Source organism: Nyctereutes procyonoides, unplaced genomic scaffold (assembly GCF_905146905.1).
Source record: "Nyctereutes procyonoides isolate TBG_1078 unplaced genomic scaffold, NYPRO_anot_genome, whole genome shotgun sequence".
NCBI classification, from domain to species: Eukaryota; Metazoa; Chordata; class Mammalia; order Carnivora; family Canidae; genus Nyctereutes; species Nyctereutes procyonoides.
In genome coordinates, this window is record NW_026575040.1 from 19,610,233 (window position 1) to 19,676,967 (window position 66,735).

Here is a 66,735-nt window from a genome sequence, read left to right on the forward strand (position 1 = left end):
AATTTTTACCTAAAACCTTCTTCCTGTTACCATATTTTCTATATTTATTCTGTTTGCAAATGAAAATTATTACTGATGATTTAGCGACTTGAGCCTGTTAAAAGAATTTGCAGAGCCTGCATACATACACATTGCCTTAGCCTATCAGTAGAATAGAGAACATATATTATGTAAGTTTGTTTGTTGCCATTGTTGGACAAGATTTTATGTCTGTGTATGCACGATTTTTTTCTCTTTTCTTCAAAGATGTGAATTAAATGAAAGTGTGGGAGCCAGCTATATTATATCATAGTATGGGTGTTCTGGATCCTTTCACTCTGTATACCATTTTCTTGTAAGGGCAGCATTTGCAGACTAGCTAATGGACTCTAGAGCTGAGCTATTTTAATTTTATACTTGACTCAGGGGATCAGCTCTGTGAACTCCATTGCATGAAGAAAGCAAATGTTTGCCTTGATTTTGAATGTACCTTTTTAATGTCTTCTTAAAACATTTTGTTTAATAATGTGGGTTTGTTTTCTTTTTCTAGCATCATAGTAAATATTGCCTAGTATTTCCCCCCTCCCCAGGGTAGTTTATATACTATCCAACAGGTCATGCCAAAAATGAGTAAAAGTTTAAATGCCAAAATGTTTATGAAACTGCTGTCTAAATACTGATCGATTGCACAGTTTAAATAAAAGTTTTCCTTAGTTAAAAAAAAAGTTTTCCTTAGTTAAAAAAAATGTGTTTTCTTTTACTCTTGTTTTCTTTCAGGGAATGGAGAATAAAAGCTTTCACTTTATAGAATGATGACTTTCATATCCTGTATGGGATGATTACAGAGTCCACTCCAAGCAACAGGAATAGAGTCTATTTAAGGGATCTAAAAATTGTTTTCATCTGGCATTTACTGCATAGCAGCAAGGAAATAACAATTTCCCCTTTCCAGTAGATGGCTGATCACCTCAGGAACTAAATAGTAGGTAGCCTAAAAGCTAAGAGCTCAACCAGTTAGACAGGGTTCTAATTCAGGTTAAAGTTTTATTTTTTGTATGTAAAATATCCATACAGTAAAAGACACTATAAACAAGAGGCAAGTGAGACACTGGAAGAAAATACCACTAATATAGAAAAAGCCCTTGTAAACAATAAGAAAAAAGACAAAAGAAGAGAAAATTTGGCAGTGGATTAGAAATGCACAGAGAAGGAATTAAATTAACCAATAAATGTATGGGAAAAGATACTCTATCTCACCAGCAATCGGGGAAGTGCAAGTGAAAAATGACACAATACCTAATGTTTGCCCATCAGATTGGGAAAAACTAAAGTGATTGATAACAACCAGTGCTGGCCAGGATGTGGGGAAATGAGCAGTCATCAGAGGCAGGAGGAATTGGCTGAACCTTTGGAAGAGTAGTTTGGCAGTATTAAATAATGCCTTAAATCCACACACCCTACAACCTAGTAATCCCACTTCTAGGAGCTTCTACAGAAATGATAATACAGGTACTCATATAAATATTCAAGGATTCTTATAATAACATTGCTGATAAGAGTAAAAAAGAAAATGGAAGATGTCTTAAATGTTTATCAATAATGGAATGTTCAAATATAGCATATCCATAGTATGAAATACTCTGCAGCCATTTAACAGGAGGCACATCTGTATATAACAAGATAAGAGAGATCAAGGCATACAATGCTATTTCAGAAGAGCCCATTTTTATAGATAACAGTTTGTTGATATATGCCCCCAAAAGCTAGAGGAAAATACTCAGATGTTACAGTGATCACCTACTAGTAGGAACATGAGGGGACTCTCATGATCTCTATTACCCACAAATGTGTTGGATTTTCTTTTGTAACTAGAAAAAAAAGTATTGAAGAGTTAATGTTTTTTTAATTGGTTTTATTTTTTAATATTCTTATTTTAAAAGGTTAAGAAATACTAAAAATGCTCCCACTAGATGGTCTAGAAATAACAGATAAAATAGGGCCTAAATAAGCTCTTGTAAGATGGCTGAATTCTTACTTTTTTAAAAAAATTCCTGATTTGGGAAATGAAAGGGAAACTGAAAAATAGAAGAGTAACTTCTTGAAATGATGTTGTACTGATTGTGGAGAACATAGAGAAGCATAAGAGAATAAGCTATTTTTTAAAAAGTATATTTAAAATGAATAGAATTTCTAGAAATAAAAAGGTACAGTCATTGAATTTTTGAAAATCTGTTAAATATACCAAATACACTGAAAGAATATTCTAAAATTGGAAGATGTAAGGAAATTATCCAGGATGCAACACAAATAGATAAACTGAAAAAATAAAACAGAGGTAAAGAGAAATTTGACATACTTCTGACAGCCACTCTAAAATGAAAGAATGAAGGATAAAACAATATTCAAAGAGAAAATGACTAATTTATGAACTCATCAGATTCAGGAAGTACAAATCTCAATCTAGAAATATAAAAATAAATCCACATCAGATATCTCAATGAAACTGCAGAACATCAAAGAAAAAATGAAGAACTAAAAGGCAGAAAGAGGGAAAAAAGATTATACAGATTGCAGTGGGAGGATTTCTCAGTGATAATAAAAGAAGATGGTAGTATAGTATCTTCAAAACATCACAAAGAAAAATAACTACAATATGGAGCTCTATACCCAAATAAACTATCATATAATAAGTTAAATATGCATAATTCTAGATTAAGATTGAATTTACCACTCTTACACCTTTGCTAAATAAAGGATATACTTCAGAAAGGAAGAAATATAATCCACAAAGAATCTCCCTCTGCCTGTGTCTCTGCCTCTCTCTCTCTGTCTCTCATGAATAAATAAATAAAATCTTTTAAAAAAATCCACAAGGAAGATATGAGAAGCAAGAAGCAATGATGAGCTGGAAATTCAAATAAAAAAGGCAATGAGATATCACCTCATACCCACTAGGATGGCTATAATAAAAAAGATAGGTAATAACAAGTGTTGACAAGGATGTGAAGAAATTAGAATCCTTATGCATTACTCATAGTTATGTAAGGTGATGCAGCCATCATGGAAAATAGTTTAGCAGTTAAACACAAAATTATTATTTGACCCAGCAATCTCACTCCTAGTTATATACCCAAGAGAAATGGAAACATATGTTCACACAAAAGCTTGTACAGATGTGCATGGCAGCATTATTCCTTACACCCAAATGTCTACCAACTGATAAATGGAAAATGGATTGTGGTATATCAATTCAATGGAATGTTGCTCAGCAATAAAAAGAAATGAAGTACTGATATATGGTACAACGAGGATGAACTTTTGAAAACATGATAAGAGAAAGAAGCCAGTCAGAAAACCCCACATATTGTATGATTCCATTTGTATGGAATGTTCAGAATAGGCAAGTCTGTAGAGACAAAAATAGATTAGTGGTTGCAAAAGACCGGCAGGTTTCAGGGAATAGGACATGACTGATGGTGGGTATAGGGTCCTTTGTTGGGGATGACAAAAATGTTCTAAAATTGATTGTGGTGGTGGTTGCCACCACAGATGGTGGTTCACCACTGTGAATAGGCTTACTATACTAAAGACCATTAAATTTTACCCTTTAAGTGGGTATATTATATAGTATATGAATTCTATCTCAATCAAGCTGTTTTTACCAAAAAGCCTGTTGAGCAAAGACATGGAGACATGTGGGTAAATCTAAATCAGAACTGACTATATATGACAAAAATATAAAGATCTTCTAAAATACAAGAAAAAGACTAACAACTCAAACATCAGCAAAGGAGTTGAATTGACATTTCTCCAAAGGAAGATGCAAATGGCCAATGAGCATAAAAAGATGCTCAACATCCTTAGTCACTGGGGAAATGCAAATCAAAACCACAGTGAGAAACCACTTCACACTTACTAGGATGTCTGTAATAAAAATACTGGCAAGGATGTGGAGAAATTGGAAACCGTATACATTGCTAATCAGATAAAATGGTGCGTCCACTTTGGAACACAGTTCAGCTTCCTCAGAAGAGCTAAACATAGATTACCATATGGGCTAACAATTTCACTGCTAGGTATATACCCAAAAGAATGAAAATAGGAACTGAAACAGATATACTCATACACCGATTTTTATTGATAGGATTATTCACAATAACCAAAAGTTGGAAATGACCTGTGTCCATCCACAGATAAATGAATAAACCCAATGTGGTGCATCTATACAGTGAAAAGTTACTCAGCCATAAAAAAGGAATGAAGTTCTGTTATGTGCTACAACATTGACAAACCTTGAGAACATTACCACTCCTCTTCAACAATGTGCTAGAGGAGCTAGACAGCATCACATAGGTAGGTAGGATTGCTAAGGAAGAAAGAAAACTTCATTATGTGCATATAATGTGAGCACCTATGTAGGAATCCAAGAAAAATCTATAATCTATGAGTCTAAACAGAGGGGGCAAGTAAGACTGATGGGTTATGAGATCAAAATACAAAGTGCAATCAAGTTTGTAAATATCAACAAACCCCCAGAACATACAGTTTTAAAGGAAAGTACAATTTGCCATATCAACAAAATTAAGGACTAAGAATAAATCATACCAAATAGGTGTAAAATTATAAAACTATTGAAGGGTATGTTTGAAGACCTATTCATAGAAGAAGGTAGGACATGTTTATGGAAGAAATATTCACTATCTCAAAAATGTCAATACCCCTGATCTCTATGTAAGGCAATTCAAAAGAAAACCCTAATATGGTTTCTCATGGAATTTTCCAAATGAAAAAGAGAATATTAGAAGCTTACCTCATGCCATAAATAAATGAAGAAAACATTCAAGGCTGGACTGTGAAAAATACAGCTAAATTGTTAAACTCTAGAAGAAAATGAATGTTTATGATATCAAGAGGGGCAAAGATAGTTTAAAACATGTAACTAAAAGCAAAAACTACAACTAAAAGATGGACAATTCAACTACATTAAATTTTATAGTCTTTCCATGACTAAAGATAACCTATACGAAATTAAAAGCAAAGCATGTACTAGAAGAAGCTTTGTGCAAATACTAACCTCAAAGGGTTGGTATCCAGACATTATAAAGAATTTCAAAAAAGCAATAAAACTTCAAGCCACACAACAGAAAGATGGAAATAGACATATAAAATAGGCAATCTACAGAATAGGAAATCCAAATGACTTACAAATCATTGGATCTAAAACAAGGAAATAATTCTTCATACTCGTGATGTTGACACACATGAAAAAGCCTGACAATAATAACTATTTGCAAGAATTGAAAGCTCTAAGATCCCTTAACCCTCTTCTAGGAGGGATATAATAAACTAATGCAATTACTTTGAACATCAATCTGGCAACTTCTAGCAATTGCATTTTGAGGTATCTATTCTAGAAAAATACTTTTTCATAGGTGCACAAGGAAATACAAAATTTTCCCTGGCAGAACTATTTATAATGGTAAAAATCTAGAAATAACCTTTCTCTTAGCAGGACAAGTAAAGTACCATTTAGTTAAATTGTGGTGTATTATATAGCAGGTAAAAAACAACTACTTATACCACCATAAACCAAGATTTACTATAAAACCACAATCAAGACAGTATATTTTCCATACCAAGATACACAGGACAAAACAGTACAGAACCAGACTAATATATACCGACACCCAATTTATGCCCAAAGCGCCAAATAAACTCAAAAAAATTTAAAATTTAAGGATATTAAATTTAGTAGCTTCCTTTTTTATTTATTAAAAATTATTGATTGATCCAGGCAAGAATTTATTTAAATATACAATGTTTCAATGTTCCAGTTCACAGGGGCAGGAAACAAATATTAAAAAACAGAATTTTAAAATGTCCAAAAAATATGCAAGCCCTATATTAGTGATTTTTATCTGAAGAGGCTTTTTCAAATTATTCACCACCTTCCCCTCATAACCCTTAACCCCGAGATTCTCATATAAAGCTTTATTAGGGCTCCGTTTCACCAGAAGAAAGAGACAAACTGAAAATAGCAGTGAGTTGAACAAAATAGAAGTTTATGTCTCTTTCTGTAAGAAGACTAGAAGGGTTAAGTACAAGGCAGGTCAGGGACACAACAGTGTCAGCCTTGAAGGCTCTCTTTATCTCTTTACTCCACCTATGCATGGATTCCTTTTTGAGTTCATTTGCAATCATCTATGGCTGCTGGAGCATCATTATTATATTCACATCCTGTTCCAGCTGACATAAAGGAAAGAAGAGAATGGCTCCTACTTTTAAGGACATTTGCATCTCACGGCTCAGAGCGTAGTCTCTTGTTACACGTTTCTGCAAGAAACCCTAGAAAATATAGTCTTCATTCTAGGCATTTTTCCAGCTAAGTATAGAGACAGAGTTCTGTTACTCTGAAAAGGAAGGAAGGAAGGAAGGAAGGAAGGAAGGAAGGAAGGAAGGAAGGAAGGAAGGAAGGAAGGAAGGAAGGAGGAAGGAGGAAGGAAGGGGAAGGAAGGAAGGAAGAAAGAAAGGAAGGAAGGAAGGAAGGAAGGAAGGAAGGAAGGAAGGAAGGAAGGAAGGAAGGAAGGAAGGGGAAGGAAGGAAGGAAGGAAAAGACAGAGGCAGGAAGGCAGTTGAGAGACAACTTGTAGTCTACTGCACCATCGAACCACTACGAATCATTTAGCGCGAGACATTGTTGATGGTAGGACATGCCCTTTGTGGATAGGATGGGATGGAAGCATCATTGATGTTTTCAACATCATTGAAAACCAATGGAGGAATTGGTTTTCCTTCCTCTTGGAGGAAGGAAATTAAAACAAGTTACTGAAGGCTATACAACTTAATTCAACTTTTTACAGGGCAGTTTGGCAAGAATATAAAATTATCAAAGTGCACAAGATTTATGTACAAGAATGTTTAGCACAGTTTATAATAGGAGAAATGGAAACATCCTGTCTCATCAGTAGGGGTTAAAAATTAAGTTAGAGTACACCCATATAAATGACTATTATGATGCCATGAAAGAGAATAAGGCAGGTCTTTACTCATTGGTGGGGAAATAAACATAGGGAATATAATCGAGTTCACGTAACAGGTATATAGTATTTGATTCTATCTTTGTAAGAAAACAGAGACTAAATACAGCAATAATAGCAAGCATTTACAAAGCACTTCCTGTTTTCGGCACTATTCTAAGCACTCTATATACATTAACTCATTTCATCCTCACAGCAACTTTATGAAATACATATTCTTATTGTCCCTATTTTGCAGATGAAGTCAGTGAGGCTCAGAGAGGCCAAGTCCTTACCCAAGATTACACAGCTAATATACATTGAGGCAGGATTTGGAGTCAGGCAGCCTGGATCCAAGAAAATGAGCACTTGACCACTCTACGTACACTGACTCTATATCACTATATGTACTGATGACATATGTTTACACAAATATTCATGCTGAGATCAATACATACATAAAAGAAAATTGATCAGTAGAAAGCTTTAACTTTGTGTATTATCTGACCCTCCCCGACTTCCTTTGATCCTTAATTCTCTCTGTCCCAAACTTCTTCACCTCCAATTCCCTCCAACTCAACCTCGTGAGAGCTATCTACTAATTTCTGTGTAAGGTATTAACTAATTATAAAGCTGTAATTTACATTTTAATAGATAGCTCTTCAAAAGCAAAGCATTTTACAATCCAAAAGAATGAAGACATAATAGTAGAGTGGTAAGTGGTAAGGTTTGCATTTTGGGAAAAGAGGACCTGACTAAAACTCATTAAAATGAATGACCATATACTCTTGAAATATCTGTACACATATACATGAGTGCGTGTGTTTGTAATTTGTGTGTGTTGTTAATACAATTTTGAAATTAGAAATGAAAACTGTGCTTTCACATTTTGCTTATTTAATGACAAAAGCCCTAATAAAAATGGGAGCTCAGGGAACCAGAGTTCTCACCGCAGGGGAAGATACAAAGAGAGAAGGGATAAAGGCAAAGAAGAACCATATGAAATTGGCTCAGAATTAGAGGTATCCACATGTATTGATATGAATTCATGTTTTAATATATGTGGTTGAACTATATGAAATTGCATTCCCTTCTTCTCTCCCCCCAAAAAGCCTGTAAGCAGTGACACTTTAGTGGCAATAGCAAACGAAGCACTCAGAATTTGTTTTCTTTTTTTTAAATTTTTTTTATTATTTATTTATGATCGTCATACAGAGAGAGAGGCAGAGACACAGGCAGAGGGAGAAGTAGGCTCCATGCACCGGGAGCCCGACGTGGGATTTGATCCCGGGTCTCCAGGATCGCGCCCTGGGCCAAAGGCAGGCGCCAAACCGCTGCGCCACCCAGGGATCCCCAGAATTTGTTTTCTAATTATCATTCCCCCCACTGGGGTATCTGGGTGGCTCAGTTGATTAAGTGTCTGTCTTAGCTCAGGTCATGATCCCGGGATCTTGAGATCAAGCCCCATGATGAGCTCCCTGCTTAGTGAGGAGTCTACTTTACCCTCTCCCTCTGACCCTCCCTCCCGCTCTCTCTCTCTCAAATGATTAAATAAAAAATATTTTTAAAAAATATCATTCCCCACTAAAAAGGGACCAACGCTCCTTGGGGGAAACTGCTAATCCCAAGGCTGGTGCAGAGACAGTACTGGATTCCCGAACATCTCATTGAGTCAGAAAGTAAGGAAGTGTTCAAGGAATTATGGGATATGTTCAAAAGATCACAGCAGCCACCTGAGGGGCTCTTCACAGCCAATCTGGGACAAATTGAGTATCAAAAATGAAAAATGAATAATAATATAACCCATTGAATAAAATAAGCTTATTCTGATAGGAAGGAAGGAAAAGGAAAAACAAGTAAGGCAAGATCTTTCTTACAGTAGAATTCCAACTAAGAACCATAGAATGAATGACAGAATTAAAAATTACTGTTTTTGCAACTAGGATAATAATAGCTGATTAGGTTAGGGATCATTAATGGATGTAAAAAGTAGTGAATGAAAGCTTCATGAGGAAAGAAACACAATCTCAAAATATTTTCCCAGAGAGTATTTACTAACTTTACAGCAATGATGAGTTTGTAGTAGAGAAATGTAGTGGACACCATATTAACCAAGTGATCAAAGTTAACACCACCAGTAATAAAACTTTGGTATCATGTGCCTCTATTGCAATGATGCACCGAGGAGGACACAGCCTCACTGATCCATTATTTCTGCCACGAATGCAAAAATCTTAATCAAATCCTAAGAAAACACCACAGAAATCAAAATGGGGCATCATTCTGTAGAACAACATGATTTCAGCATCATGAATGACAAGGGAAGACTGAGGCAGTGTTCCAGATAAAGGAAGACCAAAGGGACATACATAATGGTTAAATGGAATATGGATCTTTGATCACAGAGAAAAGACTTGTATGAAGGACGTTACTGGGAATATTAGTGATGTTTAAATATGGACAGTGTATTAGATACTAGCATTTTACCAGTGTTAAACATTCCTTAATCATTGTTCTGTGATATGTAAGATATATAAGCCATCTCATAATTAGGAAATACACACTGAATGTACTAGGGGTAGAGAGGCGTGATGGTTCAGAAAAATAATAAGAGCAACAAGGATAATAATGTGTGTGTACAGAGGGAAAAGAGCCTGAAGGAAAGGAAATGGGGCTAAATGTTAGCTCGTTTATCTGGGTAAAGGATATATGAGAGCTCTTTTGATTGTTCTTGTACCTCTTCTGTAATTTTGAAAATAATTCAAAATTTTAAAATTTAAAAGGGGAATGTTCTGTACACCCTTACAGTGGCATATTGTTTAGCCAGAAAAAGGAATGAAATACTGATACATAGGATGGAGGAACCTTGAAAACATTATGCAAAGTGGAAGAAGCCAGACACAAGAGGCCATATATTGTATGATTCCAGTTCTAGAAAATGAAATATCCAGAGAGGACAAATCCATAGAGACAGGGAGTAGATTAGCAGTGGCCAAGGCTGGGGGGTTGGGGTGGGGGAGAGAAGGAGAAATTCATGATAGAAGGTGGCTGCTAACCACTACAGGGTTTCTTTTTGAGGTGATAAAAATGTTCTGGATTTAGATATGGTGATGGTTGCACAACTCTGAATATACAAAAATATACTGAAAAGTGAATAAAATACTACACACTGAATTGTACACATGACAACAGTGAATTTTATGATATGTAAATTGTATCTCCACAGAAAATGTGAACTTACAAAGAAATGGGGAGACTTGAAGGTTATTGCACAAAGTTGTTATTTGTTATTACCTTGCCTTCTTTTTCCTGCTCTTCCGTCCAAACACACATACAAACCAAAAAGGCTTAAAATTGCACATTTTCTGTCTTTTCAAAGAGATTTCATAAAATGCCAATTGTTCCATATTTACAGTCTGTTGTTTTAACACCAAGAGTTGTCATGTTTCTTAGGTAGTCCTGCTTTGCTGTGTTTCATTCACGAGTATGCACATTTCTTGCTCATTCCCACATGCTCTTAAAAAATTTCTCAAGCACCCACAGTGTTGCAGTCTGCCTATGTTGGCAGTATTTACATCCTGAAAAAAATCTGCCTCTTTTCCCATTGCTATAAGAAACAGAGCAAAACAAGGCAAAAATCCCACATCACTTTGCCATATTGGTTTCATCAGCTGTCACATAAAAAGCACATGATTCACCATCTTTAAAATCAAAGATCAAAAACAGGTGCCTCACTCGAGTCACCTCTACTTAACTATGAATATTTTTAACCACATTTTCTCAGGAAAGGTACCATGGACTTTCTTATGATGGTTAGGTTAAACTAAAGTCTTTGGGCATTGATTACAAAAGATTTGTCAGGTTCATATGACAATGATCAAACTGGAGAGCTACCCAGTCATTTGTTCCCTTTTTTGACATCTAAGCCTCCTTAATACTTCTAAAGGATTACAAATGCCTTATTAATCCTTTCCTTATTTATTTATTTAAAAATGTATTTATTTATTATTTGAGAGAGAGAGCACAGAGGCAGAGGGAGAAGCACACGCCCTGCCAAGCTGAGAGCCCGACATGGGGCTCAATCCCAGGACTTTGAGATCATGACCTGAGCCAAAGGCAGATGCTGAACTAAGTCACTCAGGTGCCTCTCTTTTTTTTATTTTCCAATAATATTTATCTAATAGAATATTTAAAAATAAATCTTAGCTGAAATAATATATATTTCAGAATGTATTAACATCAACTGTGTATGGATCTGAAATTCAGCTAAAGGAATCTGTTGCTTGGCAGACTACCCTGATCATGAGTAATTAATTATCTTTTTTTCCCACCAGTTTTAGAGTAGTTACTACATCTTAAATAATGGATAAACACACTTACTGAATATTAAGGCTTTGACATTGAATTCTTTGCAAGTACATCATTCATTCATTCAAAAATTAATGTGTTTTTTGTTCTTTTGTTTTTAGATTTATTAATTTATTTTTAGAAAGAGAGAGAGAGTGCCCATACTTGGGGGGTGGGTTGGCAGAGGGAGAGGTAGAGAGAATCTCAAGCACACTCTCCACTGAGCACAAGGCCCAATCTCAGGACCCCAAGATCAGGACCTGAGCCAAAACCAAGAGTCAATGCTTTCCTGACTGTACCACCCAGGCGCCTCACAGAAAAATAATGTTTATTGAGCACCTGATATATGCTAGACAATACTAAGCAAAAATCAACACAACCTTTGCTCTCATGAATTTTAAAGTCTGGCAGTGAAGACAAAATTTGATTAGATATTCACATAAATTAATATGTAATTTCAAACTGAGAGAGGTGATGAAGGAAAGGATAGATGAAAAAACTGAACCTGAGTTAGACTAGAAGGAGGCTTCCCTGAGGATATAAATACTTGGGATAAATACATCAAGAAAAAAAGTCAAGGGACGCCTGGGTGGCTCAGTGGTTGAGCATCTGCCTTTGGCTCAGGTCATGATCCTGGGGTCCTCGGATGGAGTCCTGCATTGGGTTCCCCGCAGGGAGCCTGCCTCTCCCTCTGCCTGTGTCGTTGCCTCTCTCTGTGTGTCTCTCATGAATAAATTTTTTTTAAAAAAGTTGAATTTGACTTAATTAGATGAGAACCTGGGAGAAGAGGACTCCCCAAAGAGGAAACATTTACAAAGCCCTCGTGGCTGGAGAATGTTGGAGGAAATTTTTAAAGGCCCGTAAGCTTCAAGAGCAAGGGGTGTGGCATAGGATGAGGCTGGAGAAATCAGTGGAAATCATATTCTATAAGCTTTATAGTACATCTTAAGAAAAATCTAGTCTTAATTATAATAGCAATGGAAAGCCATTGAGGAGTTTAATGTAAAGTGATGACAGGATGATTTCTGTGTTTTAAAAAGAACACTCCACACTCTGGAAAATAGTTTGGCAGTGACTTTCATACTAAAAATGGGCTTACCATACAACCCAGCAACTGCATTCTTGGGCATTTATCCCAGAAAAACGAAGACTTATTTTCACACAGGAATTTGTACATTAATGTTCATAATGGTTTTATTCATACTAGCCAAAAAGTAGAAACTACCCATGTAGTCTTTTTCAGTGAGCGAATGCTTTATCTGTGGTATATCCACACCGTGGAGTATCACTAAGTAGTTAAAAGGAACAACACACTGACACATACAATGCAAGGAAATTATGATATATGGGGGAGTAATACTCAAAAGGTTACATATTTGATGATTTCATTTGTGTAACCTACATGAAATAACATAATTATGAAAATACAGAATAGATTAGAGGTTGCCCCTGATGGGTTAGGAATGAAGGAGTGGGTGTGGCCATAAAGGATAATAACAAGGGAGTCTTGCTATCAGGGAGTCTTGTGGCATGATATTGTTGAGTATCTTTATTGCAGTGGTGGTCATACATGTGATAAAATAACATAGAGCTCTATATACCACACAAATAAATACACATACAGATGCATACCAGTGCATGCATAACTGGTAAAATATGAGTAAGCTTTATGGATTGTACTAATGTCAGTTTCTGGGTTTTGATACTACACTGTGGTTGTACATGATGTTGACATTGGGGGAGGCCAGAGTAAGAAGGCACAGGCCTTTCCTGTATCTCTTGTGAATCTAAATTTTTTCAAAATAAAAAGGAGCATTCTGGCTACTGAGTGGAAAATGGATTTGAATAGAGATTAAAGTGGATGTGGGGGAAACTACTGTGTGATTAGGGTATTAGTCTAGAAAAGATATAAAGGCAGGAATAGAGAATGAACACATCTGAGAAATGTTTAGGAGGTAAAGTTTATGGAATTTATAAAATTAATGGATGGGATATAGGAGGTTAAAGAGAATGACTTTAAGGGTATTTTGAAGTTAAACTTTGCCTCATATTCCATAGCCTTGAAAACAAATATACATTTAGGACAAGATAGCAAAAATTTGGAAGGCACTATTTTTTGATAGAGCATATTCCAGAACTAGAGGCGCTGTTGATAATGAGGTCACTTAGGGAGGTTTCCTAGGTTAAAGTGCATGCTAGCACTCAACCTCAATTTATCCTTCACTGCCTGCTCTGCAAAAATTAAGATAGACCCCTTTTAAATGTTCTTGCTTTCCAGCTGGGATGATGTTATACTTTGTCAGTAGTGGGTGCAGGAGGAAGGTGCTTGCCTTCCTGTTACGGTTTCTTCTCTTGGTGGGCAGCACCCATGTCTTTTCCAGCCTCCAGCTTCTGTAGTGTTGGCAACTTATCCAGGGCCAGGCTCCATACAGGCAGCATGCAAGAGCCAACAGCTTCCTCTGGCAGTCTCCAATTAGGTCAAAATCTTAGCTTGGAAAGAGAGGACCCTCTTCTTTGGGTACTCTACCTCAGCCTTAAGAGGAGTGGCTTCTCCCCCCTTAAGGGAATGCTTTGCCCACATTCTTTCTTTTTTTTTTTTAAATATGAATTTATTTACGTAATCTCTGCTGCACCCAATGTGAGGCTCAAACTCAGGACCCCAAGATCAAGTAGTCACATGCTCTCCTGACTGAGCTAGCCAGGTGCCCCTGCTTTTTCCATATGCTTTAGCCTTCTTTTGACTTTTTACTATCCAATCCCTCCCTACAGCAATCTCCTACCATAGTTAATAATTCTTTGTATTAAACTTACCCTATTCAGATTACTGTGTGGCTTTTGTGTCCCAATTGAATCCTGACTCAAGCCATCCTCAAAAGTTTGCTGTTGTGATTCTTTCCATTTTGTGCTTTCTTTTTTCTTATACATTTATTTTTAAAGATTCCTTTTTTTTTGAGAGAGAGAGAGAGAATGTAAGCGGGGGAGGCGGAGAGGGAGAGGAGGAACAGACTGCCCATTGCACAGAGCCAGGATTCAGGGCTTGATCCCAAAACCCTAAGATCATGACCTGAGCTGAAGGCAGACGCTTAACTGACTGAGCCACCCCGGTGCCCCCAATTTTGAGCTTTCAATAGCCCATCTATTTTTGTCAACAAAGGGCTCCTGGATGTGGTTGACTAATGTAGACGTTGCTAAACTGAGCACATTTGCAATTATATCAAGAAAGGATTTAAACCAATGTTGTAAATCTCCTGAACACCTAGAATTGGTTTCTTTTTTCTATTCAATTTTTTAAAGGATTTTATTTATTTATTTGACACACACAGAGAGAGAGAGAGAGAGAGGAGAGAGAGAGAGCACAAGCAGGGGGAACAGAAGAGGGAGAAGAAGTAGGCTCCCCGCTGAGCAGGGAGGAATCCCAGGACTCTAGGATCATGACCTGAGCTGAAGGCAGACAACTGAGCCACACAGGTGCCCCTCTTTCTATTCGATTTTAAACACATTTATGATTTTAAATGTTTGAATATAGAACTTACAGGAATATTTTTTCTTGGAAAAAAGTTTACATGTAAATCTAAACCAACTTATATCAGTCTTTATACTTAAACACATCACTATGCTACCTTCCACAATACAGATAAGCAAAATTTGAGATGTTATATATTTAAAGCAAAAACTATAAATTCAATACTTCAAAATATATGAAACAAGGAGTTTAGTAGATTCCAGGCAAAGGATGGCTGCTGACAGAAATGAGTACTTCTTTCTGCAGCATGTGATAATGTTGATCATTTCTCTTTTTTTTTTTTTCAATTGCCCTAACACTCTTGTTTTTTTATTCTTCATTTCTTCTCAATTTCCCTTACAGGTTCCTCTACCTCTACCCATCTTTTAAAATACCAGTGTTAGGGCGCCTGGGTGGCTCAGTCAGTTAAGCATCTCACTTTGGCTCAGGTCATGATTCAGGTTCCTGGGATCAAGCCCCTTGTTGGGCTCAGCAGGAAGTCTGCTTGTCCCTTCCTCCTCTTCTTCTTCTCCCTCTGCCTCTCCTCAACCCCCACTTGAGCTCTCTCTCTCTCTCTCAAATAAATAAATAAAGAGAATAAGATAAAATATCAATATTTCCCTGTATTCCGTCCTTGGATCTCATTTCTCATTGGTCCTGAGTAGTTTATCCATTTTTAGCTAACGCCCCCTTCATTTGTATCTGCAGCAGAGGCCTGTCCCCTATGCTCAAAAGTCCTTTATGTGATCCAACCTCCAGTCTACGAGTCAGCAGATTAGTTTCTGGCTGCCTGTTTTTATAAATAAAGGTTTAATGGAACACAGCCCTATCTACTAGTTTACATATTGCCTATGATTGATCTCCTACTACAATAGCAGAGTTGAGTAGCTGTGACAGAGAACACAAGGCCTGTGAAATCTATAATATTTATTATCTGGCCCTTCACAGAAAAAGTTTGCTGACCCTAAGCTGTGCTTTCTACTGAGTTTAAGGCATAACTGAGCATGTATTTTTAAACAGTGGAGTAAGCCCACCAACAATAGATTTACCTGAATCTCTCTTTATGAAAGAGGGAGTAAAGATGAACTCCAGAATTCATAATCAAGTCTCATGGATAAAACTACAACAGCAAAGTGAAGGGATATTTTCTGTCATACTGGAAGCATAAGGAATATAAAGCACAATTCTCATTGCTGCAGGATCACACAGAGAACATTTAAAGACAGATTTCCAGACCTCATTCTCAACAATCATGACTCAGTAAATCTGGGGAGGGGTTTGGGAATCTGAAATTTTATTTTTTAAAAATATTTTATGTATTTATTTGACAGAGAGAGAGAGAGAGAGACAGAGAGAGAGAAGAGAGAGAGAGAGAGAGAGAGAGAGAGGACTAGCAGGGGAAACAGCAGGCCCAGAGATAGGGAGAACCCCTAGGGAATGTAAAATTTTAGAATGTCCTCCAAGTAATTCTGGTATGTAGCAAGTAAGTAGTCAGAATTTGGAAGTCAAATCAATCTAAAAATCCATCGCTGAGTAAGATGGTCTTTTTATTCTTGATAAATCGTTAGAAACCGGCCAATTCGCTTCTCTTGATTTACATATTATTTCTGAGTGTCTACCTTTAGGGAATTACAATAAAGAATTCAAAATCTCTCAGCAATGATTTTGCTCAACCACTTTCCTCGCACTAAGGTTTATATAAAGAAAACTCTACATTTCCATATTGGCTGATATTTCCAAAGTACATCTCTCAACACCCTGTAAGGTATAGGGTTTTGCTTTATCATAAAATTAGCTTAGGCTTTATCACACTCAACAAAACCGTCAATCCTGTCATCCCAGAGCCATTTCCAGTCTGATAATTCACACGTTCATTCAACAACAACAGAAAATGTTGAACACTTGCCCATCATTGTTAGGGACCAGAGGAGACAGTAGCGAAATTTCAGTGGATGAAATTCCTGCCTGCACGGAGCTTGCATTCTAGCTGCTGAAGGGTGGGGAGGAGGATGGGCTTCCCCTCCTATGTGCCTCCTGTACAAAATTGTCCCCAGTCTCGATCTTCTGAGACATTTCCTCAAAACTTACTAGAGAAAGGGTGAAAATTGTCCCCTGGACATCCATATCCTTTTAAAGCTGATTCTGGGGATCCCTGGGTGGCGCAGCGGTTTGGCGCCTGCCTTTGGCCCAGGGCGCGATCCTGGAGACCCGGGATCGACTCCCACGTCGGGCTCCCGGTGCATGGAGCCTGCTTCTCCCTCTGCCTGTGTCTCTGCCTCTCTCTCTCTCTCTCTCTCTCTGTGACTATCATAAATAAATAAAAATTAAAAAAAAAAAAAGCTGATTCTGAGGTGCTTGCCTGTTACGTAGCTCTTAGGACCATACATTGGCTTCATGTTTATTTTCGTCGTTTTACTGTATGTGCTGTGGAGTGAGTTTCAGGAGTCTTGTCTCCGGAGGGATGAGCCGCCTTTTGTTTGTGGTTAGTCCTCCTACGATTCATGAGTGCTTTTCAGTGATTCTAACACCGCAATAAGCTCAGTCTCACCTGACTGAAGTTCAGAGCCTGCACCTACAGATTCTCTTTAGCAGGATTAAACCTAAGCACAAACAGGGACAAGAGTTTTGTCAACGTACGTCAAAGAATGTCAGGACCAGAAGAGACCAGAAGAGACCTCAGAGATGCAGCCCCGCTGCCTTTTATTAAAGACCGTGCCGTGTGAGACTCAGAGAGGTTACCTAGGTTGCCTCAGGTCACAAAGCCCACCTGAGGGATGGGAATCAGCGACCAAATGCAATGTTCAATCGATCACACTGGGGCTCCTTCTCCGAAAATGTAACGTCTACCTCAGGGCCGGTCTTCTCACCGCCCCACCCACCCTCCCCTCTTGTATTAAATTCCTCATCGCTCGCTCTCTCTCTCTCTCTCTCTCTCTCTCTCTCTCTCTCTCGAAGAGTCAAGTGATCAAAACTTGAAGTTGGGGCATTCCACAAACAGGTGTCCCGACCACGGACACGGAGCCGGCAATGCGGGTCTCCACACGCCGGCCGAGAACTCGCAGGCTCCCGCTTACAAAGTTTTCTCGGGTCCTACGTTCCTCTTTCAGATCCCCGGCCGCGAGGCCAAGATGCCTGCTGTGGCCTCCGACGAAGTTCGGAGACGCCGTTTCCTCGCAGGAGCGCGGCCGGGCCGTGCGGGCCGCAGAGCCGGGCGTCCGCAGGCCTGGCGGGCGGCGGGGGAGGCCGGGCGCGGGGCTGGGCGGGGCGGCCCCTCGGCGCGCGACTGCCCGCCCCGGCCGCGAGGGCCGCGGGCCCGCGAGTCCCGGCGCGGAGCGAGAGGCGCGCGCGGGCCGTGGGGGCTGGGCCGAGGCGGAGCGCGAGACGGCGGCGGCGGCGGCGGCGGCGGCGGCGGCGGCAGGCGCCGCGGGACCAGGCAGCGGCCCCCGCCCCCCGAAGTCCGTCCCCGCGCGGGGCTGGGGAGCTCAGGGCGGGGAAGCCGCGGGGCCGCGCCACGTCCCTCGCCCGCCCCAGAGCGGGGTTTGCAGGCGGCTCCAGGCTGGGGGCTTTTGTGTCTGCGACTCGGGAGCGGCGAGAGCGCAGACCTCCTCCTCAGAGGGCGCTGTGAGTGCGCCGCCAGGGCCCGGCCGCCCGCCCGCCCGCCCGCCCGCCTCCTGCCTCCCCTGTCAGCGGCTCCCGAGGCGGCGGCGGCGAAGAAGAAGGAGTGGGAGGCGGCGGCGGCGGCGGCGCGCGCTAGTCCTCCGCACATGCCGGCCCCGGGCGGGGGGCCGCCCCCAGGCCGCGCTCCCGGCCGCCGCCGCTGAGCCCCGCCGGCCCCCGCACGCCGCCCGGCCGCCCCGAGGCCTCGTCTTCCTCCCAAACTTTGCAAAGTCGGCCGCGTCCCCGCCGCCCTCGGCCGCGCCTCGGCTCGGAGGCTCGCCTCGCAGCTGCAGCGGCCCCGCGAGGAGGAGGAGCCGCCGCCGCAGCATCAAAGAGACCGAATTCCCGCGGCCTGGGGGGGAGTCATGCTTTGCGGTCTGTAATGTCAGCAGAACAGGAGAAGGATCCCATTTCGCTGAAGAGAGTTCGAGGTAACCGGGCAGGGCGCGGGATTGGGGGGTCGGGGCGCGCGGGGCGCGCGGGGGCCGCGTGCCCGGCCGCTGGGAGGCCACGGGGCTCCGTCCGGGCCTAACTCCGCGCAGCCCGCGTCCCGCCTGCGCCCCGGGGCCGAGGCTGCGGTTCGAGGCGCGCGGCCCCGGAGCCCGCTCGCCCCTAGACACCCGCGCGGAGCCCTCGCCTCCTCCACTTTGTGTTAGGCGGCAGTTGAAGCCGCGCTCAGCATCCCTCCGTACCCCGCTCCTCTCCCACCTTGGCTCATTCGCAAGACAGCACAATAGGCACCTCGAAGGGTGAGAAAGGAACACCCCCCGGCAGAGACCACGAACGATGCCCACCCCCCGAAAAGTAAGTTGGACTGCTCAGGAGTTGCCGCTTTTGAGGACGGTGTGCTCCCGGGCCTTCGCGTTTCCCCCAGCCCCCCCTTCCCACCCTCCAAGGCAACAAATCTACAGCTTATTTTCCTTGGGTTTAAGAGGAGACACTGTATAAATTCAAAAGGCGTTTTCTTTATTGGCTTATGGATGAGCATCAAATCACCTAAAAGCAATTTTATACGTGATTGGTTTGCTTCTTCCTTGCACGCTAGTTAGGAAATTTCCTGCTGCCTTACTATCTAAGAAAAATCGGAGGGAACGCTGTACCAGACAAAAGATAATGCATGTAAGTTCACAGACGCCAAATACCGCCTGGAAATTTGGGGGATATCCGCCAGCTTTTATTTTCAGCTCTAAATAGGGTTAAGGCTGAAAGTCCCAAAGTTGAAATGACACTGTTTGTTCATTAAGCAAATATTTAGTGAACATGTACTGTGTGCTATGCACTGTTCTTGGCACGGGGGTACAAAAGCGAACAAAGCAGAAAGAGTCTTCACCCAGCAGGAGTTCACGCTCTAAACAGATAATAAACAAAAGGCATAGAATGTCAAACAGTAACAGCTCTGGAGAAAAAACAAAGCAGGTGAAGTGGTTAGGTGGAGAGGTAGGGATTATAGGTACGAAGACTCATCTGGAAAATGATGTTTCAGGCAGGACCCAAAATAAGTGATAGACCAGAGCCATATGGGTATGTGTGGGAAGAGCAGTCTCAGCAAAAGGAACAGCGAGTGCAAAGGCCCTGGATCTGGAATTTGCCTAGTGTATTCAAGCAACAGAAAAGAAGTTATGGTAACCAGCAGAGACTGAGCAAAGGGAGTGCAGTACGTATGAGCAGCGTAGAAAGATAGGGTGAGAGGAGTTATATAAATATATACATATATATATATTTTTAAAGATTTTATTTATTTGAGAGAGAGCGTGAGCATGAGGGGGGAGGGGCAGAGAGAGAGGGAGAAGCAGAATTCCCCCCGCCCCAACACGGAGCTGGACACTGGGTTCAATCCTAGGACCCCGAGATCATGACCTGAGGCGAAGGCAAACACTTAACCAACTGAGCCACCCAGGCACCCCAAGAGTTCTATTTTTAATAGGATTTCTCTGGCTGTTCTGTGGAGAATAGACCCTAGGGAACAAGGGCTGAAGCAGGGAAGCTTGTTAGGAGGCTATTGCAATAATTCTTTCATCCAAACAGGATAAAGTGCTTTATAAATCAGTAAGTAGTAAGGTAAATTTCCAATTGACTTAAGTGTTATAGAGATCAAGAACCACAGTCATTCATCCATGTTTTTGTTCCACATGACTAGAGATTAAACCTATAGAACTGGATTGTAACACAATGACAATGTGGTATCCACAAAACAGCACTCAAATATTTAGGTGGAGATTGATTTTTCTTAGCCATTTAAGCAAAAACATAATTTAGAGCAGAATATTGTTTTTAAGGCTTAATATCAACACAGTCTTTCACTGAGTAAAGGTTTTCTATTTTAGCTTTCTTTTCTGTCTGTGGTTTTGAGTTGCCAGACCCTTTACGGAATAGACCTTTCTGAGATGCAATTATTCCTCTGATATTTTTGCCATATTATTTTGCCTATTATTATAAATTACTTTGGGGCTGAAGGAAAAGAAACAGAGGTTTCAAGTTTCTACCTTTGAACTCAATTATCAGTCTTAAATGTAGTTTTTAATTTTTTAATTTTTTTTTAAATTTTATTTATTTATTCATAGAGACACAGCTAGAGAGAGAGAGGCAGAGACACAGGCAGAGGGAGAAGCAGGACGTGGGACTCGATCCTGGGTCTCCAGGATCATGCCCTGAGCTGCAGGCGTTGCTAAACCACTACGCTGGGGTCCCTGGGTGGCGCAGCGGTTTGGCGCCTGCCTTTGGCCCAGGGCGCTTTCCCGGAGACCCGGGATCGGGCTCCCAGTGCATGGAGCCTGCTTCTCCCTCTGCCTGTGTCTCTGCGCCTCTCTCTCTCTCTCTCTCTCTCTCTCTCTGTGACTATCATAAATAAATTAAAAAAAAAAAATAAACCGGTGCTGCGCCACCGGGGCTGCCCTTAAATGTAGTTTTTTAAAAAGTGGATGGGTATTTTATTATAGTTCTAGAGCACAGCTTTGTCTTTATTTTGTTTCAGTTACTGCTTTTAAGTTTGGTGCCTTAGCTGTTTGGAGTTGGCTCAGGTGTCATCTTAAGAATATTCTGTGAGTTAAGTAACAGAATAAAAGGCAAAGCACTTTTTAAATTAAGTCAATATGAGGAGGGGTTTTTATAATAAGTCACTTTATAGTGACTTTAATGTTAATTTTTAAGACATTCTGGGTTATTTTATAAAAGGTACCAGAATATCTACAGGAGCTCTTCTGAAGCACAATTCTGCTGAACTGCACTGCTTTGGAACTTTTTGTTGCAATTTATATCCTAAGACTGCATGCAGGATGTGGTCTTTGCAGAATATAAACTGTGAGCAGTGCTTCTTAAACTTTTTCCCATCCACTGATGTATACAGATAGACTTTTAAGTAAGTTATGTCTTTATTTTGTGTGTATTATAAAAAAATATGTTATCAAACCTCTTGTTTAGGATAAGGCTAAGATACACAGTTTCAATTCAATTTAAAGAAATTAGTAAGCAAATAATACTATAGATGGAGCTTAGATATGGCAAAATTATGACAACATGGATGACTAAGGACTTTATAGTAATATGCTCTGTAGACCGGAAGTATCATATGTCGTGGGATATTTGTTAAAAAGAAGGTGTCTGGAACCACAGAATCAGGATTTCTGGGAGATTTCTCTGCATCTTCAACTAGATCCCTTGGTGATCTTTATGCCTACTAGGTTTTGAGAACTGATGATGATAGACCTAAATCAAGAAGGTGAGTGGGCCAGAGGAAGCTGATCTGTAGTCTTCTAAACTTGTCCTGATATTTTAAAATTAGATTCAGAATTTCTATTTAGTGGCAAAGTATCTCTTATTTTTTTTTTACCAGTTCTTACCATCCCCAGACCCTCAGCTCTTGATTATAAGAAATATCCATGAAGATAGGTACAGTATCTTAGTTATCTTTCTATTTCTCCCCTCATTTTTGCCTGTAGTAAATGCCAAATGAATGAATGAGTGAATACATGAAGTAACTCGTTCATATATTTATGCTGCTTTTTGATTGTTCTCTTAGAATGTTACCTTGTCATCCTTATTTTAACCAACATTCCCAGTATTATCCAATATTCTTAGAACTCTTAGGTGTTGATCTGATCACAATATCCATTCATTTATTCAGCAAATATTTATCGAGCAGTCGTGGTGCCAGACAGTGGAAATATTAAGAAGGCATAAGGCTGTCTTCAAGAAATCTTTAGTCTAGCATAGAGACAAATAAGTAATTACAAACAGCATGATAAGTGCTGTGGTCATCTACAGGAAATAATAGGACATATAACCTATCTTTAAGGAAATCAAGGAATGCCTCCTGGAGAAGAGTTCTAAGAAGCAGTGAGTATTCCTTTGTGGGAGTGATGTAGAAAGAACATGAAAAAGACCTGGTAAGTCAGTAGTGGTTTTAAGAAGGCACTTTTGGTGGGCAGCCTGGGTGGCTCAGCGGTTTAGTGCTACCTTCAGCCCAGGGCATGATCCTGGGGTTCTGGGATTGAGTCCCATGTCAGGCTCCCTGCCTGTGTCTCTGCCTCTCTGTGTCTCTCATAAATAAATAAAGTCTTTTTTTTTTTAAAGGCACTTTTGGGAGAAAACCACATTTTAAAGTAGTGAAAATTAAGTGATAAAGATGTGATGTAAAGAAGCTTGGTGGTAGACAGAAAGACATAGCCAGTAGCTTGGAAAGATAAAGTGTCTTTTTATTTCCCTTGAAAAACGATAAACATATTTGTAGACTTACAGAAGAACCTGAGAGGGGTGAAACTGAAAAGCAGCAGAAGAGTGGATAATTCATTAATAAAGCATTCAATACATGTTTTAAAATATGTACCACGTGCTAGGGGCACTCAATGTGGGAAACTAGGGATGAGAGAGACAAGGCTGCTTTCTCAGAAGTCAGATCTCTGCAGGTGAGAGATGGGAATAGCATCAAGGTTTCAGTGAAATGAAGAGGTAGTCTTGGAGGAAGAAAAAAGAGAATGAAGAAAGAGAAATTTAGAGAAGAAGAAGGAAGTTGAGGCATTCATTCCAGGTGGAAAGTTTTTAACCAGAGTTAGCAATTACATTGGAGAGGTTGGGAATGTGTTTTATTTATTTTTTATTTATTTCATATATATATATATTTTAAAGATTTTATTCGGGAGAGATACAGAAACTTAGAGGGAGAAGCAGGCTCCCCACGGGGAGCCTGATGCAGGTCTCTGTCCCAGGACCCCAGGATCATGACCTGAACCAAAGGCAGATGCTCAACCACTGAGCCACCTAGGTGTCCAGGGTTGTGCTTTAGAATGGGAGAATAGCTTAGAGATATCATAAAAGTACTAAAAGTAGACATTGCTAAAAATGTAGGCACATGTCTAATGAGTATATGGAGGATTTGGATGAAGATTGGAGAAACAACATAATTTATGTAGTCATAAAGTAGAGGGGAAGAGCCAATGAAAGGAAAGATTTTAGGGAATTTTGTTATATTTCTTAATTGGTGCATAGGAGGGGTAGGCAGATGATCAGAAAAGTAGTTTGAATTTCAGCACATTAAACAAATATCCCCTTGAGATGCTTCAATGTGCATAATAGATCTACATGGTTTGAAACTGAGGAAAGTGGGCTGAGCCAGAAATAGAGATCTGGAAGTTATCAGTAAACAAGTGAATACTAATTGATGCCTTGGGAGTATATAGCTCACCCAAGACAGTGGAAAGTAAGAAGAGAAAAGCATTGAGAAAAGCAACTTTGGGAACGCCGATATTCAGGAGACAAAAGGGAAAAGAGGATGCTGAAAAGCAGAATATGAAGGAGTAGCCTGAGAGGCAGAAGAAAAAAAACAAAAGAATAGTGTCACAGGAATATTAAAGGAAGAGCGGATTTATGAAGGAAAGATAAATGAATTTTGTTTTTAACATATTGATTGAAAGGTACCCATCTGTGGGTTGTCCAGTATGTTCTTTCTCCCACCCGGTCTTGGTGTATATCATTTATCCAGTGACCCTACCCATTTCCCACTCCCACCCAGCACTGTTCCAAAGTCTTAGAGTATCTGTCTCCTTACTATTTTTTGTACCTACCATCTCCTTGACCTTTCTATAACCACTTCTTGAGTTCAGACTTTATTTCTTTATTATCATGGGCCTCTTGCTGGTTTCCTGGCCTCCTGTTTTATCCCTCTTTATCCATTTTCCATATTACTATTGCTGGTGATAAATAATTACTACCTATTGACCACTTACCAAGCAGTGTGTTAATTGTTCTATTTATTTAAAAAAAATTTTTTTGTTAATTTGTTTAAATGGATGTCTTGTTTAATCCTCTCAGTAACCCTTCTGAGTTAGATGTTGTTATCATTCTAGGTTTACAGTTGACGAACTGATGCTCAGAAAGGTCAAGTACTATGTGGTTAAATAACATTCAGGTTTACTCAGCTAGTGTCAAACCTAGAGCTAAACTCTGGCTGAAAGTCTTAGTTACTATGTTCCATTGCCAATGTGCTCCAAAACACAATTCAGTCATGTTACTCTTTTTTGGTAAACTTCTTCAGTAGTTATCTCTGGATAAAAATCCAACTTTTCTTATATTGGCTCTTTTTTATTTGGTCCAGGCCTACCCCTTAGTTCTTCATTCTTCATACTCCATGAAACACTATGCTCCAAGTGTGCTCCTTTCTAGACGTCGTGGCTTCTCTTGCCTTTAAACCTTTCTTTTCACATTTTGTTCCTTCTGTTAGGCTTGCTCTCTTTTTTCCCCACCTTTAGTAGGTTACTCATCCTCACAGCATCAGCTTTTTGAAACTGTCCAGGATGTCTTTCCTAATATTCCTCCCTCAGTCAAAATTAGATGGGACTTATGGGGATCCCTGGGTGGCTCAGTGGTTTAGCGCCTGCCTTCAGCACGGGGTGTGATCCTGGAGTCCCAGGATCGAGTCCCGCATTGGGCTAACTGTGTGGAGCCTGCTTGAATAAACACATTTATTCCTGTGTTTGTCATGAATAAATAAATAAATAAATAAATAAATAAAATTTTAAAAAATTAGATGGGACTTCCTTTTGTTCCCTCAACATCTTGTGCTCATCTTGATCATAATATTTATCACATTAAATTCAAGAGTTTCAAAAAAAGAAACATTGTTTTCTCTAGATTATAGGAGAGAATTCCTCTTTATAGGGAGAAATTATTATTTATATTTCTATATTTAAATAAGCTCAACAGATGTTTCTGAAATCTAATTTGATGAATGTTGACCAAGAGGTTTCAACAACTTAGGTAATTTAGTCTTCCAAGTTTGCTTTTCCAGAGGTGGAGAGGGGTTACCTCTTAGGAAGATTATACAATTCTCTCTTCTGACCCTCTTATTGCAGGCAATTCAAGGGGTATAAGTCATCTTTGCCTTTAAGACATCCCTGACTTATAGTCAAGAATGATTATAGGTCTCTTCTATTCCCAGTCTCTATAGACATGGTAATAGCAATGCTGAAAAATAATACAGCTTTTGTCTTTGGAGCCCAACTGCTGGGTTCTTTTTTTTTTTTTTTTCAACTGCTGGGTTCTTATCCCATTTCTACTGTTTACTATCTGTGTGGTCCTTGGCAAGTTACTTAACCTCTCTGTGCATCCGTTTTCTCATGCAATATGAAAATAATACTTGTATTTATGTCATAGAGTTGTTTAAAGAATTCATTGTGTTAGTATATGTAAAAGCACTTACAACACTGCCTGGTACATTTAAAGTTACCTGTTTACTTTTAAAACAGAAATAGAATATGTATTCTAAAATACTCATTCTAAAATACAAGTAATGTGATCAACATTGACGTTTAGGTATATTTAATCAATTACTAAGTAAAAGAGCATATTTTTTCTTGTTTTGATTGGGAGTGAATATGAACTGAGCAGAAATGAAGACTCCCTTTATAGAAAAGACAACCAAAAAAATTTATAAAAGCAGAAACCCCTCAGATTTCATAGTTTTGCTAAGCAAATACAAGCTGTTTATTACACGATTTTTATGAATATTTGCAGTTTTGTTCTCCTTTATTTCTGAAATTTTTTGTTTAAAAAATTTGATTGACTTTGTTAATAAAATAAGCTTATTATTAGAGGCATCCTTGTATAGAGTCAGCCTCACACATGAATGCCATCCACCCACCCTCCTTTAATAAGCTTTACATTTGTTCGCAACTTCATTTTTTTAAATTAAAGATTTAATTAATTAATTAATTTGACACAGAGAGCGCACAAGCAGGGAGAGCCACTAAGGGAGGGGGATTAGCAGGTTCCCTGCTGAGCAGGGAGCCAACTCAGGGCTCTGTCCCAGGACCCTGGGATTATGACCTGAGCCAAAAGCAGATGCTCAACTGACTGAGCCACCCAGGAGCCCCTGTTAGCAACTTTAAACCTCAGGCACTTCAGTAATAAAAAGATCATTAGTCTGGGGAGAACAGCTGGTCCAAGCATCACAAATATTTGAAATCTTAAATCACAGATGTTGAGGGTTTTCAGAATTTAATATTTATTATATACCCAGATTGCTCTAGGTTCTGGGCATCACATGGTGGACACTTTCTGTGTTACATTCTTAAAGGGTATGATGGCATTTTCATTTCAATCATATAAGGCCATTTCTTATAATACTATATTCACATACAATTCATAATTTTGCCATTTAAAATGGTAGAGACCAGTATTAGAGAAGTAAATTTCAGATGAAGGCAAAACTGTTAGCTAAGATGTTCACATCCATAGTAAATGATAGAATAAACTGACATTATATCCCAGACTTCTGTGCTACTATAAAATGCCGATATTTGATTGTCGACTGAATGTGTTGACAATGCTTAACATTAGATCTTTTGATAGGGTGTTAAATATTATAGAAACTGAAATGAAGTGGGACACCTGGTTGGCTTAGCAGTTGAGCATCTTGCCTTCAGCTCAGGGCATGATCCTGGGGTCCTGGGGTAGCATCCCACATTGGGCTCCCAGTGGGGAGCCTGCTTCTCCCTCTGCCTATGTCTCTGTGTCTCTCATGAATAAAAAAATCTGAAGAAAGAGAAAGAGAGAAAGAGAAAGAAAGAAAGAGAAAGAAAGAAAGACAGAAAGAAAGAAAGAAAGAAAGAAAAAGAAAAGGAAGAAAAAGAACAAACGAAAATGAAATGAAGTCAGCTTATGGTAGTTTTGTCTAAAGGAAAGCAAAATGAAAACTAGTATTTGAGGGTCCACTTTGTGCCAGGCAGTGTGTTAAGCACTGCCTTAGCTCAGGCTGCTATAACAAAATACCATAGACTGGGTGGTTTATAAACAATAAACAATTTATTTGGCACAATTTTGGAGGCTAGGAAGTCCAAGATCAAGGTGCCAGCAGATTTTGTATCTGGTGAGGGCCTACTTCCTGGGCAGTCTTCTTGTTGTGTTGTAACATGTGAAAGGGCCAGAGGATCTCTCAGAAGTCTGTTTTATAAGGACACTAATTCCATTCATGAGGGCAGGGTCTGATTACCTCCCAAGGCCCCTCCTCCAAGTACTATCAAACTGGGGATTAGGATTTCAACATGTAAATTTTGGGAGGGACACAGACTCAGTTTGTGTCATTTAATCAGCATACTAATTAAAATGTATACTTATTTGAACTACTCTTGAAGCAAAGCTGTTTTTGAAGGAAAAAATAGAAAATACTAAACCTTTTTTTAATTGAAATAAAATTAACACACTGTGTTAACCTTGGTTTCAGGTGTGCAACACAGTAATTTGACAACTATTCTTTATACTATGCTCACCACAAGTAGTTGCACTACCATCTGACAGCATACAATGCTATTATAATATTCTTGACTCTGTTCCCTATGCTGTACCTTTTACCCCCCTGACTTACGCATTCCATAACTGGAAACCTCTATCTCCCACTCTCCTTCACCAGCCCCTCCCCTCTGCCAACCACTAGTTTGTTTTCTGTATTTATGAATCTGTTTCTGCTTTTTAAATTTGTTTTTTTTTTTTTTTTTTAGATTCCACATAAAAGTGAAATCACATGGTATTTGCCTTTTTCTATCTGGCTTATTTCACTTAACTTAATGCCCTCTAAGTCTACACATGCTATCCTAAATGGCAAGATCTCATTCTTTTTTATGGCCGAGTGATAGTTCCAGTGTGTGTGTGTGTGTGTGTGTGTGTGTGTGTGTGTGTGACACACATGGACGCACATGTGTGTCCATCCGTCCGTCCCATCTTGTTTATGCATTCATCCAGCAATGGACACTTAGGTTTCTTCTATATCTTGGTTATTGTAAATAATGCTACAATAAACAGAGTTGCATATGTTTTTTCAAATTAGTGCTTTTGTATTGAGTAAATATCCAGTTAGTGGAATTACTGGATCATATGGTATTTCTATTTTTAAATTTTTAGGAAGCTTCCATAGTGTTTTCCAGATTAGCTGCAACAATTTGCATTACCACCAACAGGGTCCAAGGATTCCTTTTTTCTCCAAATTCTTGCCAACACTTGTTATTTCTTGTCTCTTTGATGCTAACCATTCTGACAGGTGTAAAGTGATATCTCACTGTGGTTTTGATTTGCATTTCCCTGATGATTAGTGATGTAGAGCATCTTTTCATGTGTCTGTTGGCCATCTGTATATCTCTTTTGGAAAAATGTTCATGTCTTCTGCCCATTTTTAAATTAGATTATTTTTTTTTTGGTGTTGAGTTGTAGAAGTTCTTTATGTGATATTAATTCCTCATGAGATATGTCATCTGCAAATATCTTCTCCCATTAAGTATGTTATCTTTTCCTTTTGTTGATGGTTTCCTCTACTGTGTGAGAGCTTTGTTATTTTGGTGTAGTCCCAATAGTTTATTTTTGCTTTTGTTTCCCTTGTCTTAGCAGGCATATTTAGAGAAATGTTGCTAAAGCTGATGTTAGAAAAATTGGTTCCTGTTTTCTTCTAGGAGTTTTTATGGTTTCGGGTCTCATGTTTAGGTCTTTAATCCCTTTTAAGTTTGTTTTGTGTGTGGTGTGAGAAAGTAGTCCTGTTTCATTATTTTTAATGTAGTTGTCCAGTTTTCCCAGCACCATTTATTGAAGAGACGATGTCTTTTAAAGATTTATTTATTTATGTATTTATTTATTTATTTGAGAGAGAGAGAGAGTACTTGTGTGAGCAGTTCGGGAAGGGCAAGGAGAAGGAGATAGAATCTCAAACAAACTTCCCACTGAGCATGGAGCTTGACATGGGGCTTAATCCCATGACCCTGAGATCATGACATGAGCTGAATTCAAGAGGCTGATGCTCAACCAACTAAACCACCCAGGCAGCTCTTGAAGAGACTATTTTTTTCACCATTATGCCTCCTTTGCATAGAGTAATTGACTATATTAACATGGGTTTATTTCTAGGCTCTCTGTTCTGTTCTCTTAATCTATGTTACTGTTTTGGTGCCAGTACTAAGTTGTTTGATAACTGTAACTATTGTAGTATAGCTTGAAATCTGGGATTATGATACCTCCAGCTTTGTTTTTCTTATTTAAGATTGCTTGGACTGTTTGGGCTCTTTGTGATTCCATACAAATTTGGTGATTATTTGCTCTTTTTCTCTGAAATATGCAATTGATTGAGCCACCCAGGCACCCCCATAATTTTCTTACTTTTAATTATATCCTTTTATTTTCCACCTAGAGAAGTTCCTTTAACATTTCTCATAAGGCTAGTTTAGTGATAATGAACTTTTACTTTTGTTTGGGAAACTTTATTTCTCCTTCAATTCTGAATGATAATCTTGCTGCCTAAAGTATTCTTGGTTATAGGTTTTTTTCCTTTCATCACTTTGAATATATCATACCACTCTGTTCTAGCCTGCAAAGTGTCTTTTTTTCTTTTTCTTTTTTTTTAAAAAAAGATTTTATTTATTCATGAGAGATACAGAGAGACATAGGCAGAGGGAGAAAATGGCTGCCTGAGAAGAGCCTGATGTGGGACTAGATCTTAGGACCCTGGGATCATGACCTGAGCCAAAGGCAGATGCTCATGCACTGAGCCACCCGGCGTCCCTCGCCTGCAAAGTTTCTGCTGAAAAATCTGCTGATAGCCTTATGAGATTTCCCCTGTATGTACCTATTTTATTTTCTCTTGATGCTTTAAAATTTTTCTCTTTATCTTTAATCTTCAATATATTTTTAAATGATTTTATTTATTCATTCATGAGGGACACAGAGAGAGAGAGAGGCATAGACACAGGCAGAGAGAGAAGCAGGCTACATGCAGGGAGCCTGACGTGGGACTTGATCCTGGGTCTCCAGGATCATGCCCTGGGCTGAAGGTGGCACCAAACTGCCGAGCCACCAGGGCGGCCCAATCTTCAATATTTTAATAAATATATGTCATTGTGTGGACTTCCTTGGGTTCATCTTGTTTAGGACTCTCTAGGATTACCGAACTTGAATGTCTGTTTCCTTCCCCTGGTTGGGGAAGTTTTCAACTATTATTTCTTCAAATATGTTTTCTGCCCCCTTTTCTCCTACTTTTCCTTTAAGAACCCATATAATGCAAATGTCTGTTTACTTGTTGTCTAAGAAATCCTTTAACCTATCTTCATTTTTTAAAAAAATTCTCTTTTCTTTTTGCTATTTGTCTTGGGTTCTTTCCATGACTCTGTCTTCTAGAATACTGATCCATTCTTTTGCATCCTTTAATCTACCATTGATTCCCTCCAGCTTTTGTAATCTTCAACTCTGATTGGTTCTTTTTTGTATTTTCTATATCTTTGTTCAAGTCCTCACTAAGTTCTTCCCCTCTTTTCTCTGGTCCAGTGAGCATCATTATAACCATTACTTTAAACTCATTATCAGGCATATTGCTTATCTCTAGTTCATTTAGTTCTTTTTCTGAGGCTTTGTCTTATTCTTTCATTTAGACCATATTCCTGTCTCATTTTGGCGGACTTTCTATTTTCTGTGAATTAAGCAGAACAGCCGCTTCTAAACTCGAAGGAATGGTCTGATGTTATGCATGATCATCCTCTGTGTAGACCATGTGTGCCTGGTGACTTTGGCTGCCTGGTTGGAGTATGGCTGGCTGGACTGGTAGTCTTGGGGGAATTCTGTGCTGGGGCTGCTCTGGTGGGATGGTCTGAGCTGAAGTGGGTGTGGGCCAGTGTGGTCCTAGGACTCTCCAGGCACAAAGCACCCTGGCCAGACAGCTGAAGCTGAAGTAGGCGTGAGTTGGAGTCCCAGGGCTCTGTGAGGGTACCCTGACAAAACCACTGAAGGTGAAGTGGATGCACGCCAAAGGGTGAGAGTGGTCCTGAGGCTCAAGGGGCACTGTAGCTGGGTGTATGGAACCAAAGCATACACAGATTATGGGGTCCTGGGATGTTCCACATAGAGGGCATTGGAAGCCAAAGCAGGCACAGGCCAGGAGGTCCTAAGGCACTCTGCACCAGGTGTGCCCTGGCAATTTGTCTAGCGCTAAAGTGGTGTGGGCCTAGAATGTTCTGAGGTGCTTTGCACTTTTGTTACCTTGGCCAGAGGGCTGGAACTGTAGTGATTTCTGAACAGGGGTGTCCCTGTGTGTGCTATACTGGGGCTACCTTGTTGGAACAGCTGGGGCTGGCTAAAAGCCTTAGGCTCACTGAGGTGGTAGGTCAGCCAGGATACCTGGACCCTGCTCCTATCCACTCTATCAAGGTGGAGGGGAAACATAAACCATGGTGCTCACCAGTCCTCCAACCCACAGGGTTGCTCCCCAATCATTTGGCAAGAGTTCTAGGCTGGTTCCTTTTAGTTCCCCTTTTAGTACCTTTTTCTGTGCCTCATAGGTGATGAATGTGCTCATAGTCAGCCTTCAGTGCTATCCCTCCCCACTAAAGTTTGCAGCTATTGAGGGTGAGGATTCCCTTCATTACTGTGTTTCTTGTTGTTCTCTATGTGGTCTCTATATCTTTTGTTGTGCAGAAGCTGTTCAGTTAGCCCTCAATTGTTCTTCAAGAGGAATTGCTTAATAAATAGGTGTAGATTGGTGTGTCCATGTTGGAAGTGAGTTCAAGGTCTTCCTACATCACCATCTTGGATTGGAACCCCATTATAAAATATTAAAAAAAAACAGTCACTATTTATGAGAATAGTCAATATCACAAACGAAACCATTATTGCAAATAAGGTAAAGCTAAAAATGAAAACTTAAATGATGTAAAAGGTATACCACATCTAGTGTACAGGACAATACCCTTACTTCCTTTTTAAGGACTTTAAAGTGAAATAGATTCTTTGGGCAGCCCTGGTGGCTCAGCGGTTTAGCGCCGCCTTCAGTCCAGGGCGTGATCCTGGGGTCCTGGGATTGAGTCCCATGTCGGGCTCCCTGCATGGAGCCTGCTTCTCCCTCTGCCTGTGTCTCTGCCTCTCTCTCTCTCTCTCTCTCTGTCTCAAATAAATAAATAAATAAATAAATAAATAAATAAATAAATAAATAAATAAATAAATAAATAAATAAATAATCTTAAAAAGAAATAGATTCTTTAATAGAAGAAATAAAAAGGTAGAATTTATATAATATATAATTAGGAAAAAAAATACATAAAAGCCCTAGAGCAAATACTCCACAGTTTACAAAAATAAAAAGTACTTAGAAGTAGAAAAAATAATTTTATACTTACAAATAGATTTCAAAAAAGAAAATCTTTAACAATTTGTACATTCTGATATGGCTGAGTGGCTCAGTGGTTAAGTCGGCCTTTGGCTCAGGTCATGATCCTAGGGTCCTGGGATCGAGTCCTGCATAGGGCTCCCCATGGAGAGCCTGCTTCTTTCTCTCCCTATGCCTCTCTCTCTCTTGTGTTTCTCATGAATAAACAAATAAAATCTTTAAAAACATAATTTGTAGATTCTTTAGATAAGAAAAATTGCCAGGGGATCCCTGGGTGGCTCAGCGGTTTGGCGCCTCCCTTTAGCCCAGGGCGCGATCCTGGAGTCCCTGGATCGAGTCCTGCATCGGGCTCCCGGCATGGAGCCTGCTTCTCCCTCCTCCTGTGTCTCTGCCCCCCCCCCTGTCTATCATAACTAAATAAATAAATCTAGAAAAAAAAGAAAAATTGCCTTAATATATTAGACTTTTCTGTAAGACTATGAAGAGACACATGACTTCAACTTTCAGCTTTAGATAAAGGTTAAAGGGTAAAGACGAGATAAGAGATTTATTTTGTTTAATTGAGATTGAGTGGCATAACATAGGGTGATAATATCTAGAGAGATAACATTTCTTTGCTTTCTTAAGATGAAAGAGTCCTCTTGTTCCATTGTCATTACCTTTTCCCACGTCCATTGTCCATTCGGCTTGTACATTCAGAGGTCGCTGGGCAGGTAGGAGTGAAGAGATGAGATAAAGAAGTTCAAGTATTAACTGATTAAAAGGATCACAGTGGCTAGTGTTAACAGTAAGCTTTGACAGTTCCCCTTTTCTTGGTTTTCTGCCCCACAGCTTTCAGCTCCTGACAGTATTCATGATTTACCTTGCACAGTTAACAGCAGCAGCTATATAGAGCAACTACAGAGAAGCTTTGGTACCTAAGCTCTGAGGGTAACCTTAATGACTAGGTATAATCACTACTTTCCCCTTCCCCTGAATCCTGGCCTTTCACTTTATTTTTAAACAGTAAGAATCATGGAAATTGTTGGTAGCTTGTATTCTAATTAGCTTTATCTGATCTAACATAATGATTACCTAATAGTGAAGAACTACCAGTATTACAGGCAGCAGGAAGGACCCAGGTAAGACCAAGAGTCAAAACCACTGAAAATGTTATATATTTAACTCTTTAGACGAATAATAAATGGAGCAAAGACACCAGTGGGAACTTGAAAATTTGCTTTATCGGGGGGAATGTTAGACTCTTAAATAAAAAATTAATACCTTAAAAGTCAGTTTCTAAAAAGGACTTAAGGTGGTTTTATTCAAAGATTACTTGAAAATAATAAAATTTATTTAAATAGTCACAAATGGGGGCAGCCCAGGTGGCTCAGCAGTTTAGTGCCACCTTCAGCCGAAGGCCTGATCCTGGAGACCCGGATTGAGTCCCACGTTGGGTTCCCTGCATGGAGCCTGCTTCTCCCTCTGCCTGTGTCTCTGCCCACCCCCCCCCCGTGTCTCTCATGAATAAATAAACAACATCTTAAAAAAATATATAGTTGCAAATGTCAGAGCCTTGCCTTATAGTGAATACAAACAATTGTTATTCAATTTTTGGAAAGTGAACAGAGATGGTACATAACATTAATTAAGGGTGCTTTTTGTCCATCTTTAAATTACAGCATTTTAATTATAAAATTATAATTTTTAAGTATTCATTTTTTAAAGATTTTATTTATTTATTCATGAGAGACATAGAAGGCAGAGACATGGGCAGAGGGAGAAGCAGGCTCCCTGCAGAGCCCAGTGTGGGACTTGATCCCAGAACTTGAGGATCACGCCTTGAGTGGAAGGTAGATGCTCAACCACTAGGCTACCCAGGCATCCTATTTTTCAGTATTCTTAATGCTATAAGTAGGAATTTATGGGGATCCCTGGGTGGCGCAGCGGTTTGGCGCCTGCCCTTGGCCCAGGGCGCGATCCTGGAGATCGAATCCCACGTCGGGCTTCCGGTGCATGGAGCCTGCTTCTCCCTCTGCCTGTGTCTCTGCCTCTCTCTCTCTCTGTGACTATCATAAATAAATAAAAAATTTTAAAAAAAGGAATTTATATATTCTAGGTTGGAGATTAGTGACTAATTTATTAGTAATTGTTTATATTTTTAGGAATTATGTTTTTCTTTTTATATTTTTGTTATAAAATACCTATGACAGATGTTAGGAATATAGGACTTTGTTGTTTGGTACCTTTGTTTATTTATATAACACTTTATTATTTGACCTCTAAAATCATTGGTAATTCTTTTTTCCTACCACATTCATCAAAATTTCTAGGTATTCATATTTGAGAACAACACATTTCTGTGCTCAGCATATCAGTATATACTGTTAAGGAAAAGTGAATACGATTTGTTAATATGGAATCATCAGTTCATTTTATATGGGCTACTGGACAGTTATAAATTAGTAATAGATTCAATCATTCTTGAACCATCAGAGTTTGGATCAATGACTGAGAGTTGGACTGGATCTCACTATTAGTTCTTTACTACTATCTACTAAAATGGGATTCCTACCACATCAAAGAATTTAAAAATAGGAGCTCCTGTAGTTTGAACCAGAAGTTTTCATTTTTGTCTTTTGTGATAAGATTTTAGGGAGGCAGGTTAGAATATAAATCTAGTTCTATCCAAACAAGCAAAAGAAAAATAGATAAATTGGAGTTCATCAAAATTAAAAATTTTTATGTGTCAGAGGACAGACACTATCAAAGTGAAAAGATATGCCACAGATTGGAAGAAAATATTTGTAAATCTTATAACTGATAACAGTCTAGTATCCAGAATACATAAAGAATTCTTACAACATAACACAAAAAAGATAAACAACTTAACTAAAAAATAGGTAAATGTGACTGGAGTACGCATTTCTTCAAGTAAAAAATACATATGAATGGTTATAAGTATATGAAAAGATATTCAATATCATTAGTAATTTTGAAAATGCAAATGAAAACCACAATGAGATACCAGTTCATACTCTCTAGAATGGCTGTATTTAAAAAACAGAAGAGTCAGTCAGTTGAGCATCTGACTCTTGTTTTCAGCTCAGGTTGTAATTTCAGAGTCATGAAATTCTACCCTGCACTGAGCTCTGCCTTTAGCCAGGAGTCTGCCTTAGATTCTTTCCCTCTCTCTCTGCCTCTACCCCTGTTCTCACTCTTTCTCTCAAATCTTTAAAAAATAAAAAAGAAACAAAAAAGTGTTGGAGAGGAAGTGAAGAAATTGTAACCCTTAGACTTAGCAAGTAGGAGTGGAAAATGGCACAGCCAGTATGGAAAAACAGTTGGGCAATTCCTCAAAATGTTAAACTTAGAGGTACCATATCACCCAATGATTCTATTATTGGGTATATACTAAGAGAATTGAAAACATATGTTTATATAAAAACTTGTACATAAATATTCATAGCAGCATTATTCTTAGTAGCTAAAAAGTAGAAACACCCAAATGTTCACCAACTGATCAATGGATAAATATAATGTGGTATATCCACACAGTCAGCTATAAGAAGGAAATAATACATACCATAACATGGATAAACCTTGAAGATATTACTCTAGTGTAAATGAAAGAAGTTATAAAAAGCCACATATTGTGATTCCATTTATATGACATATCCAGAATAGGTAAATATGTATGAGTAGATTTATGACTGCCAGGGCCTAGGGGACTGGGAAATGACTGCTAATGAGTATATGATGGGGTGATGATAATGTTATGGAATTAAATAGCGGTAATGGTTATACAATCTTGTGAATATGGTGAAAAACTTAAAAGGAAACAAAACTCTGGTTTTAGATTTCAGTGCTGCTTTTTACCAGTGGTATGACTCCTTTACATTCTGTTTCTTTTTCTTTTTTAAAAAAGTAGAGCTGAGAAAAAAAAAAAACTAAAAAAAGAAAAAAAAAAGAAAAAAGTAGAGCTGACTTACATAGCTTACATTAAATTAAATGACTACTCTTTATCTTATTCTTTTGAGTAAGAAAACAATGCATGAAATAGAAGGTTTAAAAAAGAGAGAGAGAAGGAGAACTTTCTCTGACAAAAAAGAAGTCTCCAGGGATACAAATTGAATGAGGGAACACAGGGAAACCTCCCATGAGAATGGGTTACTACACTTTCTGACTAGGTAGATGAGCATTTAACAAAATGTCAGAATTAAAAACCTGGATGTTCCAAGGAAACACAAGAGGTTAATCTTAATAATATAGGCAAGAATTCTAAAGAGATATCTCCAGTCACATGAAAATGATAACATTCATATAAAAGTGAATATGTTGGCTTTATTTCAGGAATATCAGTTTTAGGTTGAACACAAATAATTTAAAGGGAGGGAAATCACATGATTATTTCAGTACATAAAGCATATCTCCTAACTGAAGTAATCTTAGATGTGAATAAAAGAGAGTCAGAAAGCACCCATGTTAAATCAGAGCAAATAAAAGATCTAGACAGAATTGCAAGGTAAAAATAAAAGCACAACTGTGCAAACATGCTATAGTAAACTAATGAATTAACAAAAGAAAGAAAAAAGAAATAGCATGCAGAAGATGAAGACTCATAACCTAAAGGACAGAAGGAAATATCTCATATGTGCTTCAAGTGGTAGACCTTAATGAAAAAAACAAAAACAAAAGTAAAAACAAGAGTTCAAAGACAGGATGATAATACAACAAAATTAGATTAAAGGTAAATTGCAGAACTCAGGAAACCAATTGAGGACTAAACCAACATAATTATACAAATAAATTAAAAATAAAGAACATAATAGATATGGTTAGCAATTGAGTTATAGATAGAAAAACTACAGATATTTAGATTAAGTAGATAAGAAAAACAGTAGTCAGAAGAGCTAATTAATAGATATGCTGCTAAAAGTTTCTGTAGTGTAATGATAACTGGTGCCCCCAAATACAGTACTCAACAAATAGAGCAGAAAAAGTATTCAAAGATGTAATAAAAGACAATTTAGCTGAAATGAATTGAATCTAGATATAGAAAAGTAGATGGATGGAAACAGGATGGAAAAAGTAGAATAAGATGTGATACCATATTATCTTAAACATTCAATGTTTTTTTATCACATTATAATAAAGTTTAATGCTTTTATTTAAAAATAGTATCCCATCTTTGTAAAGGTATTACTGTTGCTCTGTATTCCAGAAGGAGAAGTAGGTAGGTAATAATCTAGATGTCTGGAATGATGTTAACTTAATAGTAATGACAGTTTCTGGCTAGTGGCACTTGAGATATATATCAGTCAGGATCTAGTCAGGAGATAGAAACCATACCAGTTATTTTTAGTAGAAAGAATTTAAGGTATTGTTAACAGACATTAAACTGAAGTGGCACAATAGGATACTGAAGTTTCCACAGAGGTATCAACTAGGAAGCAGCTACCATTCCTAAGGCCACAGGAAAGAAGCTGGAATTATTAGAATGTGTAAATTCACAGGAGGGCCCTTGTGGAGTTTAAACTCAAATCTCTGAGAAGAAGGTGCTGCTTATTCTAGTCTTGGTCTGCTTGGGTTGCAAGAACAAAGTATCTTGCAAGACTGGGTGGCTTAAACAACAGAAATTTATTTTCTTACTGTTCGGAGGCTGAGAGGTCCAAGATGAAGGTGCTAGCCAATTCACTTCCTGGTGAGTACTCTCTTTCTGGCTTGTGGATGCCCACCTTCTTGCCTGCGTCCTCACGTGGTCTTTGCTGTGTTTGTGCTCCACAGTGGGGCGAAGAGCACACTCTTCTTTCTCCTCAGGCTACTAATCACATCATAAGGGCCTGACCCTCATGACCTAATGTAACCTTCATTACCTTTTTCAAGGTAATGGGTCCTACCTCTAAATACTATCATATTGTGGGGTAGGGCTTAAAAATAGAAAATTTGAGGGGACACATTCAGTCCATACTACTCTAAATGATCTGGTCCCTCCCTATCTCTTTAACCTCTTCTAGTGGCATTCTCCAGAGTCCCTTAACACACTGGTCTCTCTTAAATTTCTCAAACACGTTGGGCTTCTTTCTACTTAAGAATCTTTACATATGCTCTTCTCTGCCTAGAGGCTCTTAAGCTGTTTATATGAGAGATTTGTTATCCTCCTGTAAGTCAGTTTATTTTTTAATTTAAATTTTTTTTATCCTGTACATCTCAGTTTAAAGAACCTTTCTCAGAATCCACATATGTGATCAGGTCTCCTCTAATTGTCAACTCACTGAACTTATTAATCTATTACAAATGTGTATCTATATATGTATCATAATTTTATTCTATCTACTTTTTTAATGATCAGAATCCTCCACATAAAAAGTGTTTTTCAAATGGGAAAAAATTCTGTTGATAAACTATTTTTTTAGATCATGTCAATTCTGTACTTTTTGGTTTTTATTTTGGTAATGTCTATATAACATAAAACTTTCCATTTAAACAATTTTTAAGTATACAAATCAGTGACACTAATTCATTCACAATGTTATGTATTGATAAATTTTTAAGCCTCTTTAATTCACAGTTGACCTTTTGCTTTTGCTTGATTATACACTGTTGAGAAAATAATACATAATTATACTTTGACAATTACCCTTAAGAATTTAAAGACCACATACCTTTAATGTCATAATTCCTGTTCTATGAATGATTTGTACATGTATTTAAGAAATGTCTGCATTTCATTGCAGGCAGCAAAGGTTTGGAAACCACCTAAATATCCATTCATAGGGAGAGAGCTAGTTTAATGAATTATGGTATAGTCATGCCATGAAATACTATTCAGTCATTAGGTGATGGAACAGTTCTGTATGTAATTATATGGAATGATTTCCAAGAAGAAAGCAATATATAGAGAGCATTGTGTATAGTATGCATGCCATGGTTTGTGTACTCCTGTCAAAAGATACTATGCTGGAATTTATCTAGATTATCTTTTGGAAGATAGAGCAGAAACTAGTGGTTGCCTCAAGGATAAGAAACCAGATGACTAAAGCTTTGAGGGTAGGATAGAGACTTTCTCACTGAGAGAGTAATAAAAAATACTGTGAGAATAGAGATGAATATTTCTGGCTGATATTATAGGGAAGCCTTTTTTGAAGGACAGAGATTTTTTTTAAAAAAAAAAACAGTATAGCTTTTATCTAACAAAAATAGAACACATTTTAACAGATAATTATGATATTGATGTGAGAGATATAAAATGATTTCAGTTACAAGTGGAAATGTTACCTGGATTTTATTTTTTAGGTGGTGATAGTGGACTGGATGGGTTAGGAGGGCCAGGTGTACAACTAGGAAGCCCAGACAAGAAAAAACGCAAGACAAATACACAGGTAAATTGACATTTTCTTTAATAACAGTTTTTGTTCACTTATAAGATGAAGCTGATAAGGTAAATTTAAATTTGGTCATGGGTTTGTTTCCTATTCTCATTCATAACCTAAGAGTGAATTCTGCAGTGATTTTTAAATTATTTTTTACTCTGCAACTATTGGTTATTTTGGGGTGTATAGGCCTAAAGTGGATATTGCAAGAAGGAAACCTAGACAAATTAAAATGCCTATTCTTAAATCTAACTAAAAAAGCATAAATATTTGGGACACCTGGGTGGCTCAGCAGTTGAGAGTCTGCCTTCAGCACAGGGGTGATCCCAGAGTTCCAGGATTGAGTCCCACATCGGGCTCCCTACATGGAACCTGCTTCTCCCTCTGCCTATATCTTGACCTTTCTCTCTTTGTGTCTCTCATGAATAAATAAATAAAATCTTTTTAAAAAACCGTAGATATTTAAAAGATTTTAAAATAGATGGACACAAGTTTAACCTGAAGCACTGTTCAGCTGTTAGAATGATTCAGTAGAATGTACATATCATTAAGCAGTCACAGAAGTATCTTTTGTATATAACCTGTGCTGGAATAAATAGTCACAAAAACCGGCTTTTTTGGTTTTATCCTTTGAAAATTTGAAGCACTGTTTTTATTTTAAAGACTGTGAATAAATATGTGTGTACAGATTACTTTTTCCCCATTTTGGCTACCATGTGTTAAACTTGCAATGTGGCTAAAACTAGAACTTTATTTTCCATTCTGAGGCCGAAAGCATAGTAGTTAGTGCATGGGGAAAACTTTAATAGCTACTCCCTGAAGTTAAGCTAGTAAAAAAAACTTAGATCCTATTTATAGTTACTTAATTTTATTGTTTATGTGAAAGATTCTAGAATTATGGTTACGCATATTAAATGAAAATTATATAATGAAGCTTCTTTTGAAGATTAAATACCTTTGGAATTTGAAGTAACAATGAGTTTGAGCTCAGAAAAGCATACCTTCTTTCCTTTTGTAAAGGAAAGAAATCTACACATTTTAATCATTAAATATAATTAAGTATGAAAAACTATTTAGAATTGAAAGGTCAAATGAAGAATTAGATTTTCATAACACATAGCAAGAGAAATTTGATTAAAGCTAGGTTCTTACATGTTAAGTTAGCGATTTTAATGACTTCTTTGATATAAACCTATATTTTACTCTACATTCTCATTTCAGGGGCCTTCTTTTCCTCCATTGTCTGAGTATGCTCCACCACCGAACCCAAACTCTGACCATCTAGTGGCTGCTAATCCATTTGATGACAACTATAATACTATTTCCTATAAACCACTACCTTCATCAAATCCGTATCTTGGCCCTGGTTATCCTGGCTTTGGAGGCTATAGCACATTCAGAATGCCACCTCACGTTCCTCCAAGAATGTCTTCCCCATACTGTGGTCCTTACTCACTCAGGAATCAGCCACACCCATTTCCTCAGAATCCTTTGGGCATGGGTTTTAATCGACCTCATGCATTTAACTTTGGGCCACATGATAATTCAAGCTTTGGAAATCCATCTTATAACAATGCACTGAGTCAGAATGTTAACATGCCTAATCAACATTTTAGACAAAATCCTGCTGAAAACTTCAATCAGATTCCTCCACAGAATGCTAACCAAGTATCTAACCCTGACTTAGCATCTAACTTTGTCCCTGGAAATAATTCAAATTTTACTTCTCCATTAGAATCTAATCATTCTTTTATTCCTCCCCCAAACACTTTCGGTCAAGCAAAAGCACCACCTCCAAAACAAGACTTTAGTCAAGGAGCAACCAAAAACACTAATCAAAATTCCTCTACTCATCCACCTCACTTAAATATGGATGACACGGTGAATCAGAGTAATATTGAATTAAAAAATGTTAATCGAAACAATGCAGTAAATCAAGAGAACAGCCGTTCAAGCACCACAGAAGCTACAAATAACAGCCATGCAAATGGGACACAGAATAAACCACGGCAACCAAGAGGTGCCCCAGATACATGCACCACTGAGAAAAGCAATAAATCCTCTCTCCACCCAAGCCGTCATGGCCATTCTTCTTCTGACCCAGTGTATCCTTGTGGAATTTGTACAAATGAAGTGAATGATGATCAGGATGCCATCTTATGTGAAGCTTCTTGTCAGAAGTGGTTTCATCGGATCTGCACTGGAATGACTGAAACGGCTTATGGCCTCCTAACTGCGGAAGCATCAGCAGTATGGGGCTGTGATACCTGCATGGCTGACAAAGATGTCCAGTTAATGCGTACTCGAGAAACTTTTGGCCCACCTGCAGTGGGCAGTGATGCTTAGTCACAGGAATTAAAGGTTTTTTTTTCCTGTGTCTTACAGAGGTTTGATGACACAGGATTTTAATGTTTGACATTATTTTTTTAAATGCACATGCAAAAAGATTATTTGCCTTTTAGTTTTTATTAATATTCTACTTCATCACCAGTGCAAATTTTGTATTGTCTTTGTTGTCTTAAATGAGACTAATGTATATGGGGGTGCTTTAGAAAGTACTATACAAATAAATGTTAGTTGTTGTTAATCATAAACATAAAAGCCTCTTGAAGCTTCAAAATAATATATAGCAAATGTAGGCAAGTTTTGACTTTTAGAAGTTAGAATCATTGAAAAATGTACATTGCAGAGCTGAACTTTGGCAATATTACATTAAACAGTTTAAAACTCTTTCAAGGATCTATTTGACATGTTTTCAGAAAAAAGTATATGTAGCTATAACATGGAAGAAAGCATACATTTTAATGGATGTTTTAAAAAGATAATAGGGTATGATACCAGATTTCTTCCCATTAGGGTCCTTGAAACTAGTGACTTTTCTATTTTTGAGTCTGTCTTTCCAAGATATCTGTTTGTACAGATATCAGATGGATGTTAGCATATAGTAGATGCTCAGTAAGTATTTGTTGATTAACTTGTGGATTGTACCACATGAAATTGCTAATATTAGATCAGTTGAAAAATGACTGCAATTAGAGTTGAAGTGAAGTATGTTTCTAGTTGTGCTGTTTAGAATTTTAATAGTATGTTCTTCAGTTTCCTTTGATTATTGTTGTTTTATTATTTTCCAGAGAAATAAATAACATAATATCCTCGGAAGATTTGTGAATACGTCTTTTAATATGATTTCAAGCCAGGACATACTGCAAATGAGATGGGTGGAAATATCAAATTGGCCTTAGAAGGCTCAGCTGATAAAAGAACTGCTCAGTGGTGGTTTGAAAAATCTTGTTATGGGGATCTGGATTTAAAGACGAGCCTCAGGGGAGATGAGACTCCATTTTGAGCAAAGACCAATTAAGAGCCAGGGTGAAAGCTAACTTACAAACAACAATTTCAAGGCCTTGAAGTAGACAGGAGTTTCTCTGGTGACTGGGGAAAGTGTAAAGATGGACCCAAGAACATCCTCCTGGGAGATGATCAAGAATGGAGACAGAGGTGTACTCATTAAGATTCAGAACAGTGGAAACCTGTTTTTAGAGTGGATCATGACCTGTGACAAAAAAAAAAAAAAAAAAGAAAAGAAACTGTATGACAATTCATAGCAATTCATACGATGGTTGGATGTTGGTGAAGCTCCCAAACTTGGGCCACCATTATGATTGCAACCAAAAAAGTTCTGAAGACCATGTGGTGATCTGCGAAAGATAATTAATTACTACTGTTTAAACCCTGGTGAAATGACAGTAGCAGCATATTGCCAAGAAATTAAAATTATGCATGAAATTTTTGATTAAAAAAATCCTTTGGTTAATAAACATGAGCCCACACTTTTACATGGCAGCGCTTGACCTCATATGTCAGAAGCTACTAAAGCAAAGTTAATTGAATTGGGATATTAAATTTTGTTCTGTCCATTATAGTTACCAAACCTTTATCCAGCAAACTACCATCTTTTTCATCATGTGAAGCTTTCTTATTAAGAAACGTGTTCTCCAATTAAGCAGTAATTGGGGAATATGAACAATTTATATAGTTGAACAAATGACAAGTTTTTAAAAAATGAAGTATTTAATATCCTAGTAGAAAATTATTGCTCATGCATATTTTGATTGAATAAAACTTATTTTTTTAAATATAGCATTTTAATTTTGACCTACAAAAACAGCAATTTCATATGGTACAAGGTAGTAGAAGGTTTTCTCCATTTACCTGTGACTAGTTAGAGGTGAGTACAAAATATTTTCAATATAGTTGTAAATTATATATCTTTAAAATTTTAGGAAATGAAATGGCATAGACTCTAATACTAGGTACTCCTTGGTGTGACAACTTTACCAATTGAAGCAGGTTAAAATGCAGTATTTTTAGCTGACTCTGACATTTGATGTGTTCAGTAGCATACTTGAAGATCCCATGTTGCTTACTTTATAGTTTATATTAGAACTACATGATTTTATAAATCTTTAAGGACCTAGTTATGTTGTTCTTGAAATCCTAGTGAGTGCTGATTTTGAAGAAATGATGCACTGCATGTTACAAGCCCAGTCTTAGCATCGAATCATGGTTTTTATGACAACATAGTTAGATACTGAGTAGGATCTTCCAGTGTCCTCAGAAGTTAACCTTTTCATGGTAGTACTTGAGTTGTACTTATTGTTAAAATCAATTATGCAGTTTCTTAAGCCATCTGTTGGTTACAGTTTAAGTAGTTTTGTGAAAGTAAGGTAACTTCTTCCAAGCTAGTCTAAAGGTACTTGATTTGTAATGTGATTCTTTTCTGTTTCCAAATAGTTTTTGAAAACTTACAAGTGAATTTTTATTCAAATGCTTAGGTCTTCAGAGCACCTTATTTAAATAAGAGTCTGTAAATATTCAAAAGAAAAACCCATGGTTGACTACCAGTGAGTCATGGGCAAACTATAATCATAGTTTGATCAAAGTTTGTGAATCTTTTCATGTATTTGAATTACTCTTCTTAACTAGCTCGACATTTGTCTCTATGTGACTAAGTCAAAAACTACCTAGATGGTTTTTGATAGGAAAATTAAGGAACTAGAAGAATGTTCAATTTGACCCAAAGAAGGCTATTATACAAATTGGTACGGCTTTGTTAGGACAAGTGATGAGTTGCCCTGAACATTTAAAAATATTTGTAATGGAAAGAAATACACATAGGTGGAATAATCTTCCAGTAGCATTGCACCTTTTTTTCATGTAATCCTTTTCCTTCATGAAAGGCCTCATCTCACATGCACACATATATACAAAGGCACATATGCACAACTAAGAAGGAAATCGTAAAGTTTCTCTTATATTCTCAAGTTTTGTCTAAGTTTAACTTGGCTAACTCTCAGCAGTGAGGCTTTCTCATGACTGCTAGGTTGCTGATAGTTTTAAATCGTCATTTCCTTTCCCAGAACTTGCTCTATTCATTTCAGTAGAGAATTCCTAGTCCATTTGTTCTAGATGCTACTGGACTCACTAATGCTGAAACAGCTTAGCTGAATAAAAGAAAAATTATTCAGATAGAGTGTTTAGAATTAGTTTTGTGAACAGTGTTTTCCTTTGATGTGAAATACTTTTATAGTACTGTTATTAGGATTCTTGTTATCCAGATTAGGAGATTATGTACATAAAGCAAGATTTTCCTGTAGTAGGGTTTATTCTTCATAGATTAGCACAATATAAAGAAATCATTTTTTTTTAAAGACTTCCAACTCTGCCTACTGGTAGGAAAAAACTTCAGTAGTGTGGGTCACCATGAATTCTGACTTTAATCATCCAAATAAGTATCAGGAGTCCTTATCTAGTATTCTTTCAAACTTGTTTGTCTTGAACATATTAAAAATGCTAGTACTTATTGTCCAGCATACTATAGTAATTGTATTTAACAGGAAAAAATATGTAAGTAATGATTTTTTTAAGGGAGCTCTAAAGAATTTTTGGATTTCATTTTCTTACAGTGTATAGAGATTTCATATGCATGAACATTTGTGCTATTTTAGTTTTTTTTTTTAATTAAAAAGTTAAGAGCATCCAGGCTCCCAAAGATCATTTGTAAATAGTAGTTTGGAACGTTATATAAAATAATTAGATTGTTAGGAAAGCTCATAAAAGCTTATTTAAACCATAATGTAGTTAACCAATAGTAAACTAGCGCTCAGTTTTCTTTAGAGAACCAGTCAATTTAGGAGGTAGAAAGAAACAGAGGTCTTTCCTTTTTCCTAATGTGATTCAGAAGAGTTACGTTTCTTGGTGTTAGTGTTTCCTAGTTGCCCTCTTTCCATCCTAAACCCTCCGGCGGAATACAATACAAGCCAACTTGCCTTTTCCCCTAATGGTTGCTCTGTGCTTCAAAATTTCATCTTTCCTCCACTTAGAACTCCCATTTTTTTTCCTGTGGTTATGGCTGGCCAGGTTTAAGGGAAAAATGTTTTCCACCAAAATGCAAATGAAGATAGTGAAGAAAGTGGGATTAAACTTCCTTTTTAAGGCTGTTTATTCAGAATAGATTTTTATCTAATATCTAAGATTTCCAACAATAAGACCACATTTCAGGCACTGTGGGAAGCAGTCTTTTTATTGAATTGATGGATGCTATCTTAAGAGTACTTCCCAATTTCCTTTAATTGTTTTGGACTTTTCACAGTTTTCTTTCCTCAACTTTTGAACTCAGAGTTTTCTCACTTCCAAATGTTAGTAACTTGCCCCTTTTGCCTATTCTGTTTATCCAGTAGAACAGTATAGAAGTCGCATCTGCATTTTTCTAACTCTTGGTACAGAGGTCGAAGTTTAGAGGTACTCCTGGAGTAAGGAGACTAGGGCTGGCATTAACATCTCCCAAGACATAGGGTCTAGGGGAAATGAAAAATGGCTATCTCAGACATGAATACATCAGAGGCCTATATTTAGTTTAAAGTTTTTAATGAAACTCAATGGATAATCTTAATCTTTGTCATAGTTTGTCAAAATCCATTACTTGCAATTATATTAAAACTTACTCTAAATACTTGTACTTTCCTTGTTCTGTAGGTGATATAGATGATGTTGCTTGTTAGTTAAAATATCTTTTATAAAAGAAAGTCCTGCTTCTTATCATGATGTATGTGACTTAAATGACTGTTTCATATTAAAACTATTTCTTCCTTATGTACTGTTTACATATACCTCTTTTTGGGATATTAGTTCAGTACTTTTATACAAATCTGAGTGTGTTCCACATTGGTGACATGTATTTTTGCAGTAATTTTTTTGTTTTGTTCTTAGAGCATGTCTAAAGTAACACATGCACTAGTGCTGTGGTCTGTGGCAAAATTACTGTAATTCAAATTGGAAAATAAAATGTTTCCAGACTTTGTCCAACATTTATTCCTATGGCAAAGGAAATTACTATGTAATACTAATTATTTCTTATGCTGGTATGTTTAAGCTACTCTATGAAGTATGTGAAACATCAATATTTATGGATTAGTAGATGGCCTGATGTTTTGAAATGGGAGAGGGGGTAAAATTTGGTGTTAGCAATTCATAACACTCATAATACAATAAATACTTCTTAAAATTTACTTCTTAAAATTTTTATTTTCCTCTCACAGTTATCACAAAGGAATTATTATCTTAATTGATTGTGCATATTAGGATTTTTTTTAGCCTTTACCATTAAAATTACATACTAGACTTTGAACCTACTCTGATATCTTCCAGCCAAAAAAAGATACCATTCACTTCACCATAGCAAAATAAGTAGAAATGCTAATATTCATTTAAAGCTTTAAAGTACCATAAAAGTCCTCTAATTTACTTAGAATTTGTAACCATTGATCCAAGGCTTGAATGGTGTTTACTTTGTACTATCTGATGAAAAGGTTTGTTAATAAAAGTCATAATGAAGATTTTAAAGAAAAAAATGTTTGATCTTGGAAGAGCGTTAAGCTTTATAGAGCATTTATTTGAGAATATCATTTAAAAAAAACATTCTTTTGTCTTTAAACAAGTACCCAAATGGATTGTAATATGTAATACTTGGCCAATGCAAATTTGTATATTTGAAATTGTATACTTGAAAGCAAAAAAAAAATGCTATGAGTGCTTAAACTGCATATCTTTTTAAAGCATTCAAATTTTTAGACTTTTATCAGTTCAAACTATCCTGAATAAGGTTTTACTATATTAGTGATGTATATTACAAGATAAATGTTTACCTAAGTTACATAAATGATATCTCTATACAGCATCATTTTTGGCGTAGTTATGTAGTGTATTTTGTAATTTGATTGTTAATTATTGATAAGACTGACATAGCAATAAATCTGATTTGGTTCTTAATGTTTTTAAAAATGCCATGTACCATATGGTAGTATAATTCCATTATATTTTATTTGAATGTCCAGTGTTTACATGGGTCTGTTTTGGGGGCTAGAAATTTAGAATTACATGTTAAGGATTCATTTTTTTCTTGGTATCTTCACATACAATCTCTTAGAAATGAGTCTTTCTATTTAAATCATAGAGGTTTAAAGAAGTATTAGTATTAAATGATTCATGAATTGCATTGTGGAAAAATTTTAATTTATGAAATGACTAGGTTACCCCCAAATTGTTTATTTTCTTTGTATGGTTTTGTACAAGTTAGTTTTCAGAGAAATAAAATTGGCTTGGTAACTGATTGAATATAGTGGATAATGGATAGTTTGTCTAAGGGCTTCCAAGTATTAAACCAAAAATTATCAATTCTGAATTACTTTTTAATAATAACTATTAATAGTGGTAAGCCAACTTTACTTTTTCTTTTTAAAATCTTTAATTCTTATAATTTCCTCCTTTTGATCCCTTTCTTTCTTCTTTAAACACCATGGTAAAATTTAAGAAGAGTTTATCTTCCACATTTTAGTTTTTTATTCTGTAGATAAGTAGCAAGACAAATAGAAGTTCTATCAAAACAGTCCATGTTATTGTTGGCCATTCTTTGTAAGGCTCATACTAAATGTCATTTGTGCATTGTATAAAGAATGTTATTTATCAACATTTAGACCTACTATTAGTAGAAATTATGTGTGGCAGGCTTTCTTGAACAATATGTATTGTAAGTTTGTTCCTATAGTGTTATGCTTCGGATTCTTTTGAATAAAGCTAGTTTTTAAAGAGAAAAACAACTGTTTTTTTAAGTGCTTGACATTCAACAGAACAATCTTAGGTTATAGGTATGACAGTCGTGGTTTTGAGTAGGAAATGTTCCAGAAAACATTTGCCAGGGCAATAACCTGAAATTTACCAGGAATTTTATTTTATTTTTAATTTTTAAAATTTTTTTAGGAATTTAACTTTATACTGAGGACCAAACTAGTATTTTTGGATAGGTCATGCATTCTTTTTATTTCCCCTGTAAAGTTTATACATAACACTGAGTCCTCAGTTTCCCTTAGAAAATCTGAGCATAACCTATCTCTGATTTTAACAAATTAGGAATTCAGTTCCGTTAAGAGAAAATTAATTGGAGAAAAGTTCTACAACCTCAGCAGCTTAACAATCCTTGAAACAGAGACACCACTATAGCAATATTAAGAACAAACTTGCCTGAATTGTAAGATCAGGTTTACAAAAGACCTCCAAAATTTGTTGGAAATAACCATTAGGTTTCTAGAGTCTTACATGAAAAGATGCATGTAAATGTGTCAGTTGATGCAACTTGGCATAAGAGGTAATAAAAATGACAAGAAAATTACATCAAGGTAAACTTTGAATGGATGGAAGTTCTATTTAAATATATGAAAGGGGCTCAGTCTGTTAAGTCTCCAACTCTTGATCTCAGTTCAGGTGTTTTAGAATAATTTAAGATTTTTTAAAGAAAAACTGTGAAGTGTGTATTTAAAAAGTCACAATTTAAGTCACAACTAAAATAATATAAATACAATGAACTTTAAAAAAGGGTAAAGCAGAATACAGAACATTTAATAAGCCAATAGAAGATAGGAAAGCAGATAAAAAACAAAAATGGAAATAAACCAAATTATCAGTAGTTACATATATGTAAATGGATTAAATTCACATATCTGACAGATCAAAGAATTTTTTTGGTCCAAATGCTATTTACAGGGATACCTGCAGAAATTTCAAAAGCAAAGAAATGAGGGATGTACAATGATATTCATTAAGAAGTGGAAAAGCCAAATTCTAAATGATTCTATACTTTAAAAAAAAGCAAGGCTATCTATATAATGTAAAATTATGAAGAATTAAAACTTCATGCTGTATAGAAAAGTGGAACAAATGATGACAATTGTTGAGTTAAAAACTTAAAAAAACACAAGTTATATACAGGATGATCACAATTAGTTTTTAAATAATTTATATATTCATGTATACCTACCTAGAGATAATTGTCTGGAATGGTTACATGCCAAAATATTACTGTGGTTATTCCTGGATAATGGAAGAATGTGTGACTTTCTCCTTGGTATTTTCAGCAATAAACATGGATTCTTTTGGTCATCAGAAAACATAATTTTTAAAGTAAAGAGATAGCAATATGTATAACAGGAAAATATCAAAAGAAGCTACTGTAATGTTAGTATTAGACAAAATAGAATTTAAGGCTATTATCAAAAAGATAAGAGGTAACAAGTATTATGAGGGTGTGGAAAAGAGGGAATCCTTTTACACTATTGGTGGGAGTGCAAACTAGGGTACCCACTATGGTAAACAGTATGGGTTTTCCTAAAATAATTACAAGTAGAACTATCCAACAATTCCAATTCTGGGTATTTATCCAAAGGAAATGAAATCTCTATGTCAAAGAGACAATTGCACCCTCATGTGCATTGCAGCATTATTTACAATAGAATATTATTCAGCTATAAAAAGGAAGTTCTGACATTTGCACAACATGGATGGACCTTGAAGGCATTATGCTAAGTGAGATAAGTCAGAGGACAAATATTACATAATCTCACTTTAATGTAGAATCTAAAAAAACTGATGTCACAGATACAGAAAATGGATTAGTGGTTGCCAAAGGCAGAAAGGTGGGGGTCACAATGGTCACAATGGGTAAAAGAATCAAAAGTTATGAACTTCAGTTATAAATTTATAAGTTCAGGGGATGTAATGTGCAGCATGGTGAATAATATTGATATATATTTGAAAGTTGCTAAGAGAACAGATCTTGAAAATTCTCATAAAAAGATTCTGTGAAGTGATGGATGTTAACTTACTGTGGTGATCATTTCACAATATATATATATCAAATCATGTACACCTAAAACTAATGTTACATGTCAATCGTATCTCAATGAAATGGGGAAAAAAGATTTGTTTTTTTTTTAAAGATTGCACAAAAAAAATGACAAAAATATCAGTAGGAAGGAGAATATTTTGGAATTATAAAAGTAAAAACCCACCAAAATGATGGAATAATCATGAATACATATGTTTACAACAGAGCCTCGACATACATAAAGCAAAAGTTAGAATTATAGGAAGAAAAAAGTAGCAATTGTGTGAGATTTTTAAAAAATTTGTATCTGAAAATGAGACCTCAAGTATATGTTATGCTTATATATTAAACAAACATATATCAGGATGCATTTAGAATATTTAACCAAATGTGGCAAAAACTATCGTTTTATTATTTCGCATAAAATGAACTTTGAAGATAGTTCCAGGACCAGTTAATTCATCAGCTCAATATCAGGAAACCATGTAGATTTCTCTATGGTTCTCTTAGCTTTCCTCTTACGATTGCAAGATGGATACCACTGCTCCATATATCATTTTCTTACAGAATAACATGCAAAGCAAGCAGGAAACGAGGCTCATGTTGCTCTATTTTTATGAAAGAGGAAGATCCTTCAGAAGTCTCCAGCAGACTTCCCCTTTGAGAAATAGGAATCATTAGTTTAGACCAAACATGATTCTTCCTTTGGAGCTAGACCCAACTTTTCTGAAAATACTGCCATCCAATATACAAACAAAATAGAGGTTCTGAAAGCAAGGAAAAGAGGAGAATGGTTTTTAGATAAGCAACCAAGAGCACCTGGCCCCAAAATGAACAAGCTTGATCTAGTAACCTGTGCTAAATAAAGAAATAAACATTCCTTTCAAGCACTCAAGGAACATTTGCAAAAACTTTTCCATATCCTAAGTCATGGAGTCTGAACACATTTCAGAGAACTTTTATCAAGCACACTATGTTGCCTGGTCAAATGGTATTGAAAAGAAACCTATATATTTAGTAAATAAAAATAACCTCTTAACTACTTAAAACAAAGTTATTAACATTTAAACCTGAAGACAATTTAAATACTACGTATCAAAACTAAAAGCATAAGTTTAGGATATAGAAAGTTACAAAGAACATCACTTCCACCCTAACAATAAAAGAAGTCGGACAATCTTACAAAACCCTAACTTTTCCTAACATCATCAGAGAGCTGACTGCAAAAGCTACAATAGCACAGAGGGACAAGCCTTTCCAATGAGAGAAGCAGTACATTAACTGTTTCATGCGCTGATAAGACTTGTGCTAACAGAAACATTAAAGTTCTGTAGGTGGGATTAGACCAGAGAGAAACTACACCAAAAAAATTAAAAGAATGTTGGAAATGGCAAAAACAGAGGTTAAATATAGAAGACTTTTTTTTTAAACTGTTTTGATGCACACATACGCAGTCAATTGATTTTGGAAAAGTTGCCAAGAGAAGTCAGTTGAAAAATGATTCTTTAACAAATAATACTGAAACAACTGGATAGCCATATGCAAAAAAAAAAAAAAAAGAGTTGCCTGGACTTACACATGTGACACTGTATTTTTAAAAAACTCACAATGGAACTCAAATCTAAATTTAAGATCTCAAACTATAAAATTTCTAGTTGAAAACAAAAACTTTGTGAATTTGGGCTTGGGAACCATTTCTTAGATAAAACTCAAAAGGACAAATATTTTAAAAGTTGATAAATTAAGCTTTATCCAAACCACAGAATGTGAGGAAATACTTGAAAAACATGTATCGACAAAGGACTTGTATCCAGATATGCAAAACATGCTCACAGCGCAAAATAAACTTAGACTATTTTTTTTTAAAAAATGATTAAAAGATTTTAACAGACAAATACAGAAAAGCACATAAAAAGGTGCCCAACATCATTTGTCTCGAGGGAAATGCAAATCAAAAGCATAAGAGATACCAATACATCTATTAGATTTGCTTAAAAAAATTCTTTTTTAATAGGGCTAATGTCACGTGTTGGCGAATATACAAAATAACTGAAACTTTTCATACATTGCTGGTAGGAATGCAACATTTGTACTTTTGAAATAGTTCTGCAGTTTCTCGTAAAATTCAGCATACACCCACCATATGACCCAGCAATCCAATTTTCCTGTAGTCTACTTTTAACCCCTTGCTAACCTGCTAAGCTGCAGCTGTAAGATTCTTATGTTTTGGGCCATCTACAAGTGAAAAAAGCCGTTATCTCTGCTTGTTTAAGTGAGATACAATCCTACCTCTGGGCTGTATTAATAAATTTTAAAGTTCTTAAAGGCGCACTATTCTGATTAGGTTTACAGCAACTGTCCCCTTCTCCCCTTGAGTACAATGTCTAGAGATATTCCTGGTTGTCACAACCCGGAGGTGTTTCTGGCATCTGGTGAGAAGAGGTCTGGCATGCTGCCAAACACCTCACAATGCCCAGGCTAGCCCTGCACATCCAAGAATTAGCTGCCCTCCACGTCAGTAGTGGCAAGGGTGAGAAACCTTCGTTTATAGAGACTAAAAAGCACTTATATAAATCTAATCATTTCAAAATTTCCCCAAAATGAACTCTACAACTAATACTTTAAATGTGGTAATCTTTTAGAGAAAAAATTATTCTCACAGAAGCTGCTAGCTTAGAAGCATTTTTTTAAAATTTTTTTAAATTTATTTACGATAGTCACACAGAGAGAGAGCTAGAGAGAGAGGCAGAGACACAGGCAGAGGGAGAAACAGGCTCCATGCACTAGGAGCCCGACGGGATCGATCCGGGTCTCCAGGATCGCGCCCTGGGCCAAAGGCAGGCGCCAAACCGCTGCGCCACCCAGGGATCCCCAGAAGCATTTTTTTAAAATAAGAAATCAAGTTCATGCAATCAAATCAAACTTATTTGATAATTTAGGTTTAAAAAACAGCTATACCTTCTTCCTGATTATATCAGTGTGAAGTAAAATACAAATACACATTTTATTCTTTTTAAAGATTTGGATTTGCTTTCTCTTAAAAAGAGAACTTCCTGTGTTTTCTATATAGAATGGATCTGATGAACCAATATGACTCCTGCATATTCAGGATAAGGAAAAATGAAAAATTTTGTTTGGGGCACCGGGTTGGTACAGTCCATTGAGCAACTGACTCTCGGTTTCCACTCAGGTGATGATTTCAGAGATCAGCCCCTTGTTGGGCTCCAGGCTCAGCCCATAGGCTGCTTGAGATTCTCTCTCCCTCTTCCTCCACCCCTCCCATTCGTGCTCTCTCTAAAATAAATAAATCTTAATTTTTTTGTTTAACCTAGTTGCTTTATAATTCTAACAAAATTTTTAAACATCAAGAATATATTATGTCCTATAGTGTGTCAGTTTAAATGTTAACTTTAAGACCTTGAACTATCTTAAATTGAGTTAATTAATTAATCTTTGGATGCTTTGATAACTTCTAAGTAATATAGAATATTACTCTGTGCATAATTTTCATGCATACAGTTTTGGATTATATTCTTTTGGTTATAGAGTAGCTCTATTTTTGGGTCCTGTTAATGAAGCTTAAAGCATGAAAGAGATGACTGGCCATATTATGTGTACTTATGAGCTGTACTGGTCCATTAAATGCTTGCTGTATATGACAGACAGGTAATCCTCAGTGGTCTCTTCCAGTAGTTTCTGTGAAGTGTAAGCAGTTTCTTTGGTTAAATGTGAGTGATTGAGACCATCCTAGGTGCAGTAGTGGCAAGGAAGTATGAAGAGAGTAGTTTTATTCTAAAGTATTTGATATGGAATGTTAAAGAAGATAAGAATATGAGGAAAATTATAGAAGTTATACAGAAAGAACTTTATTTGCCTTGGCTCATTATTTGCACAGAGGATGAGTCTAAATAGAAGCAATGAGGAAAGCCTGTGTGGCCCAGCGGTTTAGCACCTGCCTTCTGCCCAGGGTGTGATCCTGGAGTCCTGGGATCGAGTCCCACATCAGGCTCCCTACCTGGAGCCTGCTTCTCTCTCTGCCTATATCTCGGCCTCTCTCTCTTTCTCTCTGTGTCTCTCATGAATTAATAAATAAAATCTTTAAAAATAAATGAATAAATAAATAGAAGCAATGAAATGTGTTACAGTTTTTGGCAAATTTTGCTTAGTTTTTATTGAGATAATATTTAAAAATTTAAGATTTTTTAAAAATTTAAGATACATCTATTGCCAGTAATCATATCAATGCAAAACTGGAGTTTATTTTTTTCCCTTACATTTAAATGATAAATTGGTTTTAGAGCATTTAGTCTGTTGTTAATGAAAAGTAGTTAAAAAAACTTATTCTTTACAGTCTGTAATACACCCAGATAACTAAAATTTTGTATCTCACTTGGAAAGTTTCCAAGTTTTCTGTGCTTTGTGGTGATTTTGTCATGCTCTTGATTACTAACATGAAAACAAACACAGAAGTCCTCAAGTCTAAAAAGCTAAAGTTCCTTATAATGGTGTTACCTTCTATGATTTCTGTCACTTTCAATGTACCTTGGTTAATAAATAGCCAAGTAAAACTCTTCATTGTTTTTTTTACTTCTATGACCCTTTCTTAATTGAGTGACAAAATCTCCCATGATAACTTTTTTGATTATGCTAAGATTAGACCCTACAAATAAATATAAATATATTTTTATTCTATATTTTAACATGTTAAATATATATAATACATTTCCAGAATGTCTTTTAGACCTAAAACATCTGTTTCCAAGAGGTTCCCTGGGAAGTCACAAAGGTTTGTTCTTTTACCTTACAAAAAAATAGTAAATGGTAAAAATATTTGGGATTGTCAGATATATTTCCTATTTCTTAACTGGCTCAACATGACTGCAAGAACTGCATCAGAAGAGGTGTCAAATCAAAAGGAAATTTCAATCTTCTCTAGGTCAACCTTTAGGTAAGTACTCCTTATACAAAAATATTTCAAAGATTATGAACTAAGGATAATATGTCAATGTCCTCACCATCCACAGTATGTTTTTCCCCTTGGGGGAAACAGTAATCAAATCCTTCTTATAGAGTCATGTATTGCATCCTAATAGAGAATATTACTCTCCTTCATTCTCATTTAACTTCAGCCATTCAGTCTTATCATCAGAGCTTATTTCTGTTTTTCTCTCATACTTGCTGAAGTGTCTGCTGTAAGCTGCAGGTTAGAAATTGGGTCTTCAGTCAAGGAGGAGAGTCTTGGGGTCTTGAAGATAAGATTGTGTTAGATACTCTCAGATACTTGGTTGCTTACCTAGTTATTCTTCTACTAGGTGATTACTGATAACTCAAGAAATTAAGACAGTGGCAGTGAAAAGTGAATGGATCTGAGAAATACTCTAGACTTGGAGATTGGATTTGTAGTCTCTATCATAGCATAGTTGTCAAAGTCAACAGCATTCAGTTCAAGATTATTAAAAGCTTCATCTTTATTCTCACACAGGTGGAAAGCCATTTCATGTCCAGGATGTGTGTCAGAAAAAAATGCTTATGCTGAAGTAGAGGAGAAAAGCCCTGGATCTGTTCAAATATCTATATAGCAACAATAATGAGCACTTTACACAAAATCTTATTTAATCATCCTAATGCCCTACAAATAGATATTATTGCCTCTATTTTACAGAATGAGGAAACTAAGGGTCAGGGAAGGGGGGTGCCGAAATTGCTCAAGATCATAGAGTTAATAAAAGTAGAGTGGGGTTCTAACCCAATTAGCCTGATTTCAAATACTAGATTGTAGTACCAAATTTTACCATCAAGTGTAAAATAATCAAACAATCAATGATTTTAGCTGGAAAGGATGTTAATATTCCCCACATTCCTGCCTTGGATCTTGAACCCCTAGCTTTTGAGGGCCCTTCTCTGACCTTCTTCTATTTGCACTTTCTCCAAAAGGCAAAGAAGCTGTGGGTCAAGAGGATGTACCACCATGCTCCCTTTTCTAGACCATGTTTGGGCTGCCCAAATCTGGAATTCCTGCCCAGCATCCCTGGGAACATCAAAAGTCTTTTGTTAGCTAGCTTGCAGAGGGTGGCCTGTGCTGCTGCTGCTTTTTCTTTTTCTAAACTGAGCTAAGATTTATACATAACATTATTAGTTTCAAGTGTACAATCTAATAATTTGATCTTTGTATACACTACAAAAAAATCACAACAATAAATCCAGTTACCATCTGTCACCATACAGTTAACCTACCTCACCCATTTTGCCCACCTCCCACCTCCTTCCCCTCTTATACCCACGAATCAGTTCTCTCTATGAGTTTTGTTTTGTTTATTCTCATATTTTCTTATATTCTCATAAATATATTCCACATATAATTGAAATCATACAGTATTTGTCTTTCCCTGTCTGACTTATTTCACCTAGCAAAATATCTTCAAAGTCTACCCATGTTTTTGCAAATGGCAGGATTTCCTTCTTTTATGGCTGAGTAGTAGTTATATATATAATATATATATTGCATATATTATATATATATACACTATATATATACACTACTCATATATATATATAATAGTATATGAGTAGTATATATATATAGCATAGTAGTATAGTAGTATAATATATATATATATATATCAGATCTTCCTTAACCATTCATCCATTGATGGGCATTTAAGTTGTTTACGTATCTTGGCTGTTGTAAATAATGTAATGAACATCGCAGTGCATATATCTTTTTAAATTCATATTTTCATTTTTTTCAGATACACAGAAGTGGTATAGCTGGATCATATGCTTAATTCTAGCTTTAATTTCTTTAGGAACCTCCATACTAGTTTCCATAGTGGCTATACCAATTTGCATTCCTGTCAGCACTGTATGAGGGTTCCTTTTCCTCTACATCCTCTCCAACACTAGCTATTTCTTGTTTTTGTTTGTTTTTTAAGATTTATTTATTTATTTATTTATTTATTTATTTATTTATTTATTTAAGACAGACAGCAAGCAGGGAGGAGCAGAGGGAGAGGGACAAGCAGAATCTGGACTGAGTGAGGAGCCTGACCCCAGGACCCTGAGATCGTGATCTGAGCCTAAATAAAGAGTTGGGATGCTTAACCAATTGAGCCACCCAGGCACCCCTGTTTTTATAACTGCCATTCTATAGGTGTGAAATGGTATCTCATTATAGTTTGGACTTGCATTCTCTAAGAATTAGTGATATTGAAGATGTTCTCATGTGCCTGTTGGCCTTCTCTATGGCTTCTTTGGGAAAATGTCTGTTTGAATCCTCTGCCCATCTTTTAATTGGACTATTCATCTTATTTGCTTTTGAGTCCTTTATATATTTTGGATATTAACTTCCTATCAAGTATATGATTTGCAGATGTTTTCTACTATTCAGTAGTTTACCTTTCACTTTATTGATGGCTTCCCTTGCTGTACAGAAGCTTTTTAGTTTGATGTAGTCATACTTGTTTATTTTTTCTTTTGTTGCCTAAGCTTTTGGAGTAAAATCCAAAAATTCAATGCCAGCATTGCTGTCAAGAAGCTTACCACTCCTTCTAGGAGTTTTATGGCTTCAGGTCTTATATTCAACCCTTCAAACCATTTTGAGTTAATTTTTGTTTATGTAAGGTAGTGGCCCAATTTCATTGTTTTGCATGTGACTGGCCAATTTTCCCAACACCAGTTATTGAAGAGATTGTCCTTCTCCCATTGTATATTCTGGGCTCCTTTGTCATGAATTAATTGATCACACATGCACAGGTTTATTTCTGCGCTCTCTATTCTGGTCCATGGATCTGTGTGTCTGTTTTTATGCTAGTACCATACTGTTTTGATTATGATAGCTTTGTAGTATAGTTTGAAATCAGGGCGTGTGGTACCTTCAGCTTTGTTCTTCTTTCTCAAGATCGCATTGGTTGGCCTGTACTTCTTGTGTGTATATTTCTTTGCTGAAATATAGGCTTTTCCTCTGCTATGTTTCTGCAGAAAACTCCAGGAGACTGAGAATTCAAATTTGAATTTGGCCTTCCAGGTCATTTTGACAGTATATTAGTCCAAGTAAGAAAACAGAGCATATTTTACTAAATACTTTGTTGTCTTGTTTTAGAACTACTGTAATGGCTTAATATTTCACTAATAATATTAACTGTATTAATTTTTATATTAATGTGGTAATATTTACTGATATTCTTTGATAAATATTGGAACTTTTAACCGTTGAATGCTTTGGTAACAAATATCTACATTTATCTAAAGATAAAATTTTAAATTAAACTCAGTTATATATTTTTTTGGTTTTGGGAGAGAGGGGTGAGGAGGGGTAGAGGGAGAGGGAGAGGGAGAATCTTAAGCAGGCTCCATGCCCAGCACAGAGCTGGACGTGGAGGCCTAATCTCATGATCCTGTGATCATGACCTGAGCAGAAATCAAGAATCAGAGGCTTAACTGAGTTACTCAGTTATGAAATGTTTTAAAAAATTGTTGACAAAACAAAAAATTTATATTTGTTTATATTTTTCTCTTATAATACTCCTTAGTAACTGGCATACAAAATTCTCCTAAGAGCTGTTCTTCTTAATAATAAATTAAGATTTTGTCTTTTTTCTTTTTTTAACATACTTTATATTTTAGAGCAGTTTCATTTTCACAGAAGATACAGAGCTTCCCCATATGCCCTTGCACAGCCTCCTAGAATGGTACATTTGTTACAGTTGATTAACCTACAATGCCACATCATTATCATACAAAGTCCATGGTTTACATTACGGATCATTCTTGGTGTTTCACATTTTAAGGGTTTGGAAATGTATAATGACACGTATCCATAATTATGTTATACAAATCCTTTGTACTGTACCTATTCATCTCTTCTTCTTCTCTCCAGCCCCTAGCAACCACTGATTTTTTTTTTTTTTACTGCTTCTGTTGTTTTGCCTTTTAAAGAGGTTATACAGTTGGAATCATATAGTATGTACTTTTTCAGATTGGCTTCTTTCACTTAGTAATATATGCATTTAAGTTTCCTCCTTGTCTTTTTATGGCTCAATAGTTCATTTCTTCCTAGTACATAATAATATTCATTATCTGGATGTACCACTGTTTATTTATTCATTCAACTACTAAAGGACATCTGGGTGGCATCCAAATTTAGGTAGTTATAAATAAAGCTACCATAAACATCTGTGTACAGGTTTTGTATAGATGTAAGTTTTTAATTCTTTTTAGCAAATACCAAGGAGCTGGCTGGATCATACAGTAAGAGTATGTTTCATTTTGTTGTTGTTTTTTAATTTTTAAAATTTATTTTTGTTTTTTAGTTTTATTTATTTATTTACTTTATTATTTTGAGAGAGAGAGAGAGAAAGAGAGAGAGAAAGGAGCAGAGGGAGAGGGAGAGAGAAAATCCTAAGCAGGCTCCACACCCAGCACAGAGCCTGACTCAGGGCTTGATCTCATAATCCTGAGATCATGACCTGAGCCAAAATCAAGAGTTGGATACTTAACTGACTGAACCACCCAGGTGCTCCAAGTATGTTTCATTTTTTAAGAAACTGCTAAACTGTTTTCCAAGTGGCTTTACCATTTTGTATTCCTACCACCAATGAATGAAGATGTTGTTTCACATCCTCATCAACTTGGTGTTGTCAACTATTCTATTCTAATACATGTATAGTGGTATCTCGTTGATGTTGTTGTTTTTATTTTCATTGTTGTTTTCATTTGCATTTCCCCGATGACATAAGATGTGGAGCATCTCTTCATATGTTAATTTATCATCTGTATATTTTCTCTGGAAGTGTTTTTGTTAAGGTCTTCAGCTCATTTTTTTTAATTAAAAATTTTTAAAAAAGATTTTTATTTATCCATTCATGCAGTATTGAAGGAGAAGAACAAAGTTGGAGGAGTGACAATATCCAACTTCAAGAGTTGGTACAAAATAAAGAAGAAGAAGAAGAAAGAAAAAAGACTTGGCACAAGGCTGGCTATAGCTCTTTGGAGATTTCTAGGAAGCTTGTATGTCTGGCCTCACAAAATGATTTAGAAAGTATATTTGCCTCTATCTTCTAAAAGAGATTGTAGAAAATTGGCATAATTTCTCCCTTAGAAGATTAGTAGTACTCACCAGTGATCCTGTCTAGGCCTGGTGCTTTCTGTGTCAGGAAAGTTATTCATTATTGCTTCAATTTATTTAACAGGTATAGGCCTACTTAGATTGTGTATTTCTTCTTCTGTGAGTTTTGAGAGCTTGTGTCTTTCAGTGAATTCGTCCATTTCATTGAGGTTATCAAAGTTGTAGGCATAGAGTTGTTCATAGTATTCCTTTATTATCCTTTTAATATTCATGGAATTTGTAGTGATGTCCCCTTTTTTATTTCTGATATTAGTAATTTGTGTCCTCTCTCGTTTTTTCTTAGTTAGCCTGGCTAGAGGTTTGTCAATTTTGTTAATCTTTTCAAATAACCAACTGTTTTATTGATCTTCTCTATTGAGTTCCTGTTTTCAATTCCATTGATTTCTGCTCTAATATTTATTCTTTTTTCTTCCTCCTTACTTCAGATTTAATTTACTCCTGTTTTCCTGGTTGCCTAAAGTGGAAGCTTAGATGAATGACTTTAGATTTTTCTTCTCTAATATATGCATTGGATGATATAAATTCAGTTAAATTCTGATAAAACTCCAGTAGGTTAGGACCTGGTTAAATAGTTTCTTCTGAGGGCAAATCTTGCTAAAAAGAACAGAATGCTCTGCGTATTTCAGAATGGTTCCTTTTCTCCTCTCCTGTTGGGAGCACCAGGAGATTTTTCTCTTATGTGGACTGTGAGAACCTGGCACAGCTTCAGGTAGTAAAATTCACAAAAGTGTAGGGGCTCCCTGATGGCGGGGAGCCCATGGAATTTTTGTCTGGGATTTACCCACAATGAGCTCCAGCGATTTGTAAACTACAGTTCAGGTTTCCTACCTTGATGCTGGTTCCCATGGAGATTTCTTCTCTGATTGGTTGTGATTCTCTGTATTCATTTGTTGGTCTCTCTATTTTGGGGGGTAGTGATTTGCTCCGGGACCTTGCTTTTTTTATGGATCTAAGAAGAGGTTTGATATTTTGTTTTGTTTAGCTTTTTACACAGGTGGAGTGGTTACTTTCAAGCTCTTTATATGTTAGATCAGACTTTTTAAAACAAATTAAATAATTGATATTGTGCTAAAGGAATCTAATAGGAAAAATCATCATGAATTATACTCTGTAACTATAAATCTAAGATATATGGACCAAAAATAAAAGGAAAAGAATAGGCACTTTATAATTTCTAAATGAGCTCTAACCTATATATTCTTGTCTAATTGCAAACCACATTGTCTTTTTCTAAAGCCCAAATTTGAAATAGTAAAATAATCAGTGCATGTAAAATATAGTGCCTAGATTTTGGTCTGAAATGCTATTCGCCATTAAAATAAACTAAGGTTTCTTGGAGAATGACTGATTCCATTTCCTAGAGGAAAAAATTTCAAAGTGGGTCTAAATCATCATGTTTTAAGAATAGAGGATCTTTAAAGGGCTTTTAAAATTCTAGAATGGCATTAAAAGTCCTAGTCAACCCTTTCCAATTGCCAATATGACAATTTGAACATCAAAAATAAACAAAATTATAACTATAATTTTAGGTTAAGAATAACAAATCAGATTTAATTGTTGCTTCATAATGTACATTTTCACTCCCTAAGAACTTCACAGTATGTAGGAAGAAAATAGAGACCTTCCTCTACCATAGAGCTAGTTTTTAAATTTTTACTTTAATACAAATAGTACATATCCATCACCCAAAATTACAGAGAGAGAAATATAACTTGGCAATTTCTTTGGTGCTCTGACGGCTTGCTTTGATGTAATTAATGGAATCAAATGAAAATGATTTTGGGTGTTCTCCCTGGGTTTTCTTAGGAAACCAGCCAAAAGGACCTGGACCTCTGGTCTTCCAGTGGGAGGGACTGCATCTGAACTCAACTGGCCATGGTACTATCTTACAACTAAACTTTCCATGTGACTCAAAGTGTGCAGATACTGAGTAGCTGACTTTCTTGGACAAGCCTTTTTTTTTTTTAAGATTTATTTTAGAGAGAGAGAGAGAGAGAGAGAGCCCGCAGGGGGAGGGGCAAGGGAGAGAGGGAGAGAGAGAATCCTAATCTCCCCATTGACCATGGAGCCTGAGCTAGGGCTCAATCCCACAACTATGAGATGATAACCCAAGTGGAAATCAAGAGCTGGATACCTAACTGACTGAGCCACCTATGTGTCCATCTTGGATAAATCTTATAAATAGTTGCACCTAAACCAAGACTGCCTGGTGTCCCAGCGATTACCCTACTGGCAAGATTCTTTTCATGTTTGCCCTATAAGAAGGGAGAGCAATGAGGGGATGGAATTCCTCTCCTATAATGTAAGCTCACACAAGATCCAGCATAGTGCTCTGGCCCCAATATACTTCTCCTTGAAATAATGGCAGATGACCGGAGCCTGTGTTTTTTCCTTAGCTTTGTAAGCAAGCTTTATTTTTCACCAATAAATCCTAGCCCTTAACCTAGTGGTTCTAACTTTGGTAGTGGGTCAGAATTACCTGGTGGGCATGGTAAAACACAGATTGCTGCGTCCCACTTCCAGATTTCTGGTTCAGTAGACCTGGAATAGGGTCTGGGAATTTACATTTCTAGCAAGTCCCCAGGTATGCTGATATTTTGGTCAGGGGACCACACTCTGAGAACCTCTGTCTTAATTCATGTGTCTATGTGAACATCAGCCCACAAGGGGTCCCATTGGCACAGCCTTTACCTAGGAGTTAATCACTGTCCTTTCTTGTGCCCTACTTTTTTTTTTTTGTTTTGTTTTACCACATAGGTAAGAATTCTTTTTTTTTTTAAAGATTTTATTTATTTATTTATGAGATACGAGAGAGAGAGAGAGAGAGAGAGAGAGAGAGAGAGAGAGAGGCAGAGGGAGAAGCAGGCTCCATGCAGGAAGCCTGATGCGGAACTTGATCCCGGGACTCTGGGATCAGGCCCTGAGCTGAAGGTAGATGCTCAACCGCTGAGCCACCCAGGTGTCCCATAGGTAAGAATTCTTAACAAATAGATTACTTACTCTTCTCACTCATCCATCCAGTGTATAACCATAATTAATTCATTTTCACTGTTCTATGATATTCTGTTGTGTAAATATAACTATTGATAGACATTTGACTTGTTTTCAGGTTTTTGCTTGGAAACTGCTATGAAGAGCCACTTCTTTAAGGAATCATAGAATTACCCTTTCTTTGTGAAAGAACCCAATCTAGAGGGAATCCTTCTTCCCTCCGACCTTTCCTTAAATTCTAACATCCTCTTACTGAGACACTCAGTGGTATGTATTCTACCTTGCTCAGTGAATACTGAACTCAACTTGTTCAATTACATATGTGCCTGTAGTATTTGGCTGAAGGGTTTATATGTAAAATATCTTCACATTCTTTGTTGCTGGATATGTATTTCTAATAGCCAAACTTTTGTGTTTAGTTCATCTGAAATTCATTTTTGTGTATGACACCATATGCATGTAGAAATCTAATCCCACTTTTTCTTGGTAACCATTTCTCATAGCAACAGTGCATTCAATGTCATTCCTTTCTGTGCTTTTTCCCTATCACATGCAGAGCCACCTCTGCCATATACCAAACTTCCACCTAAACATGGGTTAAATTAGATCTTATTCATTTTAAAAATGTAATAAGAAATAGTTTAAGACTTTAAGATTGAAGGTTTCAAGGCTGTGAAACACTGTTTAAATATGTAAATCATAAAGCAATGTATACAAATTAATGTTTTAAGTTGGTATTAGTTGATGTAATGATTCAGTAATAAAACTTATCAATATTTTAAAAAGATCATTCAGAGGGTAGAAAATTTAGTAAGACTATGGAAGTCCAGAGAAAAATTTAAATGCAGAGGTGTGTATATGCTTAACAAAGTGATTGCTAACAATTTTTTTAAAGGCCCAAACCACACAAAGTATCCCTTTCATTATCTTCCATACGGTAAAGAAAATATAAAAGGGACGCCTTTTATACTTTTACCTGTGTCTTTATATAGTCAGAGAATCTAATATTTAAAATTTTATATGAAAGAATTGCATAAATCTTTTCAAGACACAGGAAAGTCTGAAACAAAATGGTAGAAGTAAGAATAGAATCAAAGGGGAGAAAATGCCAAAAGTGAGGACAAGTGAAAAGAAGCCTAAGAATGGCTCCCAGTATTCAAAGTTATAGAACCTTGAGATGATGAACCCTTGACAAAATTGGATAAGGTACACAGGAGTGGCCTGTTTGGGGGAAAAGATGATATTTTTTTTTCTTCCCAAGTCTCCTGCTCCTAAACTGTCCTCTATTTTCAAGAAGCTTGAAATTTGTTTTAATGGCTGGCAAAAGTAAAAAGTTTAAAATCCATAGGAGGCAAGTGGTTCATTGGTGCTTAAATTTCATGTAAATTCACTGTCCTTTTTTGCTTGCCTTTTTTTTTTAAAGAGATTTAATTAATTTTAGAGAGAGTAAGAGAGAGTAAGCAGGGAGAGAGGGGGAGGCAGAGAATCTGATAGACTCTTTCCAGAGCATGCAGCCCATGCCTCTGCTCTCTGGCTCTGAGATCAGAGCCCCAATGGAAACCAAGAGTCAGACACCCAATGGAATCAGGCCAGCCAGGAATTTTGAAGATGTAATTCCTGTAACTTATAAACTGAATCTAGAGGAAGCAACCTGGAGAACGATCATCAAAACGGGAGTTAAGAGATCAGGATTTTAATCACAATTCTGCCACTAATCTAAATGGCAATGGGGTTAAGTGTGTGGGTCTCCAGTTCCTCAAATGAAACTACATCACCTACAAGTTTACTTCCAGAGCTAAAGTTCTAAGTCTTAAGCAAATGTAAAATGTATCCCTGTAAATCCAAACTATCCTACAGCTGAGTTGCAGCCAAGCATTTGTCACGTGAGTCATAGGGCCATTTCTTCCCAGGTCTTAAACCATGTAGTGAACCCTAC

The 66,735-nt window shown here is 36.9% G+C and overlaps 1 protein-coding gene across 1 annotated transcript; it reads left to right on the plus strand.

Moving 5' to 3' along the window:
• Nucleotides 1–18,642: 18,642 nt before the first annotated feature.
• On the plus strand, nucleotides 18,643–49,616 carry PYGO1 (pygopus family PHD finger 1). Its single transcript, XM_055320045.1, has 3 exons — nucleotides 18,643–18,932; nucleotides 40,394–40,479; nucleotides 41,692–49,616. Exons 1-3 carry the CDS (start codon nucleotides 18,884–18,886, stop codon nucleotides 42,814–42,816), a joined length of 1,260 nt encoding a protein of 419 aa, XP_055176020.1. The 5' UTR covers nucleotides 18,643–18,883; the 3' UTR covers nucleotides 42,817–49,616.
• The last annotated feature ends 17,119 nt before the right edge of the window (nucleotides 49,617–66,735 follow it).

What these genes read in the sequence shown, in the direction of transcription:
- PYGO1 (XM_055320045.1), top strand. Translation starts at nt 18,884, where the DNA reads ATGTCAGCAGAACAGGAGAAGGATCCCATTTCGCTGAAGAGAGTTCGA. An exon ending in TTCGCTGAAGAGAGTTCGAG is followed by an intron (nt 18,933 to 40,393) that starts GTAACCGGGCAG and finishes TTTATTTTTTAG; the next exon opens with GTGGTGATAGTGGACTGGAT. An exon ending in AACGCAAGACAAATACACAG is followed by an intron (nt 40,480 to 41,691) that starts GTAAATTGACAT and finishes TTCTCATTTCAG; the next exon opens with GGGCCTTCTTTTCCTCCATT.